At 42.6% G+C, this 71,208-nt stretch overlaps 5 protein-coding genes across 23 annotated transcripts in view; 3 read left to right on the forward strand and 2 right to left on the reverse strand.

Moving 5' to 3' along the window:
- The window catches only part of LOC116840898 (LIM domain only protein 3-like), a 105,055-nt gene extending 96,861 nt beyond the window's left edge, over positions 1 to 8,194 (reverse strand). Inside the window, exons 1-2 of one of the 2 annotated variants that reach the window (XM_032808224.1) lie at positions 8,042 to 8,194; positions 2,466 to 2,642 (exon numbers count right to left, since the gene is read on the reverse strand). The gene's annotated coding sequence lies outside the window, so the exon portion shown is untranslated. The remainder of the gene's footprint in view (positions 1 to 2,465; positions 2,643 to 8,041) is intronic. The other variant, XM_032808225.1, reaches the window with a different exon arrangement.
- A 6,580-nt stretch (positions 8,195 to 14,774) lies between these two features.
- LOC116840824 lies at positions 14,775 to 28,992 on the reverse strand. Of its 7 annotated transcripts, XR_004377427.1 has the most exons (10): positions 28,276 to 28,992; positions 25,073 to 25,105; positions 23,990 to 24,055; positions 22,197 to 22,441; positions 21,802 to 22,060; positions 21,334 to 21,721; positions 21,030 to 21,224; positions 16,194 to 18,534; positions 15,991 to 16,118; positions 14,775 to 15,927 (listed from the first exon to the last, which is right to left on the reverse strand). XR_004377427.1 is itself a non-coding variant. In XM_032808056.1 (8 exons), the coding sequence occupies exons 1-8, from the start codon at positions 28,351 to 28,353 to the stop codon at positions 16,592 to 16,594; spliced, it is 3,207 nt and encodes a 1,068-aa protein (XP_032663947.1). In that variant the 5' UTR covers positions 28,354 to 28,992; the 3' UTR covers positions 14,775 to 16,591. The 7 variants fall into 7 exon arrangements, 4 of the variants coding, with proteins under 4 accessions (XP_032663947.1, XP_032663948.1, XP_032663951.1 ...); XR_004377425.1 differs by having other exon boundaries at positions 14,775 to 16,118; XR_004377426.1 differs by having other exon boundaries at positions 15,991 to 18,534.
- A 242-nt stretch (positions 28,993 to 29,234) lies between these two features.
- On the forward strand, positions 29,235 to 32,308 carry LOC116840826 (mannose-1-phosphate guanyltransferase alpha). The gene is made up of 5 exons (XM_032808062.1): positions 29,235 to 30,264; positions 30,488 to 31,064; positions 31,138 to 31,414; positions 31,501 to 31,765; positions 31,839 to 32,308. Exons 1-5 carry the CDS (start codon positions 30,225 to 30,227, stop codon positions 31,937 to 31,939), a joined length of 1,260 nt encoding a protein of 419 aa, XP_032663953.1. The 5' UTR covers positions 29,235 to 30,224; the 3' UTR covers positions 31,940 to 32,308.
- A 154-nt stretch (positions 32,309 to 32,462) lies between these two features.
- LOC116840825 lies at positions 32,463 to 40,261 on the forward strand. Its single transcript, XM_032808061.1, has 10 exons — positions 32,463 to 33,377; positions 33,818 to 34,101; positions 34,185 to 34,391; positions 35,133 to 35,690; positions 35,773 to 35,948; positions 36,015 to 36,093; positions 37,038 to 37,364; positions 38,014 to 38,522; positions 39,011 to 39,243; positions 39,383 to 40,261. The coding sequence occupies exons 2-10, from the start codon at positions 33,895 to 33,897 to the stop codon at positions 39,646 to 39,648; spliced, it is 2,562 nt and encodes an 853-aa protein (XP_032663952.1). The 5' UTR covers positions 32,463 to 33,377; positions 33,818 to 33,894; the 3' UTR covers positions 39,649 to 40,261.
- A 3,980-nt stretch (positions 40,262 to 44,241) lies between these two features.
- Positions 44,242 to 71,208, forward strand: part of LOC116840827 (nesprin-1) — a 118,537-nt gene continuing 91,570 nt past the window's right edge. For 7 of the 12 annotated variants that reach the window (XM_032808063.1, XM_032808066.1, XM_032808068.1 and 4 more), the window contains exons 1-5: positions 53,353 to 54,644; positions 68,472 to 68,533; positions 70,346 to 70,441; positions 70,527 to 70,610; positions 70,711 to 70,803. In XM_032808063.1, coding sequence (XP_032663954.1) covers positions 53,927 to 54,644; positions 68,472 to 68,533; positions 70,346 to 70,441; positions 70,527 to 70,610; positions 70,711 to 70,803 — 1,053 coding nt within the window. In that variant the 5' untranslated portion in view covers positions 53,353 to 53,926. Of the gene's footprint in view, positions 44,553 to 49,584; positions 50,010 to 50,229; positions 50,459 to 53,334; positions 54,645 to 68,471; positions 68,534 to 70,345; positions 70,442 to 70,526; positions 70,611 to 70,710; positions 70,804 to 71,208 lie in introns of those variants that run through there. The other 5 variants (XM_032808070.1, XM_032808072.1, XM_032808074.1 and 2 more) reach the window with 3 other exon arrangements.

The raw sequence follows: 71,208 nt of genomic DNA on the forward strand, positions 1-71,208 counted from the left end.
CCGCCGCGGAAATAATATCTCCGTGTTTCCTTTCGCACTCCCGTTCAACCGGTGACTCAGGAGAGATTCATTCCGTCCGCAGTGTGACGGATGCCATCGGACTATATCGTTATGCACGGATTATCCCGGCGTGAATCGTGACTTCGATCGGGACCGAGTTCGATGACAAAGCTAGCAACGCAGTTTCAGCCTCGCTGGATATCGTGGATCCGCAAGAAAGACCCGAAACCCCAACGTACCATCCGTGCATCAGCGCCACCTCCTCCGGGGCTATCCTGGACCATCCCAGTCCTCTCTGCAATCTTCCCCCCTCTTCCGCCCCGCGTCCCGCTTTCGTCCTCGCGCGCAGGCCCGATTAATTAATTCCTACCTCATTAGCGAGCGCGGAACGGCCGGGCAGCGTGCTCCTCTCGCTCCTCCGCCGCCTCTTCCTCCTCCGCCTCTGCCACCTCCGTGCGGCGTAAGTGGCGGTAGCGGCGGCGACGACGGCGGCGGATATCGCGAAGCTTACGCGCAGATACGACGCGGCCGCATATTGCATATTATTAATAACACGACTGTTTGTGGACGGCTTTTCCGTTTGCTCGGCTGCTAATTTGTCGGCAGATATTGAATTCAGTCCGCATTAACGACGTGCATTATCAGCGTGGGTGATAAAAAAGAGAAAGAGAGAGAGGGTAGAAAGGGAGAGAGAGAGAGGATGCACGATGTTCGCGGCGCGCGGTCTAGCCACGATGTTTTTCCAACGACGGTCGTTATCTCCTTGTAATCGTACCCGCGTCTCGTTAACGGAACGAATTTAGATTTTACTATCTCTCGGTTGGACGAGAATTCCTTTTTCTCGGTATCGTGTCGCCGTGGCGCCGCGTCCACTGATATTAATAGCGAATTCGGTTGGATGCGCCGTCGCGCACACTTTGGTGCATAGCAAAGGCCGCGTTCCGCACAAAGTGACGTAAAAACATATGCATGGGATATAAGCGGCTCGCCGATGAAACGCTCAGCATAAGTCACCGTATCAGAATTTATGCTGCGCGCTCCAGTGGCCGAGGCACTTTCATGTAATACTCATGCACCCACTTCGGAAAACTCGCGTACGATTGCCTCCAAGTGCGCGCCCCGACGACGCGAGCACGCATCTCGCGTCAAAACCAAAATGCACGAACCGTGCTCAGATTTCTCTCCTTTTTTCCCCTTTCCTTTTTGCGCGACACACCTTACTCCGGGAGTTTCTCCCGCTCTCTTTACGCGTCGTCCGGAAGCGCGACATAATTACGCCGATTTTTTCCGCGAAACGCGACGGTTCTTACTTTTACACCCGGTGCTTCTCATACGCGAGCACGCCCGTTGCTGAATAAAACGCTCGTACGTCCGGTCAACAAAGCTTGAGAAATTGCGCGTTTGCAAACGACTCTCGCTAGACGCGCCTGGACGAGAAAGAGAGGAGGAAAGGGGAATAGAAGGGGAAAGGGAGAAAGAGGGAGCCCCGACGGTCGAAAATGGTGGAAAAATGTCCGAGAAGTTTTAGTTAAATTACTTAGACCGTGGGATTGCCCCGTCCGACGTATACGACAGGGGATAGTGAAGTCGAAAGGAATGAGAGAGAAAGAGAGGGCAAATAGAGAACATCGGTGTATACGTGTATACGTGTGTACGTGTGTACGCGCGCGTCACGTGGAAGTGTGCGAGGAGTTAAGGGGTGACGGTGGTGGGAGGCGGGAGAGAGGTGAGCTATCCCCCAGCTAAGAGGGTTTGCTTGTATCCCCCGAGATGCGCATACGTCATCCGATTAAAATTAGTAATTAGCTAATTAACTTAAGCGCGCAGCACTCCGGACTAAGTAAGTTGACCGCCTGATTATGATGCATCGCTTCTGAGTTCGGTTTCGCGCGAAAAAGGCGCGCGCCGCGCGAAAAATCCACCGGCAGAACGAGAAAGGATGAGAAGGGGACTCTTTCTCTCGCGGTGTATGTCTATGCCGGATCTTTTTGGAAAAATCCACCTTTCGGACACTGAGTTTCTTCGCGAGTTATCCTTCTCGTCTGACTAACGACACGGCTGTCTCGGGAGATGTAAAGTTTTTCGATGATACGATATCCGAAGTGATGCCAATAATAAAAAGTAAAAGTTACGCACAAAAAAAGAATCAGCCGCGACAGCTAAAATACAATCGTGACAGTTAACATGTGTCATTACTAATGCCGTTGTGCTGCCGAAGCTAAATCTGTCTGAACCTCGGCGTTGCAGCAAAAAATATTCGCTAGACTGAGAGTTCTATTATGTCACTGTAAATAAAAGTTCCTATTATATCATTTCACTTTTCTCTCAGATTACACTTTGTACCCGCCAAAAACGGAAAGTGACGCTTCGAGTTGCAACTCGAAACCGAAATTTCCCATTAGTGTTTAACTTAGATTAATGTCCGCTTTAACACAAACACAAAAATCAATGTCTTTTGTACTTACAAGATTACGCTAGTCGATCCTTATTCCATAGAAAGGTGATTTCGTGTCTATCGCGAGCGCGATAATTTTTCCTTCCCAATGATCCTTGTTTCAAGTCGCTGCGACGTTCACGAGCGGAGTTATTCACGATTGTATCGATCCGTGTCTCCGATCGGCCGGCGTTATCGCTGTAGCGAGCTGCGAATACGGCGCGACGCGTGAATGGAATGCGGAAGCGTGAATGGCATATATGTAATACTAGATCTGTTCTTTTCCTCTGCATTGGCGGCACTAGTGCAAGCAGTGTACACTAAAGTGTTCTTTTCAACGATTACGGCGACTTCATCGACGATTATGACGTCATCATCGCTGTTCTTTTCCTCAGTGCAGCGGTACTCAGTATAACAGAACACTACACTGCCTGTCCTAATAGTTTATTCTTTTTAGCTGCACTGCTGAACTGGTGCAATAAGTTAGAGTAAGAAAAAGTATATTTATCTCATTTTAACTTATTGCACCAGTTCAGCAGTGCAGCTGAAAAGAACAAACCATAAGTCTCGAGCTAGGGCAGCGGTGTAGCGACGTACACGAATAAGAATAGGTTGGAATCCTTAAGTAAATAAACAAGCAGCATAATAACTTAATAGCAAAATATCTGTAAGGTAAAATTCAACATAATTAAAGCAATTATGGTATGATTGTACAGACAGAACATTGATATTGATACAGAAAAAGACAGACGAGCATTGCCTGCATCGTAATATTGCGGTATCGCTGAGAGCTCTACGAGCTATATATTCTTAGGTCTGTTCTTTTCCTCTGCACTGGGACTACACTGGGACTGCACTGGCACTGTACTGAACAGTGTAGGAGTTCTGACAAAGAGGAAAAGAACGTCACAGGACAGTGAATAACATGGTGCGTCACATAACTCGAAACTGGGAATTAATTGATTCTTCAGATGAAGAAGAAGAGATGCTTGTAATGTTGCAATCACTCTTAAAAACCATCCAGATAGCACAGAGAATTCAAAAAGAATTCAAAAAGAATTCAATCGTATGTCACCAATTCTGAGATGATCATTTTCAGATGTAAAAAGAATTCTTCAGAGTTCAGTTCAGTGAAAAGAATTCTTTTTGTATCTAAAAATGAACTCAGAATTGGTGACATACGACTGAATTCTTTCAGAATTATGAGTAAACAGCTGATTTCGAGGCGGAGTAACAAGCGACACGAATACGTTACTCCGCCTCGAAATCAGCTATTTACTCATCGTTGCTAAGAGGTAAGCCATTTCTTTTACACACAAAGTCTGTCCTACCGCTTCTCGTGCGCTCATTCGTTTATACATTTTAATTAATTACGGAATAAATATTGAGAAAAATTCAACATAGTATATAACTTTTATGATTATTTTGACCCGTTCTACCCGTACACGGCGGTTGCTCGATCAGTTACCGGACACCCTATATATGGTGAATGGATTGCTCGCGGCGGGCACCTTGCGCATGCGCAATCCCGGCCCGCTACCCCCACTCCGCGGCTCAGATAAGTACAGTGTCCCGTTCACGTACTCGCAGTAGCCACGCGGTCATTCACCTCACAAGTCACAGCGTGAAATACACGATAAGAAATACTTTGTATTTGTGTTGAAATCGCGTTTCATGTAAACATTTTTATGTTAAATTTTTAACGTACTCATGTATTAATTTAGCATGTCAGCATTGCGTGTTATTTTGACTCTTCTTTATGTTTGATATTTTATACTCATCATTTCTACTTGCGTTGATACTTTATACTCATCATTTCTCAATGTAAAATTAACGCAATTTACATGTAAGGGTCAGCGCACGAACATTGCCATAGTTCCTTATGCCATCTTACGTGACAATCTTACGTTACGTGAGACGTAAGCTGAACGTACGACAACACACGAAAACGTTACGTTACATTACAAAAGAATATAGAGGTTCTGTGACAAAGATACAATTTACAAAGGTAAGTACATATATGTACTCAATATAAACATTTCTTATTATGGCTGTAAAAATAAATTATTATTTTTTATTTACTTATTGTTCAATAATCTGATTTAATTACTTTTATCACGGAACTTCTATTTTTTCGTAACGTAACATTTTCGTACGTTCAGCTTACGTCTCACGTAACGTAAAATTGTCACGTAAGGTGGCGTGAGGAACTACGGCAATGTTCGTGCCTAACATGTATATTCTCGATGACACATTTAATTCGTAAAGTGTACTTATAAGTCGTGTCATTTGTTACTATGTTTGCTTTGTATTAAATTAACACAAAAATGAGAGTGGAAACTCTACCATACCTTGTGCTAAATTAATACAAAAATTAACACAAAAATTACCTCGTATTAAATAAACATAAAAATTAGAAATGCCAGCTGAGACATGTGAAGTGTGTTAAATTTAACACAACATTTTTTTTCAACATAGTACGCCGACGCAATACTATGCGTTATACAAGCGTGAATGTCGAGCCTAGACAGGCTGTCTACGTCGCTTTAAACGACTGTAACTCGCGAATGAGTCGATATGAAATAAAAACAATCTCTTTCACTTTCATTTAAAAGAGTCGAGTGGTCGATTAAAGCCTGATAAACGCAATCGCTTTCATTCACGACCATATTCTTCCGATTCCTTTTTTTGTCTCATCCATTGACGAGAATAATATTGTCATTGTAGATCAATATAAAGGAATAGATATCGTGGTTATTTACAAAATGGTAGAGGATCGCTTTATTCAATTTCTGAAACTCTATCTGTACATAAGCATTGGTGCGTGTTGTGTCAGACATTTTATATACATTTCCAAAGTTAATGAAAAAAATATATAATAGAGATTGTGAAAAAACTAAACTTATTTCAAGAGACTAAACTTGTGTATATCCATTAATTATACATGATGTCTGGAATTAGGTGCAGATAGAACTTGTTAAATTGAACAAAAAAAATATTGTACTATTTTGTACATACTCTGTCACGATAATTATATTAATTAATGAAAAAATTTGTCAATCAATGTGCACGATGCGACGGAACTGTGCAAGATTAATTCATTACGGAGTGCCTCGAGATTCACGTGCATAAGATATTTAGAAATAGTTGCCATTTTTTTAGCTACGTAAACAAATATGCGCTTTTAATTTTAAATAATAAGTTTGTATTTCACAGCGTAAAAACGCACTTTACTTGTGATAGCCAACTCTTAGCAAGACGATTAGTTTTTTAGCAGAATTCGAATTAGCCACTGAGATTTAATCAAATATTACTAAGTCATTTCTTCGCGTGCGTTCTTTGGCCACGATCGCGTGTAAATGGATAAAATTATTTGTCGAATAGCAGTCCGTGTTGTTGCGACGGAACGGGATAACTTTTTTGTCAAAACTCGCCGGACGCCCCGACATTCGCAGGTTAAAGAATAATAGGAAGAATAGATCTTTTGTCACATGTCGCGCGCGGTAGCGCGTCGACGAGGGCGTGAAATTGACGTATTATATGCACGAGATGATATCTATGGGGAGAGTCGATCGTATCTCCGTATCCGAGACGGTACTCGCAGCGGAGGGACGCGAGAGTCGAGAGTGATCCAGAAGTGCTTTCTCGTGTTCCTTAACTAACCGTTCGCCGGTCCTCCGGACGTCGCATCGGTCGCACTTGCCTGCACCGAGGAGGAAACGGTGTAGAAAGAGAGAAAGACGAAGACCAAGACGACGACGACGACGATGGCAACATTACTAAGGGCCCGCGTATCTTCACCCACACCCTATCTACTTGGTCGCTCTTATCCTTTCTACCACCCCCGTACAGTCGCGCGGTTACCTTCGGAAAAACTTCGCAAATAGCTTCAAGACCGGTGAAAGCATACGAGCACCGTGGCAATCGCTCGCAATTTGCAACGGCTGCACACGAAGCGTACGAACACTGTTTTTTGAATGATGTCGCTTTGTACGGTGTGAATGTCAAGGGAAAAAGGAGAAAAACGCGAATCGCATCGGGAATTCAAAAGTGAGAAGAGAGCATCCTCGCAAGAATCTGGAACGCCTCCGGGAATTTTTGCGTTTTGTTTCGTCTCCAATAATGCGAATAAATCAAAGTGAATTCTCTATTGATAAATTATAGTTCATTAATTTTCATAGTAATGAAGCAATGGCATCGCTTTCGAGATAAATGATTCAAGTGTGCGTGTGTGTGTGTTCACATAATGTTCACATAAATAAATATATCAAATCTTCGCGAGATTCAGGACCGATTGTTCCAATCTCTTGGTAGGCTACCTACAAAGTCAAAGACAGTCAAATCATGTGTCTGTTCAGTTTGAAGAAAAAAAACGAAAACAGACATATTATTTAACTGTCAGGTAGCTTACCAAAAAGTTAAGACAATCGGCCTTAAGTATATTACTAAGTATACACTTTGCTAAGATGGACGTTATCAGAGTCGCAATTTTAGCCATTTTCGACCTGAATTTCCTAGAATATTCTAAAAGATCAACATGAGATCAACATATATTTGATACACATATCTCTGGCATTGTCTACTTCTCTTTCGTCCCTGATTATCGCCGAGGTTCTAATTCACGTTTAATAAATCCGATAATCGTCTGATTCTATCACTGCTCAAATGAGTCGAAGGTAACAACGAGAGTGACAGACACGAGTGCGATACGACGCGACAAGCACCGGTTGCATGGACTGAAAGAGATGTGGAGATTACTTACTAATAATGTCCTGACGAGATCGCACACACATGACTATCTCAGCACCTTCGATACTTATTTACGCGCGAGACTCACTCCCGATAAACAAAAGACGCGTAAAGCGATGTTGATGTGTCAATGGCAGCTACCGACGTACACACAACAAGATCGACGGCTGCGCAATCTATTCCCTCATAGCACAAGATCTTGAAGAGATATCTTGGGGACTTGTGTGGACATTTAGAAGTCCTCGGAATATTTTTAGGATATTCTAAGGACTTATGCGGACATTTAGCAATCTTCCGGATGTCTTTGGGACATTTTTTTTGTGCTATGTGGGATTGCATATGCCGAAAATTCATACTGCGACGTGAAAGTGTCTCGCGCTCCTACAACAACACCATCTGTGATGCACTCCTGCTAACAGATCGACGCTGCCGCCCGACATCCGCGTCGCGAATATTCTTGGCGCTCGAATATCCTTGTTTCGTTCTTATTCCCTCTGATTATCGTCGAGTGTCTAATTCTAATTGATAAATCCGACAATCGTTCGATTTCGGTCCTGTTTTCGGCACTCTTGCGCGGATATTGTCGGTTCTTAAGTTATATAGGGATTTAAAAGAAAACGGATAAGTAAATAATATAAATGCTAAGTAATTAATAAATAATTTATAGATGCCTACACCTTGATGATATTGAATGGACTTCGAGCAAGGGTGCCGAGAAAGCACTTGTGAGTGATATAACGAGTACTGAACTAGTGTGCGTTTTCTCTTATTTGAACGAGTCCAAGGTAATAATGAGAGAGACAGATGCCGACTCGACACGACGCGACAAGTATGTATTGAGAAGTAGAGATTACTTACTAATAACGTCCTTGCGATATTCCCTGACGATCGCACATCGCTATTTCCGACACTCCCAATATTTATTTCGGCACGAGACTCACTTTCAACGGACAAAAGGCTCTTAAAACGCAAAGCGATGTCGATCGATGTGTTCATGACGGTTGCTCAGCGTAAAGAAATTGAAGATGGTCCCGCAATGCACGACGGGCGCCGAGAATTGAAGCCGCGAAGATGTCGCGCTACTACAGTGGCGTCACCTTCACGCTGATCCTACGGATAAATCGATAAATCGATAAATTTGATAGATCGATAATTTCGATAGACTGATAGTTACTAAAAATTTTCGACCTGCCACATGTATTTCTAGCTACGCGTTTATCACTGTTAGAGGCCTTCGCATACACTTTCCGTAACAGAACCGTAAAACGTAACATAAGAATTGACTAATCACGTTGAGAATCGTCGAAACATAAGGTCGCCATTTTTGTGAGTACTCCATCGTAATTGGTCAATTCTTACGTTACGTCTTACGGTTACTGTTACGGAAAGTGTTTGTGATGGCCTAAAGCCCATTCTACAATTGCTTAAGCGTAGTCGTAAACGTAAGAGTCAACTAATCCAAATGTTTTATTCACTGATTACTTTACTCTGATTGGTTGTCATAATCACTTACAACAACTTACAAGCACGTTCACGCAATTGTAAAATAGGCTTTAGGGTCTTCTTGGACCGTAAAAAGAATCAATGACTGTGATTGGTCAATTTACTTACTGCTTACGTTTTACTGCTTAAATTTTTCTATGTGCCACCAGCTTTAAGACCTTTGCACGTAAAAAAGCATTAACCGTAACCGTAATTATAGTAGTTTCCAATACGTACAATCAAACGGACTAACGCAAGTGAAAAATTCTGTAACCGTAATTTTAAAATCGTAATTTTAGTCGTAAAATTTCCGTTAGAGCTGGTTTCACCAACTCCGGTTACGGTCAAATCTAACCAACGGTATCAGAGTTCCAACTGATGGACATAAGTACTTTGTCATTCTTATCCATTAGAATTTTCAGTTGAAACCCTTATACTGTCTATAATCAGATTTTGATCGTAACTGGAGTTAGTGAAACCAGCTCTTAAGACCAAATCACACTAGCGATTGGCGATTGACAATTAAAGATTAGATTTTAACGAATCAACAAGTTTCAGCCTTGCTTTGTTCCAATTGGTCAAGTTCCAATCTTCAATCGTCAATCATCTATCGCCAATCGTTAGTGTGGTTTGGCCTTTAGGCCATCGCGCACAAAATAAAGTAAATAAAATTCAGATAGCTGCATGTGTGCATAGCATAAGACAGACTCGATCAATGAGCCTATTTTACAGGCTCAATATAACAACTTTATCCTAGATGCTCATTGGTTGAGATAATCTTAAGCTATGCATATGTGGCTATAAGTAAGCATGTTATAGCATGTTCGACTGGCTCTGGGTTAACCCACTCTAGGTAATTCAGCCTACGTTTGGTCAAACAACTTATAAGCTTTATGATTGGCTAGTAGAGACTTATGACGTCATAATCGCGGGGCGATTAATCTAGGGCCAGTCAAACACGCTATTAGTTCCGGTCTAACCGTGATGGCTGCGTTCCAAAATCCTACCCAACGGATAGAATAAGGGCCCTTGCAGAATGCTAGGCAACAGGCAATAGGAACAGGCAATAGCCAATAGGAATAAGGAATAGAAATAATTGACCAATCAGAATTTCTATTCTCTGTTCCTATTGCCTGTTGCCTGGCATTCTGCAAGAATCCTAACATTCAATTAACCAATCTAAAGAAAGCTTAGTTATCTTTATTAGTTATCTTAATTATCCTTGTTAGTTATCTTTGTCTTCGAATTGATCAATTAAATACTACTTTACTCGAGTAGAGTTTCGGAACGCAATTGTGACGTATTCAAGTTTATTGCGTGTAACCTGTAATTTTTTTTTTTAGATATATTTGGAGGGAGGATCACAAAAAGTTCCGGCCTAACCGCCGTCACGACAAGACGTGTTCGAACATGTTCGGACCTTGTGATTTTTTTGGATCGTGTCTTGGAAATTTCCAAGACTTTACTCTCAAATTATATCATTAATCGGAAACTGGCGTAGGGGCATTACTCTTATAGAGGCCTGTAGCCATATATTGAAGGAAGGAAGGAAGGAAGGAGGGAGGATCACTTCCAAAAGTTATAAAATTTCACCTACTAACGCGCAATGGTAATACGGGTAATATTAATGGGCAAAACGATAAAACAAACAAACATAATACTACGAATAATTGGCGTAAAGATGAAGTCTTATTAAGCTCCTGGAGTTTGAAGATATTGAGAAACAATTTTTCACTGTTATTGTTAATTCAATAAGTTTCCGCGTTAAAGGAACGCGATTAAATGTCTGCACAACCGACGAAATATTTTTATCACTCGGGGTAGTAATAACTGACGTGCCGATATGCGAGTATACCGAGACTATCAAAACAAAGAGAAGTAAGGTTATGTTATTTCCCGTCTATCACCGGCCGTCGTCGTCCGTTCTTGGAAAGTCGAGCGGCGACAATAATCAACGTCTCCAAAACATTGCGGGTCTTCAAGACGGCCAAGCGTACTCCCGTGCTCTACTTCTTGAGCATTTTCAACACGTGTCGAACCGACCACGCACAATGGAGCACGTGTGTCGATGATTTAGTTGTCGTTCCCATGGCGTGATGAAAATATTTCGTCGATTCTTGAGACATTTAATCAGACTCCCGTCGGCATCGCGTTAATTAACACGCGTTTCTACGATCGAATCCTCGTATCTGCGCGAGTGTCAGTGTCACAAATGAGCGTGTCCAGCGTGTTACGACTGGACAGCCAGGAGCCAGGACACTGGATCGAGAAGCAGGATGCTGAGATGTATTTACAGATGTGTCGAATCATTTACTATATAAGAGGCTCCCACTTTTAATGGACTTCTGACGAATTCACCGAGAATAAATAGATATCCCCCCAGAGAGCCGAAATTCAGATCAGTATTCACAGTTTGTTATCGTTTAACAATCAATTTGATCTTCATCAATCTCTGATTACATGTCTGCCTGTATTTGTATTTATTTCAGGCAACGAGAAATATTGATCCAAACAGCCAAACAACCGTCCATAAATACGAATCTAGAATTTGTTATATTTTCAATCCAAAATTTATAAATAACTTGCAGCTATGAACGCCAGTTTCAGAGTTCATCACAATTAACGTTTTTGCCTCTAACAGTGCTTAGATCGCAAGATATTCTTTGAATCTGTCAATGCTCTTTTCTTTCACTTTTGTTCAATCTTATTACTTTATCAAATTTAAATATCTGTTGGTGCGCAACACTATTGGACACTCGATTACTATTTTTACTTTTACGACTTCTAGGACCATAAATATGAAATATTTTGCTCTCTTTTCCTATATATTAATTATTTGATATTTACTCATATCGTGTAATCTATCTACAGTTGAATAAATTGCATAATTAATACATTACCAATTGAAATGAAAAATTAAAGTTAAATGCTGATATAGAATATCGTGATAATTATATATTGCAAAATTCTGCAATGTTTTTTTTATTCAATGTAAAAAAATGACAGTAAATACTCAGTTATGGCACTTGACAGATCGGCATAGTGTTACATGTGAAGATTCTTCATTGATTCGACGGAATTTGCAGAGTTGATGTAGAAACAAAATTTCGACTTAGGTATCATATGCGCGAGATCTTTCTTCTCTCTTCACATCTCTCCGCTTTCTCTTTCTCTCCCTCTCTCACACACACTCACTCTCGCTCTCTCCCTCCTTCCGAGTAGGTCTCTCTCACGAGAGAAGATTACCTGCCGGTCTCCTTCGAGACAGATTCGCGACTCCGTTCGCTAAGTGACAGTAACGTAGCCGGAATTGCGACCATTGGGAAGGCTCGGAAGTAATGTGTCATCGTTAAAGGATTGTAAAGGATGTAGAGAGCTGTCTCCCCCTTCGTTTTCTCCCGTTACGCCGTCGCTACGCCTTTCTTTCCCAACAGAGAGAGATTTAACTTTCCGGAGCGAACGTTATCTCACATCACGCCATGAAAATAATCCCAATAAAAAATCCCAATAAATAAACCTAACCAAATTCCAACAGAAGGGACGGCAATTAACGCCCAGCCGTTGTCGATTCTCTCTTTGCGCAATTCGCTCGAAATGACGCTCGCGCGACTCGTCGCACTCTTTGCGGGATCGCCGAGAGCGTCGCTAAACGACGGCTGATAGTCGTCGCTATTGGAAGATATCGATTCCTCGTGGCTGGGAGAGATGCCGAGGCTTTCGACTCCGAAGTAACGAGGTCCGGTAATGGGACCCGTATGTGTAATTTACCGCGGGACTGAAAGCGTGCGCGCGCGTGCACGCGCGAGTGAGCGAGCTTGTACACACATACACACACGCAGCGAACGCACCCACTCGCAGCCGACCGCGTATATACACGCGCGCGCGGTCCTTGATTAAAATTTCTTTGGAACCCTCCCCCTCATCCTGCACGGCGTTCGTTTGTCCCTCGCTCGCCTCTCTCGTGAGCGCCAGGCGCGCGCTCGTCAACCTCCATGCGGGCTCCAGCAGGACAACGAGGCGCTTCGATCCGCTTAACGGACAATTAACGTCGGGATCCCGGCGAGGCGTGTAACGAGCACACAATCTCCGAAAAATTCGACGGCGGGTCTACTTTCGCGGTCACAGAGCGTCGCGTGATTGAATCCGTGAGCGCGCGCGGCACTGCGGGCGAGCGAATCAGGCTGCGAATCGATTTTACGGGCGATTGTCTTCGGTAAATGAGTTATTTGGCACTCTGTTGGATCTCGGAGCACCGCGGGGGAGGAAGAGGAGGAGAAGGAGGGGAAGAGGGTTACATAGCTGTAATTTTGCCGAATTTAGGGCCGCCGCGCGATGTGACGCGCGAAAATAATTATGCCATTTGTTTGCGACAATGGACAACGGTGCGCGCGCGATGTTTAAGATTCTCCTGCGCGTATCTAAGATAAAAGTATCAATGCCTCACTGTTTTCTTAAAGACGAATATTGAAACGTTCAAAACATTGAATGTATGTATACACTCAATACTTTAATAATAATATATTTTATATTGAAAGTTTAAGTGTTTCTAAAAATACACACTACAAAAGAATGTAAAATACAATAAGAATGTCCAAGATTAGATATGTGTCCGCGGACATTGATACTTTTACCTTACACATCGCGGGAATTAAACTCGCCGCTGTGCTCTGTGGCCAATTTAAATCTTCGCTCCTGTATCGAGCGCGCCGTTGCGGGAACGAAGCGCGTGTAATAACTATCGTATAGCGGGAGTATGCGAAGGGTAAAGAATTCACGAGTCCGCCTTCTCTTTTCGCTCGTTACGCCGGAAAGAAAGGAGGAATAGGAAATATGCCGGGAAGAATTTTTTAATTAGAAACCCATTTCACGAGGCAGGTAAACGCGCGCGTGCGCTCACGTTTTGGAAAGAGAAAGTAAAGAGAGAGTAAATGAAGTTTAAAAGGGCGTACCTATTGAAACAATAGGTGCCGCGGCACCTTCCTCATTCTTTCTTCCTTCACGGGAGAAAAAAGGGCGAGATAACAAAGGATTTTAGTGTGTCTCGTTGTATATCAAGCTTACGCCGCGTCTCGCTCAGTTGCTTCTGTCGCGACGAATTCGCGACCGTGAATCTCCTCTCGTTTGCATTCGAGCGTCCGGCGTCATTTCCACCACCTGATTTCTCGTTCATCTGGAAAATAGCCGCTCGGGCCTGGCGATCGCGCGCGCGATTCTCGTCTGCGTCAGCGGGCACGAAAATTTGTTATGGTAAACGCGGAAATGACTGCATTCAATATGATGCGCGAAAGTAGGTTTCCGCGGGATTTCGAGCGTACCGAACGAGCTCGGGTGCTCGAGAGGTGAATTGATTAAAATCGAACTGCGCGGCGCACACGCTAACAAAGGAGAATTGCGGCACGGAAAGGGTGAAGAGAATGTAGGTGGACGTGTAGATGGAGCGTAGAATGGGGAATGGGCAAACAGAGCGCAATTAACGTGCAACCATTAAATATGTACGCGCGTTGCTACAGCGCGATGCATGTGCGCAGGTCGAGGCAAATACATCGAGTATCGAATACCCTTCCGTGCGCTGAGAGGGAGAGAGAAAGAGGGAAAACGCGCGCGCGCGTCGGGGAGAGAGAGAGAGAGAGAGAGAGAGAGAGAGAGAGAGAGCAGGTCTCTTCGCGTAGCCTGTTGGCACAGCCGCTTGATTAGCTCCACCATATTTACATGTCATTAGCCGATTGTTTGTCCAAGTCGGAAATTCCGCCGCTCTCTCCCTCGTGTCACCGCGGTTTAGTCATTTTTCAACGGGAATATCGGCCATCTCCGATTGGGCGAAACGTTACTCCGGACGAACGTTTGTTCGCGCCGACACGGGAGTTCGAGTTAAATGTCGCACGAGCGACATTTAAAATCGACAGTTAAACCGAGAGTTAGGGGAAGGGAGGAGAACCGAGGGAAACGATCTCTCTACGCAATCTAGTGTACACGCGCAATTCGCGTGACGTGCTTGACATGGCGCGAGGAGAGAGAGAGAGAGAGAGAGAGAGAGAGAGAGAGAGAGAGAGAGAGAGAGACGGTCGCGGACCAACGCCTTCTCGGCGAAACTGAGATGCGACCAAGATCGTGCGTGCTGTTGAAGTAGCTTTATTCCATAAAAAATACGAATTTCGATCTCAATATCGTTGCCTACATTGCAATAACAACTTTTCTCCTTAATTGTATACGCTAGTTAAGTGTGAACGTCGGGCGCGCCGGCGGCTTACCGGCCGGCTAAAAGAAAATTTAACAATTAAACGCGAAATAAATAGACAAACTGTCGCACAATTCAGTGCGAATCAAATTAATGACGCATCGTCGGATAATACCGTCGTAACGCATTCACGCCATCCAAGCGATCATCCTTCGAAGAACACACAGTCCGCCTTGCGGAAAAAATGCCACGTAGCGAGTCGCAGCTTTAGCGATGGAAAAAAAACCTCGGGCGAGAAAGAATTACAATCGAACTGAAGTCAACACAGAACGCCGTGTCGGAAAAATATTGCTCGCCAAAACGCAGAAGTCTCTGAAAGCCCATTACGGATTTGCGTGAAACGTATGCACGTACGAGGAACGAAATGAGAGGGAAAACGAACGATCGCAAGCTTCAAATAAAGGACGCCACGTATCACCACGCCTAAAACGGAGAACATCATGCCACCTATGATCAAACGTGTGTGTATGACCCAGACGCACATCCTTGGTCATCGAGAGCAATTTCTCTGTGCACACGCTTTGTGCACCGCCACGCAAATCCAAATCTCTCGTGTCTTCGAGCTTTACCTCGGCTAATAACTTTCGCGAGAACGGGACAATCGGTTTCGCGTCGCGTCGCTTCCCGGAACTTGCCGGACAATGGCCCTTAATGCCTACGCTTTCGATTATGGTAACGAGATTTGATTAGTCGTATTGTTCCTCCGCGGTCGGAGAGATCGACGACGATTATTATAGCCCGCACTGATCGTTGATCGATCCGCGCTCCTCGCAATCGGGATAGATACGATCCCTCTTCTCTCATTTGTCGATATATATTGCTGGTTTAAAAAGTACCACTTTTATTTTACTATTAAGGCAGTATGGTAATGTGACTCGATTTTACGTAGTAGTTAGGCTTCCTCCTGTGTCGTCTTTTCTTTTCTTTTTCTCAACGTAGTTCGCACGACGACTCCGGACAGACAAGTACGCGTTTGCCCGGTCGCAGAATCTCGCAGTACGATATATACTGGATGTGCGCGTTTAAGCTGTAAACGAAACGAATTGCGAATAGATATGCTGACAAACTCGTGTACACATACAAATCTTACATCAGAGTCAGAAGCAATCGGCCTCGTCATTGCGTCGCAAACAAACGTCATGTAATCAAACTTTCCATGAGAGTATGTGATGTCACACGTAGCTTTTTTCGAATAATTTCCACGTCAGCATAATATAACTGAGAGAACAAAGAAAATTAATCTTCAAAAAAAACCTCCACGATGTCATCTTATGTATAATATTTTTTTAATACTTTTACGTGGTAGAAATATCGCATTTCTTTTTTCCCCTTTTTCCTTTTCTACGAGATCGACGAAATTCTGAAACGACTAGCAACGGTCGTAGCGATAACGTCTCCTTTATTACGTCGTATAGGCCACGATGCATCGGGAAGCGCACGGCTGGTGATCGGTGCCGTTTGTGGAAACTTCCGCGATGTTCTCCGACATCGAATTGTCGTTGTAAAATACCTCTAGGATACGACGCGATCGTATACTGATATATAATTACTATAGGATTACAAGGATTGATTCTCGCGCAAAAGACACGCCGTTCAGTTCGAACACACACGCGGATTTCTGAGTGCGAGCGAGAGTAACGATGAGCACGTTCGACAATGTCAATGTCAATATAACTAATCTAACTATATATCTAGCCAGTGACGGCGTCGTCATCGTCGTCGTCGTCGTCGTCGTCGTCGTCGTCGTTGTCATCGTCGTCATCACCTCCGCCCATTTCTGACACGTAGCGTACCAGCTCCTCTTCTTCCCCCGGAGAGGTGGGATTATCGTTCAGGAGTTCGCACATGTTTTTGGAGATGTGCGAGGCCGCGAGACCGTCCACGTTGTTCATCGCTTGCTCCGGGGTGTCGCTGTGACTGCTGCTGCTGCTGCTGCTGTTGCTGCTGCTGCTGCTACTGCCGCTGCTGCTACTGCTACTGCTGCCGCCACCGCCACTGCTGATACTGCTCCTACTCGACGGCCTGCCGCCACTGGGTAAGTCTTGTCTCTCGGTATCAGCCTTATCGTCAGGAACTGAGACCTCATTAAGAAGCTCCGGAAGATTGCTTTGTGCGATACGTAGCGCCCCGTTGTCTCTCTGTCTCTCCTTACGTGACGCTGACTGAAAAAATAACGTAGACGATTGCGACTTTGCGTAATCGTTGCTCGCCAATGGCGATTGTGCGCTCGAGGAACCACAGAGAGGCGACCAGTTCGCGGCATTCTTTTCACAGGAGTCTTTCGTGATGCCGTTAGTGGCCCCGTGGCCTCTCCGCGTCTCTTCGTCAAGCGAGTCCTCGTCGGAATTGGAGGATGACGTCAACAGTGTAGCGTCAACGCTAACGGCACCGTCATCGTAACGTCGGTCGCGTGCACCCTTTCGGTCGACTTTCTCGCCGAAATCTTTCCCATCCAACGCGCCCTTGCTCTTGTGTACTAGCTCTGTTCTAAGTGGCGCTGGTATATGCGTTTCTTCCAATTTCACGTGCTCGAAGAATCTCGTGAGGGCGCGCCGCTGGAGCTGGACTGTTGCTGTTGTTGAGCGGCCTGACTGTTCGCGGGACTCCAGCTGCTCGTGCTCCAAACGACAGAGCTGTTGTCGCAAGAGCGGACAGTCTCGGTCGTTTGTGCCGAAACCTCGTGGCTCGCGTGAACGATCGGAGATGATATAGGGCCTATTATTGCCTGGGAACAATGAGTGGACGATGGTGCCGGCTCTTGCTGATTTGTGCTTGCCGACGCGACTATCGAAGCTCGTTGTCTCCTCTGCTGATCCGCGGGTGGACCTTGCGATTTGCAAGTTCTCATCGCTAATTTCGATGTAATCATTGTAGGATGGGAATAAGCTTTCTGTTGCGGGTCTGGCGGTTGATTGCTGATTGATGCAGAGTTTACTGTGTGAGAGCTTGGCCCAGGGCTTTCTGCCGTTAAGGGTCGTTCGGTCCAACTGATAATCGCCCGTGATGGGGAGGAGCCCTTCCGAGCCGATAATGCGGTGGAGCGCTGGGATTGCGCGGTTGGTCTTCCTCTTACGATTGTTACGACCGAAGAACAAGGAGTGGGCGACGACGATGCCGGCCTCGAGGGAGGAGCTACAGCCGGACGTGGTCGGCAGTTGATAGTTGACAACTGTAGAGTGGCTTTGGTCGTCGGTTTGACCACTAGTAAGTTGGTCGGACCTTCTTGGTTCAGTGATTTTTTTGACAATGAGGTATGATTGATGCTTTTCAGGCTGGGCGCTGTTGCCTGACAGCTGATAGGAGTAGGACATTTGTTCCTCTGTTTGGACGTAGGTGATGCCCGATCGTTGAGGCTGACTGAGAACGACGGGGTTATGAGGTACGACATCTGGTCGATGTTCGTTATCGGTGACTGAGGTGAGTTTTCTATCTTCGCATTGCTCGACGTTTGAGGTATTGTCGGAGGAGATTGGGATGAGGAAGGTTGAGGCGGGGAGTTGATTGATGCCGAAGGTAGAGGAGAGGATGCGCTTTTTCTCACTTGCATCAGCTTTATAAAGTCCACTAGACGTTTTATAGATCTCTGAGTCTTCTCTTGTTTTCCCATTAGCTCCTGACGCAAGCGTTGTTGCAACTATTGGAAAGATAAAAAAAATTAATCATCAGTACTTATTCGAGAAAAGACAGAAGAAATAAGGATCACGTGATTTTCTTCAAGATCTTAAAAACCGATATTTATAATCGGGTCTTATATTTAACATCGTCTTAAGTTCAGATGTTGTTTCATCGGCTACGATACATCTGATGATAAATTTAAGATGATTTTAAATACAAGATCCAACTATGAATAACGCCCTTAACTTAGACTTAGCGAGAAACTAAGAATCCTAAGTTTGATTTTTAGTCCAGTTATTTTCACTCGATATTTCTGTTGCTTATATATTGACATATAAATTTAATCTTTTGTACCTCGACAGCATCACAGCAATGCTGTCTCAACTTTCTTAAAAAATTCTTAGAACGCCGTAACGATGCTTTTTGCATATTGAATCAATATTAAAACTAGCGTTAGCTAATTTTTCTTTCTCTTGTGAGAGAAAGGAAAACTAGCTTTTCTTCCTTTTGTGTAACTTTTTCTCTGGTAAGAATATTTTTAATAAATAAACATGCGTTGAGCATACACTGAACAACCAATCTATTAAGAATATATATTTCAGCAATCTAGAATACTCTCTCACCATGAAAACAGCTGTAATCCCATAACGCATGAATTTGAACTGTCATACCTTTGTTTCTTTACATATATACGTATATACATATATACGTATATACTTATATACGTATATATTTACACATATATTCCTTATGTACTTACACAGTACATTTCTAAGAGATTGGCTGTTCTGTGTCGTTTACATAAAGATCATATTTTTAATGAATGAGGAATAGGCTATTTTAAAGAATGAACAAATATTAATTAGTGCACAAGATAATCAAAACTACTTTTCAGATACAATAATTTATAAACAAGTTAAAATTGAAAATTTCTTTAAAAAAGTATAATAAAAAGTATATATACGTAAATCTTAGGTTTTCTTCCAAGATATCGACGATAAAGCGGAAATTTTATCAGAATACAGACATTACTCGACTTACAAACAAAATATGGGAGAGTTTCGGTTTGTTATTTATAAATTAAATGCTTTATAAATTGAATTCGTACAATCTCCGATTAGAATGATTGTGTTTCATTCTGCAGAATGTGTCAAACTACGTACATACGTCGAAAAAGTTATCCGGTTTTTTTGTGACTTTCAAAACGTATCCGTTTTGTCCAATGGGAAAATTTTTTTATTGACCAATAAATTATTTTATTGGACAAGATGGATGCGTTTCAAAAGTCAGAAAAAATCGAACAACCTTTCTGATGTTGATTGTACACTGCCAATCGTTTGCGTTTCTGAATCGCAAGTTAAGTAGTCTGTAATCATGCAATCTACATATTTTCGGATACACTAAAAAAATTACATTTATGATTCACGATGTAAATTCCTATAAAAATAAGGCGAACTCATACATGTACGAAACGTAATAAAATTGGAGAGATTGGTCAATCCTGTGAATTTTTTATATATATATATAAATATAATTTTATATATTTGTTTATTTCGTCTGAAGTAACTGGATTGACCTATCTACGTTAAAATATCACGTACATATATAGTGAAGAAGGGAAGAAATAAAAAAAACGCAGACATCTTGCAGGTATTATATGAAACGAAACTAATGGATGGAAAATATTTATAATTTGTAATTTAATCAACTGAGGAGCATTCCAAAAGAAAGAAAATTTTATAATTTGTCTCTACGCAGGCCACAGGACGAACCTGGAGTGACTGGCCGAGTAGTTGTGAGCGTTTTTCCAACTCGTAGACCTGCAATCTCAGATCCGAGTTTCGCTCGCGCAGCTCATATCTTTCTCTCTCTTTCTCCTCTGCAAGATATTTCGCGTTCAATACACAGCTTGTTTTTTTTGTGTCCTATCGTGGACGATCGACCAAAAAGTTCTTCCTAATTGTAAATTCTTCGGCCGTATTCGAGAAGCCGGTTTCACACGCGGACACTTCTTCCGGCATGCTGCTCTCTCGTTTATTCAGTGTGCGTGCTTACGCTCAATTAAGTCTGCGGCAACGCTGCGATACCTCGTTGTATGTTAAATCTAGAAGTTATGGACTTATGTTATACAAATTCCTGTTCCTGGTTAAAATAATGTGCCTGTACCGTCTATCGGTACTTTGTGATTTTATCATGATCAAGTTTTCATATTGCTTTGTATTATTCGATATTGTTTTACACTGCTCGACATTACTCTATGCTCAATCATAGGTATCGAGAATTTGCCAATTTTACAGCAACAAAAAAATCTCAAACTGCTGCCGCAACGTCGAATCAACGTCTACACCTGCCGTGACGTCAAATTATAAACGTTTATAACGTCTATGGAATCAAGAACTTTTTTGTCAATCACACGCTTTGCCTGTTTGGAGGAAGATTTCCTCTTACGATTAGAGGAAGATTTCCTCTTACGATTAGAGGAAGATTTCCTTTTACAAACAGAGGACGATTTACCGAGCTTGTCACCCTTCAATCTTGGTAATTTCTCTCCATCCACTCGTTCTCCACCCTCGGCTCCTTCTTCCTTTTGCACGTTCTTCCTCGACCCTGTTACTATTGCACATTTAGGACACGTGCTGGGTGGAGCCGGCATGGTATGGCAGGTGACGTGATAGCTTCTTGAGCAAATCTCGCATATCGTTAATGGACCTGCAGAAGAAAATATTGAATCTTTATTCGAGTGTTCTTCTTTTCTTCTGATAGATTTACTAAGGTATTAGTAATACGCCCACAAAGCTAATAGGATATTTATGCTAACCTGAGGTTTTATTCCTACAAGTGATACATACGACGGAGTCGTTCTCGATTTTCTCTATGGTCAAGCTAGATGGCAATCCCGGTAAATGGACAGTCTTGCCACCTATCTGAATAGTTTTGGCACTGGTCGCAGATGATTGCGTCTGCCTATCCTCAATCCTGTTCTTATTCACGAAGACTTTGCTATCCGCGCTTCTGAGAATATTCGGTCTGGTAGTGGACTTTTGAGCCGGAACCGTTATCAGCGACTTCGTTGTCGCACGAGCTTGTAGCGAGGTAGATTTGGTTGCTTGAGCTTTGCTAGGAGGTGGCGACGGGCCGTTCATACGAGCAGTCGCCTGTCGCGTGTGAGGCGCATTTCCCGACAGCCAGTGCCTCTTCTGCCGCTTCTAAAACGTAAATAGAAACATAAATAGAAATTAGTATGAATTTATGTTAATAAAATACGAAAGCGCCAATATACACTTACAGCCGGTTGTTCCGCCATGGAATATACGAATTGTGTATGGTTCGCCGTGCTGCGACGCTTCCTTTCCGTTCTTTTGTTCTGTAGTTCCAAAGCTTTTTCATTAGTAATAAGCAGAAGACAACGCAGAAAATTTTCCTGGCTCAATTCAACCTGATGTTTTTCCTTCGTCTTTTCTTGTTTCTTGTTAGAGTTCTCATCCATTGGCACCTCAACGATATCGTCTTCACCAGAGACAGCTTCCACTGAGTTAGGGATTTGTCTGCAAAGACAATTCCGGATTGAGAAGATTCCAAAATCTTTGTTGAACATTCATCAAAATAACACCAAGCGATTTCCGATTAAAGAAATCTCCTTTTCGATCGATATTGTGTGCTGTATATTCGGGACAAACTTACTTTGCGCAATCGTTATGTTGTACCGGTGATGGAACATCGCCATTCGTAACGACCTCCTCGTAGTCCTCCTTCGAAGGTTTTGTTTCGAAGCCGTTGGCGACCGTCTCATGTTTCGTCTCGTTGTTATTCGTGATATGATTGTTGTTGTTCAAACCCCAGAGAGAAGCTATGGAAACTTTCGACCCGTTCGCGTTGTCCGCTGCATCGTTCCGCACCGCTTTGCGCAGTCGCTCCACGATTTGCTTCTGCGTATTGGAAACCACGGAGACATGTGTATATATATATATATATATATATATATATATATATATATATATATATATATATAATGTATATATAACGCATTGTAGAGTTTAGCTATCGGTAATTTCTAAAAAAATCTCTGGGAAGCAGTCCTCGCAAGCGGTAAAGTAGATAGATTTGACGCGCTCGAGCAAAGCACAACGTGCACATCGCACTTAACTTAACTTAGTTGCGTTGTAGAGAATTTTTATTCATACAATTTTCAGGAAATGTATGATAAAACACGCGTATACGATGATGTAACGAGATCTTGGACGTCACGCGTAGTTACGCGGTTGTTGAAATTGCGAAACGGATACGGTGTTTATTCTAAGTTTAAAGTTTGATTTCTCTAGAACACGCAGGCAAGTTCGCGCTACTTTCGAGCGAAAGAGAGAGAGAAAGAGAGAGAGAGAGAGAGAGAGAGAGAGAGAGAGAGAGAGAGAGAGTCGGATAATTGTTAAAAAAGGCAAGCTGATGGAATAAAGGAGAGAGCTTGCAGCACGGAGCGACACGTAAAAGTTGGCGATGAAGACGTGAACGAGTGAAAAAGATGCGGAGATTTTGTAAAGAGCCGAAAACGTTTCCGCAGGACATTTTATTGATTTTGAACCCCTCCGTCTCTGTGCCTGCCGGCTTCTCCTTCGCTCCAAGTTGCTCTCGCTCCTTCTTTCTGAATTGTCGCCTCCCAACCCTCCCTCATCTGCTCAACCCCGCACTCCCTCTAGTTCTCCAGCACGGTCGCGCATCACGCTTTCCCGCTCTCGCAGCCTCTACGTATTATCTGTCTGTCCCCGTTCGTTGCGTTCCCGACTATTTATCTCGCTTGTTATCAACGGTGCCGCGATCGAAGGAAAAAGAACGTCGGACTGGAGGCGTGTTGAAAAGGGATGTTGCAAATATAACCGCGCGAAAAGCGATAAGCACCGAGCTGTGTGTCGTGCTTAATCCGCGAGATAATGAGGCGCATTCCCAATTGTGTATTTTGTTACGTTGATTCACACTATTCGTATCCGCTTTCGCGCATCATCATAGGGATATCTTATAGCTCACGTAGCGAGTTGCAAACCATCATTGTGACTGACGATAATCGATACGCGTTTCGTTGCTGCGTTCTGCCACGCGAGCGATATCATAATTGCGGCGCGATAAGAGCCGTGCTTTGTATAAGTTAAGCAAGGCGCGGCGAAGTTTTTGCTGTATAATAAGCGACGCCCGTATTAATAACAACCTTGATCGATGTATTGCACTTTATGCAAAGTTACGATTTCTTCTTCCTTCTTCCACGTGCTTGATGATTGATATTAGAAAATAAAAAAAACGGAGAAGGAAAAATTGTCCCCTCTCCTTCTCCCTTTATCTCCGGTGTGTCGCACGATCGATCTGTCAGAGGATAGCTCGCGAAATTGTCGAGGCCTCGCGTAATGAGAACTTGAGGGAACACGGAACACACGTAGGATACACAGCGAATCGCGACATGCGACGTTGAGGCAAATGTATTGTTCGCTTACCTGGCATTTTCCCAAAGAAAGGATACGCATCTGAATCTGTTTCTTCTGGCTGTGGGCGTCGGAGTTCTGTAACGAAAAATCGTACGATTACGTTATTGTTCAAACGGCTACAGAGATAAAGACTCAGTAATTGTTAGACCATCGCTAAAATTACGATTATTGGAACTCGCGCTTTTGTATAACGCTGTATCTTCGTGAGAGGTCGCCGTGCAACTTGAATAGAAATTATCGCGCGGATAACATTATTACTATTGCTGCGATGCGCAACTGATAGCGTTATCAATAAGATACAATGGATAGATATTCTAATTATCGATCCATCTAATGGAATCTAAGGAAGCGATATCTTATATATCGGCGATTGTGCGTTATTATTTTCCAGCGGCGAATTGACATGTTGGTATATTGATCGAATCGATCGTGAGTTTACGTAAACAGTCCCGTGCAGAAAAGTTTCTTTTAATATGCGTGTCCAGCACTAGTTGGCACGGAACGTCTGGCCGAAGTTTGTTGCACGGACGGGGGCTTGACGGAATTTCAAAGGCACACGTCGCGCACGACTCCTGCGAGGTCTTCTCTCGCTGTATCGATTGTTCTGTGAATCTCTCGCGCGCGCCGTGATTCGGAACGAAGAGTCGCGCGAGCTCACGGCGCGTCGTGCCTTCTCGCGCAAGATGCACCGTCTCCTCCTTCAGATAGAACAGAAAATTACGACGACGTCGTAGTGACGGAGAAACGACGGATTCACTTTCGATCATTTCCTCGTCACTTTGACGTTATCCGAGCTGCTCCCTCACTCAATTCCTTCCGTTCTGCCGTTGAGCAGCGCATTGCGTCGGCATACACGATCGACTGGATCTAAGTCTTTATAAACACATATTTTCGGCGGTAATACCAGCATCTTTTGCCGTCGTCTCACCCATCGTGCTAGTGCATCACACTTTTCCGGAACTGCTGTATTAACACAATTATACACTAAGTTAATTATTATTATCTTGATTTTCTGTTCTATCTGTGTTCCTCGCGTGTTTCATAAGATTGTGAATGTTAATGTAGAACATGCGATTTTTCATGTATACTTACATTTGGGTCATTCTTCAGCTTCGCCATGCACCTCTGCAATTCAAGCAAAAACAGCCACGATTAATATCGACGCACGAAGACAGCGGGTTTGTGCAATGTTCCACGGCGTAATATGGAATCGAGAGAGGACGGGGTGAATAATTCAGCGGTATCCGCGAGAACCAGGCGCGCACCTGACCGACTGAAACGCGATGCGCCGCTACGCCATTACGCTCTCAACCCCATTAATACCAGCATTAATTGATAAAGACGCGAGGTACAGATGTATTTTGCGCGTCTCATCAGTCGCGATTCGCGCCTTTCATCACGCTCTTCACCGTTTCGGCAAGCGGTGGGACGCGAGCCGTGTATTCAGCGCTAATGTGCGCTCGCGATTAATTACGTCCGGTGTTGGTAGCGCCGAAATTTCGCAAACACGACAACCAATATTGTAGAAAAATACAAGGGCGTTTTCGTAAGGAGCAGGAAGTACCAATTTACTTAGTTTTTTTCCCTTCACGCGCGCAAACTGAGCGTGACTCGCTTTTCCTTCTCTTTTTCTTGCTTTCTCCTCTTTCGTACTTAACTATCGGCACGAGCAATTTGTCAGTGCCGCGAGCGATGGAACGAGACTCGTCTCGCCGCCGATCCTCGGCGAATAAAGAATTAATCAAAGCTCGAAGGGCGAAGTAGTCGGCATGCGCGGAAAAGTGGAAGAAAACGACCTCGTCAACATTTTCGCAGTAAAAGTAAATCAAGCGCGACTCGGCGGCTCGGAAAGCTTCGTATCGACTGCACCTGTCCCCCACCAACAAAGTAAAACGAACTTTGATTACATAAATCGCGCTCGACGATTACGAAACCGCGATAACTATTGTTTCCTCTCGATGCACTCCGAAGCCTGGAACAATTCCGCGGCGATTGCTGTCCAGGGAAGGAAATGTCCGGGGCGAGGCGACAGGGAGAGAAGAAAGAGCTGAACGTGTGTCGTTTATCGATACTTCTTTCGTCCTAATTCTTCCGTCCGCAGCTCGCGCGGAGGCAGTAGATGCGCCTGCATAACGCATCGTCGCGAAACTTGGTCGCGACCTCGTGGGAAAGGATTAAAAGCGTTCCGGGTAATTCAGAAAGTATCGATTGTCCGTCGAGAGGACGTCGCTCGCGAATTTGAGACGGCCGTTTAATTGAATGCGCAAACTTCGGGGCGCTCTGTCGCGCTTAATAAGCGCGATTAATAAGAGTTAATTTTCAGAAATTCGCCACCTGAAAAAGCAATCGGCGACATCGTCACCGATACGCTTATAATCCTGCTTCAGGTGTTACCTTCACGCTTCAATAAACTGTTATTTTTTCATTAATCACTACAAAAGAAAGTGGCAGAATATCTGCGAACTATGAAATGCAGAGATAAAGCAAATACTAGAGAAAGACCTTTTTGAAAGTCCTTTTTGAAAAAAAAAGCTGGGTAACAGGATATTTTTGAATAGATAGGTTTTAGAACATTGTATTGAACAGATTTTAGGGCCCATTCTTGAAATTTTTGCATATACGTAATTTTTATTGCGCAGCTAATTTATGGTATGATTAAACCTGCGCAGTAAAACTTACATATACACAACTATTTCAAGAATAAGAGCCTAGTTAAGAAACATACGAAAAGCCATTATTTTTACTTTCTACAATGTTAGGGAACGAAACAATGGTGTCAGATAAGGGAAGAATTTCTTTTCTTTTGAACCAAATCTTCCTTTGAACAGGTTTGAGATGAATGGAAAATGATTTTACTTTTCAACATTCTATGAAGCTAAAGGATGACAAATTAGCAAACCGACCTTCGATATTTTTCTATCTATTAGTATGTACAATATTTTTCACCAAGTGCAGTCTTAGTCTGCTGATTGTTAGTTTTTTTCGTTTCGTTTTCTTTTTGATAAGAGGGATATATTTTCCTACGTTTACTGCCGATTAGAAAACTCCGATAAAAAACAAGGTCTTCCTTCAAAAATATGCATGAAAAGAAAATTTCAATTCGGACAACTGAATAAAAACCAGACGAAAAACTCGTCGACGAGAAATAATATCTTTGCTATCGCAGCCAAAAACATTTGTCTGAACATGCCGCTGCATTAAAACGCGGTTGAGATAACTGGGAATAATTGATTGACGTGTAGAAACCTGACCTGCAGCAATCATTGTTTCCACAACTGCGATTTTTTCATCCCGTCCCTGTGTGTTACAAAAGATTCAGCCACACTAACGAAGTTTTTTCTTTTTTTCTGTGCGTGCCTATGCTATAAAAATAAAACGCATGTCATAAAAGTGAAACAATTAGCTAATCGTGACTTTGGTCAACCCTGAGCTTTCATATAGGTATAAGAGACAAAGAGACGTGCGACTTTCGATGTCGCTTTTGTCAGATAAGCGGAACGATCAACAAGTTTTGTCGGTGGCGAGTCGCCGTAGGCGATTTAATACGGTCGCAAAACTCGAACTATTAACTCGATTTCCGACGCAGCGCGACGAATTTCACGACTCGAAACGATTCTAAACGAACGAAAGCTACGCGCACGAGAAAGAAAGAAGGAGACAGACAGAGACGGATAGATTGACGAAGAGAGGGTTTGATAAGCGAGAGAGGGGGCGCGAGCGAGAGAGAGGGAGAAAGAGAGAGAAAGAGAAGATGAGCCGATGAAAATTACGAAGAAAGAAAGGAGAAAAGGAAGGAAGGGATACAAGGACGCGCTAGATCGGAAGTGAAACTTTCAATTCGCTTTTCGCGTCGATTTTCATACAGCAGCGCTCTCGTCGTCACGTAATATCGAGCATTTACACTCGCGCGAGCAGATGACTGCGCGAATGCGCTTGAATTATTCGCAGAAGACGCTGGCTGATCTATCGTTCGAGTTGTCTCGAACAATCGATCTATCGCAGCGGTCGCTTGGACGGATAGACTGACGGACGGGCCGGCCCTACGTGTGAGAGAGAGAGAAAGAGAGAGAGAGAGGCAGAGAGAATAAATAGTTCGCGGCGAAGGAGACGAATGAATATTCGCGACACTTGGAGATTACACGGGCACGTTCTTTAAGCGTCTCTTCTCGTCACTTAACCACACATCGAGGCCCGTCTTGATCGCTATCGACACACGCGTGCATATATACATACACGCATCGCGTTCTCGCGTTCTCCTCTTTCTCGCTCTCTCTCTTTCTCTTACTCCTTCTTACCTGATGCTCCCATATCGCGTTCCACAGTTTGTTTTGCACGGATTTGACTTCTTCCTGCATGGATTTCGGGATCTCCATTCTTCTGCGGCAGGTGGTTCGCCCACGACCTGGTCCTGAAGAATCGCCAGCAGCAACTGTGGCGGCGGCGGTGGCAGCGGCAACCTCGCTGTGTATCCCGATACGTCAGGCGGGAGCGAACGAGGACGCGACACAACGGCGGCGAGAGAGTTCACACGCTCGTGTTGCGAATCCGTCCGCTGATCAACTACGGCAACGCGCAACGAGCGGCGACGACGGTGGCGGCGACGCGTCCTAACTGTCCGTCCGTTCGCGAGTCGCTTCGCGTCCGTCGAAAGTTCGGACTCTCGCACGTCGATCCGCTTCGAACTTCGGCCGCTTCCTCTCTGCGAGCGACGATGCGCTTCGTTTCGAACGCGCCACGAGTATCTCTCTCTCTCTCGCTCTGGATCGTCTCCTCCCCTCGCCCCACCACGTCTACCAGCGACCTATTACTTTCCCCGTCTCTTTCTGTCGCGCGCGCACGGCTCGCCCAAGTGCGAATAAACGAGCTACGAAGAAGCGAACTTGTCTCATGCGGTGCACGCACAACATGCACGAAGACGCACTTTACGCACTTTCCGCTTGCGGACTACACGCGATGTAATCCGACTCGCGCACCGGGGCAAACCTCTCTCGCTCGCTCGCTTACTCGCTCGCTCTCGTCGTCGTCATCGTCGTCGTCGTCGTCGTCGTCGGCGGCAGCGGCGCGAGCGTCTCTATGTTACCGTCGTCGGCGCGTTGCGCTGACCGTCGTCTCGAGTGCGCATAACCGCGCCAAGCTGATCGCGCGCACTCGTCTTCCTTGCCCTTTGCCCCGCAACTCCTTCCTGCAAACCGGCGCCCTTCGGCAACGGCGAGTTCGCAGAGACGGCGGGATTTCGCGCCAAGTGTACGCGAGTTTCGGTTCGACTCGGTTCACCTCGCCTCAACGAAGATCCCGCGATCTCTTTCTCTCTCTCTCTGTCTCCTTCTCTCTCATCTACTTATGACGGCCGCGTATTTAGCCGGTTTCCCTTGCGGACGAGAGGGAGAGTTTCCCCTAGATAGGTCTCACGCGACAAGAAATATCGGCAACACTAGCAAACAGCAGCGCCACGGTTCTTAAAGGCGAGAAACTTGTCCCATACAATTGACTAATCACAGTCGAAGGAGAATTATAGATCTGTTCTTTTCTAGCTGCACCTAATCCACCTTCTGCACTTGAAATGAAACGAGTTTATATTGAGCGGAGAGGGACAGAGAGAGAAAAAGTGCGGGAGAAAGTGTGGTTAGTGCAGTTGAGAGCGCACTTTACGCGAAGCCATCGTCGCATCAGCTGTGAGCTGATTGCCCTTTAAGTTTCATTAAAGGGAAAAAGTGAGAGAAAAGTTTTATTTAATTATGTTATGAGAGGTTGGACCGACAAGATGCTCAAGTGACTCGAGAATCTCGTTGAGAGCTTGAGATGAAATGCAAAATTGATAGTGGCGGCTGACAATTTATAGCCTTCCGCAATTAAATTATGTTACATTTTGATTATTTTTCCCAACTTTTTATCTCATCTATGAAGTATTATCGGTAATGATAGATAAGATATGTTTAACCGTCTATATATATAATCAGGAAAAGGAACGTGCTTTAAATACGTTCCCTTTGCCTCCACAAAGTCGATTCGTCGAAGATTCCATGTCGTGCTGATACTATCAGTGATGACATGTCCAAGTACCTTCTGACCATACGGATACGTCAACGTTTTGTGATTAGTCTCCCCCAGCTACTTTGGTGGATTTACATAATTACTTATTAGTAATTGTTATTCGTGATATTTCTCATTTCTCATTTCTTATTTCTGAAGATAAAGGTTGTTTTGATTAAACATACTATAGGGAATACATTGAAATTGTGCAAATATGTTGAAGGCAGTTATCTTAATTGGAGGACCCTTGAAAGGTTTGTAGTTTTATTGTTTTAAACATTAAAATAATAAACATTAAGTAGTTTTATTGTTTATAACATTAAAATAATTAATGTAGTAAATGTAGAGAACATGACAAAATATATTGATTATCAAAGCACTGTATGTTTAATTGAAATTGTTATATAAAGATTTTCTGAATTCATATTTTACATGTTTTTATTGTATCGTTATGTTGTATCGTTCTTACCTCTGCAGGAACAAGGTTTAGGCCTCTTTCTCTGGATATCCCAAAGCCATTGTTTCCAGTGGCTGGATTACCTATGATACAACATCATATCGAGGCGTGCACCAAAGTGCCTGATCTCAATGAAGTATTGATAATCGGCGCGTATCCCAAGAATGATTTAGCACAGTTCATACAACAGATGTCAAGTACCTATGGCATAGTTATCAGGTATCTGCAGGAATTCACTCCACTTGGCACAGCAGGCGGCATGTATCACTTCCGTGATCAGATACGTTCAGGCAGCCCATCATACTTTTTCATAATGAACGGAGATGTCTGCGCTGACTTTCCTCTGTTGGAAATGGTGGACTTTCATAAAAGCAAGCAGGCCTTGCTCACAATCATGGCCACTGAGGCGACTCGTCAGCAATCCTTGAATTATGGGTGTATGGTTTTGGGGAAAGAAGGGGAGGTAGCGCATTACGTTGAAAAGCCTTCCACATTTGTATCAACCCTTATCAATTGTGGAGTATATCTCGCTTCCCTGGATATATTTCAAACGATGGCAGATGTTTTTCATGCTAATCAGCAGCAAGATCATATTATGTAAGTTCCTTTGAGGTTTGTTTTCACGAACACGAAGTGGAATAATAACTCTCCCCTTCTGCTTCATTTTCAGGCAATCATACGGCAATGGCAGAGATCCGGCGCACATTGCGTTTGAACAAGACATACTGACACGTTTGGCAGGAAGTGGTCGGTTGTTTGCCTTACCTGTGCTTAGGTGGTGGTCGCAAGTAAAAACTGCGGGATCCGCGATATATGCCAATCGACATTACTTGGCCCTTTATAAGCAGAAGCAGCCAAACCGCTTAGCTTCGATGAGCAACGATTCTTGTAACATCATTGGGGATGTGTATATTCATCCATCGGCCACTGTACATCCCACTTCCATGGTATAAGGATAAATTGATCCTGATGTATGATGTTTTTCAATGTGAACTTTGTTCACATATTAATATAAAATTCCTGTCTCTTGCAGCTAGGCCCCAATGTTAGTATAGGTCCTAACACAATTATAGAGCCTGGTGTGAGAATCAGAGAATCGATTGTATTGGCTAATGCACACATACAGGCTCATTCTCTGATCTTACACAGCATCATAGGAACAGGCACTAGTGTGGGTGAATGGGCACGCGTCGAAGGAACTCCATGTGATCCTAATCCTAACAAACCATTCGCAAAAATGGAGAATCTGCCATTGTTTAATGTCAATGGAAAACTTAACCCATCCATTACGATACTCGGTATAACAAAACAGAATATCTTACAAATATTTTTAATAGTGGCCCGTGTCTGTAATTGCGCATTTTGTTTTAGGTACCAGCGTGAGCTTGGCCGCGGAAAAGATTCTGCTGAACTCGATCGTTCTGCCGCATAAGGAACTGACGAGGAACTATAAGAATGAAATTATTCTCTAACTGTCCGTGTGCAATTATTGGGGTTGATGAAAGTTGGATATAGTGAGAAAGGACTCGCACAAATGAACTCGATCAAACACTAAGTATATGTAATTTTGAACTTTTACATTAATTTGTTATACAAAATATTCAATAATTTTCTAATATGAAATCAAGACTTTGCATCGTGTGCATTATTTTGCAATCATAATTTATGTACATAAGAGTAAGGAGATGCAGCACAACTTTTCTAAGCTACTGAGAGTTGTATATACCATGTTTGCATATATACTACGATTGCATGAATGCATCTGTATGTATCTATGGAAACGTACCACCGTTTATATTTTCATATAAGTGTATTAATAAACCTTTTCATTTATTGATTAACTTTTATATTCGTCATTTAAGTGACGCACGTCGCTTGTGTATCGAGCAACGCCGCATGCGATCGTGTGATAAGTAGAGGAAGAAGCCCCGAACTCGCATTAACGCTCGCATATCGCGGCGATCGGTACGCGGGAGGAAGAATAACCGAAAAAAATCTTCCTGAGCGTTCGGGCCGCCTAAGGTGAGGCTCGCTCTCGCGTTCCTCACTGGCGGCGCCAGGTGTATGCAGCGGCGATGCGTGCGTGCGAGCGAGCGAGCGAGCGAGCGATCGACCGACCGACCGACTGTACGGATCCTGGAGAAGGGAGAAAGAGAGGGAGAGAGAAGGAGGGCGAGTGAGGCGTGCGCGTAAAATAGCCGCATTGAATTGCACTGAATCAACAGGTAGATCGGCGGCAGGGTCGGTATGCGTGGGACGATGTACGCGCGATCTCTCGTAGAACCGGGATTCGCCGCCGCTGGTCCCTACGAAAAATGCAGCGTCCGCGACGCGCTAGCACGCACGACGACGAGACGCCACTGCTGCTATAAGGAAGAGGTGCATTAGAGGACGACGTGCGACGTCGACGGCAACGGCGAGCGGGCCCAGTCGACGATCGGGAACGAGGAGGGAGCGGCGTTCGGTGTGGAAACGCGCGTTCTTCTCTAAACGCGCGTGTGCTTCGCGGACGCGCGAATTCCGCGCATACCAACGCCGCTGGTCCCCGGCTTCCCCGCGAGCGGTGGCGACGGCGGCGCGGCGGCGACGGCGGTGGCGGCGGCAGCGGCTGTGACGGCGACAGCGCAGTGCGGCGCGGCGCGGCGGCGGTGGCGGCAGCGTCCGGATCGAGAGAGTGATTTTTGTGATCGCCGCTCTCGTCAATGACACGCGCGGAATGCGCTGAGCGAGCGCGCGATCCCACGCTGCGCTATACGCGCCGACATTGTTACGCGTACACGTACTACGCCTCGCTCACCGCGCTGCTAGCCTTTAAAAAACCGTTCGGACGAATTCATCCGATGCGCGTGAGATGCGGACGTGCGTTTTGAATGTGGCGCAGGGTAAACGGCGGACCTCGTGAGGAGCAACGTTAGTTTCGTCACCCCCGCATATAACGGATAATCGAATCCGTGTTTGTAACTTGGAAGCCTGTTGCTTCGCAAAGTTCTCGTTGTTACTTTCGAATAAATTCCTCTTTCATGGGGAGAAAGTGCACTTTGCATTCTTATACACCTGAAATTGTACATATTAACTTTTAGCAGTTATTTGAAGGAAAAAAACGTTCAATTTCTTCGATGAACGTATGAAGTGAAATACGAAGTGAAGAATTCGGGAAATGATGAGATAATTCAAAAGTGCATAAATTTGATTGTTAATTTAATTTCTGTGACTGTAGTCGACAATTTCTCTGGCGGAAAAATAATTCCATACGCGAAGAATGAAAAAAATTTTTTATCTTACCACAATATTTCTACTTGATAGGAGAAATTTGTGATTGAGGATGTTTTGATAATACATTCTCTTTACAGGAGGACTGGAGGGTGCATTGATAAAAGTGAAATAAAAAAGACTGCCAGACATTCCAAATGGGCAATAAAAGCCCATTATGGCCCAGTGTCATCAGTCGCAACATCAGCACGAATTTTTGCCCCTGTGCGATGTACTGTTCAACATTATTTCCTTAGCATCATACTTCTGCGATGTTGTATTCGATCTCGCGATGGTCTACGCCCTTGCCCATCAAGCAATAGCACCACCTGTATTATTTCCACTGAGCGTCACTCTCATAGCCACTTCTCTGCTGATTTCTCAAGTTAGTGTTTTAGAAAACGAGCAAACGGATCTTACGTTGTCTTTTTGCCGATTGTCTGATCAATTGTTCTGTCGCTCTTGCAGATCATCAGCTTAAGATGGTATCTCTGGGGAGCTAGAGGCAAATTGACAAATAACAACGCGCCGGACGAATGCGATGCGAGTCCAGTTAAGAAAACAGGCAACTGGACAGTAGGCTGTGTTCTGCTACTCCATTCCACCCAAGTCGGTGTACTATGGAGATACTTCAAATTATTTATCCCAGTCAATTTAACTTATGTAAAACATGAGGTACGTATTCTCATTGTTCCCTTTATGATCTCCTTTGCTTCTGCTGAAAAAATCTCACAAAGTTACCTAGGTAGCAAAATGACGTCTAAAGACGTCACCTTGCTACTTGGGTATATGTAAAAAATTGAATTGTGTTTTTGTTTCATAAATATCAGATCTGATATGTTAAAGGAAAATTTCCTATATAATTAATATATAATTAATTTAAGAAATTATATTATAAAAGAAATACATTTCCTATATAAATTTACTGTATGTCGTTTCAATTGAAAAGTATATACGTCCAAATAAATGTTTTATCATTTAGAAACGATTAATCGTAAGATATGATTACAAATGGATGAAACAAGATTAATAATCACAAGTTATATGAAAAACCATGTACGTTCAGGTAAACGTTTAATCATTCAGTAAGCTTAAATGTTTAATATTTATAATATTTATCTGAACGTATGTTTTTTTCATATTTATAATTTGAATTATAAATCTCTTTCATTTTTAATCATATTTTACGATTAGTCGTTTGTAGACGACTAATTAAATATTTTTCTGAATGTATATGTTTTTGATTAATGAATTGAATAGCCCACGATAAATTTATACAAGAAATTTCTCTAACATATCAGATAATCTGATATTTGTGAGCCAAAAACATGATTCGGTTATATTGATCAATTTTATATATAACTCTATCGGACTTTTTGAGCAGTGGCCTCATGCGAGTCTCATCGCGCGTTTCAGGTACGAGAGCTCTGCGTATTGCGACTGATACATGCGTTCTGTGAGGCCGCTCCGATGCTACTTCTGCAGCTGTATCTTCTGTCCATCGGCGTTAGCGATGACGGTGAGACAGAGGCCGGGAAACCAAAGGATAACGACGGCAAGGATGGCAGCAAATTAGCCAAACTGACGGCGGTGTCGGCGGGACTTTCTTTGTGGAGCGTGTGTTGGGCGGTTGCCAGTTTCAGTAAGGGTGCCGCGCGTCTGCGGAATCTAGAACGCTTAGTGCTGACATGGTTGGGAGTGCTGGCGCAATTGGCCTGGCGTCTGGGGACAGTGAGCGCTCGTGTCGGAGCGCTGGTTGTGTACGCTTCGCTGTACGGCGGACAGTGGCTGCTAATCGTGATGGCTCTGCACTGGCTGTCGATGCTAACATGGTTGCTGTTGACGCCAGACGGACTCTTTCACGGGGGCGAACGTCTCCCTCTGATCAGGAAGACATTCCTCGCTTCCTTACTCGCTTTTGTATATATATTCGCGTATGTTAATCTACATGAGACGAATCATCGTCAGAAAATGGTTAGTGTATATAGTAAGCACCGGATTGTGCGAACGTTTTTGTTAATTTTTGTAAATGTTGATCGCAACGATAATTCTACAGGTAATATTTTACACCGTGATGTTTCTTGAGAACAGTCTGCTCATCGGGGTGTGGGTGGCGGGTGTTAATCGTACCGATCTATTGCCTCACCAGCATCATCCACAGCCAGTAACTTTGGTGCTTATTCTCTTGGCTCTATTCTTTGGTGGTATGTTCTTCATGGGTCTTTATTACAGGTAAGTTTCATGTTTCATTTCTCTTCATTAATATCGACAGCTACATTGTGTATTTTTTTGTGGTAGATTTTTTCACGTGAGAAGACTGAGGTACGAAGCTGGTGGGAGAATGACTGGTTCGAATCTCACAACATTATCAAATCAGGTACGACGCAAGACAGATTTCCTTCTTTCGAATGTAAGAAATTATCTTGAATTCTGTTCTGTTCGGATTTGCATTTTTTGGTGATATAAGATTCATTGTTAGACTAAAAGAACTTTTATTCCTTCTTGAAGTTTCATCGACCATCGTTTGGCCGAACTACTAAAAAATAAAAAAAAAGCTCGCCTAGTCCATCGTTAAGATATATTAATCGAAACTAAAAGGTCTTTTCATTTGTTTCAATTACATTTTCATTTGTTTTGAAGTCTATCTATCTGAGAGTAAAAAGTAATCTGACCTGTCATTTTTGGAGAATTAATGTTCGTTTGACTTATCGTTGAGTTGTACTACAATCTCAATTTTTTAAGGATGGTGGCGCCTCGTAACGGAGACTTTGGAACTAACAAAAATAACGGGTCTAACTGGATTCCTCAAATAACGGATCTAAGGTTAAGGGCGCAATTCATTAGACGCCGCAAACGCTTTGAAGCATTTAAAGAGAAGCCATGATTGGTCTATACGTTCCAAAGTATCTGCAGCGTCTAATGGATCATACCCTTAATAAGAAAATGGGTTACTTTCTTATTAGTTCTAAAATCTTCGCTACGAGCCTCTACTATTTTAATAAGAAATTAAGGTAGTATGATAAGTCCGATTGACCTTTCATTTTCAAATAGTAATTACAACAGTAATTACAATAGATAAAAAACTTGTGTTTTTAAATAATATTATTTAATAATAAATAAGAAAGACTTTATACTTCCAAGTAGTACATTTTCTATTTCTTTCTCAATCACATATTTGCGCTATCTCTATGTTAAATATTAAGAAATTTAATACAAATTTCCTCTTAATATTATGACAATGATTAATTTAATCATTTCAGATGATTCAGTATTGTCTGTCCCTCTCGAAAGTGCTGTTCTTAACTTATTTCTTTTTTCCAGGACAATTCAGAAGAGAAACAGATAGATTATAATGAGGAGAAAAAGGTCAACATTGGCATCGGCATGAGGAAGGTCAAGTTGAGCAATGGCGGTATACCGGGCGTGTTCAATTGCCGTTTCGCGAATCCAACGGCTGTGAATCTGAATCGCAAGAAGAAGAAGCCAACGACCTTCGTGCCTCCACCGCCGCCACAATCGCAGACGGGCACGGTGATGGGTTCCGTGACGACGGTGGGAGATTCGAAGCAATGGCTCAACGTCGGTAATGGCTCGCGGCAGTTGATTCCATTCTGGAAGAAGCCGTTATCATCCACCAATATAGCACAGGTACCTTGTATGGAATTTGTTGGTAATCGCGGCCGATGGCGACAGCAATTACAACATTATCTACGTAGAAAAAGGAATATTCTTTTTTGGAAAATATCTCAATTTTTGACATGGTAATTTTTAAATGAGATTATATAGCGAAAATGAATTACTTACAAGAATATATTTTATACAATTCAACAAAAGAAAAATCTATTCTTATTACTCAAAAATAATGGCTGCGTTCAGCAGAGAAAGCTGCTTTGCAACTGTTGTAAAATTTGTGAATCTGATTGGAGTATGCTCTTAATTTTGGTTGAATCCAAGAGCATGTACCAATCAGAATTTGACAACAGTTGCAAAGCAGCTTTCTCTGCTGAACAGAGCCAATTTTTATTAATAGAAAGCACAAAATATCGGTTTGAGAATATGAAGTTTTCGAATGATGGAGAAAAGAAGATATCATCATCATTAAAATAATCATATTGTACTTCTTATGAGACTATTATAATATTCAGATAAAATTACAACATTGTTGAAATTCAAGACTTAGAAATTCTTCTAAAGAAATTATATATCATTATTTATATATGAAACAATGATTGTTGACTTGAGTCTATATTAGTCTCAAATGGGTACTAATCTCTTCTTCTATGTACTTCTGCTGCAGAACGATAACTCTAACGAGCGGAAAGACGAGACCGATATGGCGGTCGGTGGCTCGTTAAACGTCACGCTAATTCGGGAAAAACTAAAGGAAAAGAAGCAGCAGCAGTTGCGTGAATTGCGAGCCATCCAAGAGGAGATTAAGGAGGGCAAATTATTCCCGCCTCCATCCGCCAACACATCCTCTTTCTCGACCTCACCTTCTGTCTCCAATCAGCAACCGCCGCCGAACACGAAGCTTCACACGTCCCCGAGCTCGCCGTTGTTCACGTCTCCGCCGTCGTTCCCCGAGCAAAACGGCGGCGGCGTGTTATCATCCTGGCCGCCCGTGAAAATGCACTGCCTCTTACCTCCGCCGCCTTCCTCCCCGTATTACCATAATCCTCATCCTTCGAATCCGTGGAGGACGGCGCCGCAAAGGGAACGAGCGGACACGCCGGAGATACTGCTGGCGCCGCGTTGCCTTCCGCATCATTATTCTCACTGGTCTCCACCTGGACATCTCAGTCACAGGTATCTAATCTGATATTTTCAAATAATGCAGTTTGAGTTTGAGTTTCTGAATCGAAACCGATCGCGAATGTCCGGATAGTCAGATATCTGAATACTTGAAAACCTTCCCAAGTAGCAAGGTGACATCAAAAGACGATGTGAGTTAAGACGTCTATTATGTCTTAATGACATCTTAATGACTCTTTTAGACGTTACCTTGCTACTTGGGTTATTTTAGATCTTCGCGATGTAGATAATCTACATCTTTATCTAGCTTCTAAATTGGTTTCGCATTCTTCATGGATTTATTTTCGATGTTTCGATCGTTCCTTTTTCTGAAAAAGTGAACATTTACGAGACGTCAGAAACGAATCCATGAAGGACGTGACGTCAACTCGAATGCCAGGTCAAGCATCTTAGTCATAGACATTGTACAAAATTCTTCAATTTTTTCTGTCCTTTTCTCTTCAATTCGAACAAATCAATTGATACGATCTTTATTCATTCAGGCTGCACACAAATCAAAACGGCGGCGAAGAAAGTTCCAAGGGCGAGGGCGAGGGAGAAGCAGAAATTAGCGACATGGAAGGCAGTCAGGTGTCGTTACCTAGAAGCTATACGCTCCCCCGAGAGTTCAAGTATAATCATCCCAATAATGTCGCGAGAGAACGGGAGCGTCGCGTGGGAAATAACAAAGTGCCGCCGTCGCGTTTCTATTTACCATCTACCAATAGTTCCGACGGTATGTACAGCTCTGTCACTAATCTATCGCTATTAAACCGATCTGTACTTCGTAAATATTTGACACGTGAGAACGTATCGGACTAATCGGACATGAACTGTCTATTGTATCGTTCTTGATGCTGATATAACGTTTGCAGGCGACGTAGACAGCGCTGATAACGAAGACGAGACGGATTCCGAGGCGCAAATCCGAACGAAGGTCAATCACGGTCACAATCATGACGAAGCTATGCAAAGGCGTCATGTGTACGAGAATAACGAGGCGAACGGCACAGCCGATTGCAATACGCAGTGTGGCGCGTCCAACATAATGCCCAACAATTGTTATCCAAATAATTCGCATGGTGCCTTACGACCGAATCAGTTATTTAGAACCCGAGTGAAACACGAAACGAAACTTTGAGTTGTAATTGTCGATTTTTGCGATGCGACACACATATTTGATACACTCCTTCCAGGAATCGATCCGTCCATTCGATTGTTGACGATGTATAGCCGTTAACTTGGCAAAATAAGTGAGTAATAATACTTCGCAAAATAAGTTGAGCAATAATACTCAACGTGGTGTATTAATTGTATTATATATAATACACCAACATACTGGTATATACATTTTTCCTTCCTCTGCAAGAGTATTGACGCGTATTACTCTTGCGATATAGTAGAACTTCATTCAATTTCATTATGGCGTCCCGTATGCGGGACTAACGGATTGATCACAACGAAGGATCACAATGAATAGAATATCTTTAGATACATTTTAAGGAAGGACAGATGGATGATCGCGACAAATAATAATGTGTCTTAATTAAAATTAATATCAGATGTTTTACACATAAAGTTACCTGAATATACCAGAAATCGAGAATCGTACACTCCTTCACTCGTACTCACAAAGGACATGCGTAATGATAAATTAGTAGTAACGAATTTAAGGTATTTTACGCTATTTAAAGAGATATATTCATATTTTGTTATACGTTTGTAAATATACAAACCAACAGATGATTGATACAGATGATGAGTCCTTCCTTTTCTATCATTTTGTCATACCTTCCTTGCAAATCCTTGAGAAATGATAGACATGGAAACATAAGTAGTGAGAAATTCTCAATTAAAGTAAAAATACCAATGCTTGAACTTGTCTCTAACCTTAGACATTTTTGTCATTTTAATCTTTAAATAAGAATAATTAAAATTCCATAATATTTCACAAGAAAGCACAAGAAAGCTTCCTTGTATATTTTAAAATTTTCATTAAAATATCTCTAAATAAATTTATCCCTAGAAATTTTTTATATCTTGTGTAAAATAATAATTTTATAATATTCATCACGTTTCATAAAACGGCTTTTTTCTATGAAAACAGGCAGCACTACGTCGCATGCTAAAATATCGAGCATCGGTGCGATGTTAATGGTGTGTTTCAAGGCAACGGGATAGAATTATGTGCATGTTTTCGTAGCGCGAGACGCTCTACAGTTTAAATCAGTACAAAACTTCTTTTAAAAAAAGTTAAAAAAGGCGTTAAATGTATGCTCTTTGTACAAAAAGAATGTGTAGACTATACTACAAAAATAATTTTATCACAAGAATTTTGTGCGAAGTAAATTTGACAATTAATTACATTATTTTTTTTATTTCTTTATTATCAGATACTTGTTATACAACTATTCTTTTATTAGAATAAAAATAAAATTAAAATTTATACATCTGATATATTTAGATTGCAATAAAGTGCACTGGAATTCTAAAATATAATTGTTTTAAAGTAAATTTATATGTATTTAAATAAACTAAGAATATTATTTTAAACATACAAGTAAGAAATATTTAAAAAAAAATTAAGATTTATAAAAAGAAACATTTGACGTATCTCATTTGGCAATGCATTTTTTATTGCAAACCAGACACGCCAAGTATTCTTTTTTTGTATCTTAATTTTATTTGTTCTAAATATTTCTTACTTGTATGTTTGAAGTAGTATGCCTAGTTAATTAAAATACATATAAATTTACTATAAAATAATTATTACTATAAAATATTTTATTTTTATCTTATTCGCAATATTTAGCATTACATGTTTAAATTAGCTTTATTCCTATCATTTAGATAAAACATAAGAAAAATATTTTTATGACATAATTTGATAAACATCAATGTCGCGTACTTAATGTTGTACAACGTTCATGATAACGACAAAATGAGACTTATGTTACGTATGGATATTTTTTTATTTAGCTCGAGTAAAACATAAGGATTCATGTATGTGTGGTATATTATTACTTCGCGTTTCGCGGTATAAATGTATGTGTATAGCCCGGAGAAAAAATGTTTATATAATATCATTTTATTCCGAATATTTATATACATTCCAACTACGGCGTCATTTGACATCAAAGTGTCGCAAGAGACTTTCTTCCTTTCGAAATTTGTAGATGAGTATTTCGCACGATTAAATTGGCGCTTCGACTCGTTTCTTTTATCCTTTTTTTATCTCCTTGCAATTCTAAAGTAAATTTCATTTGGTGCTCGGTTTTCTCCGTGCAACTTTCCCGAGATAATTATTAATAAGGTCGAGTAAACTACTCGTTATCTTTTCTGAGATGTTATAACCAATGCCAATAGATTGATACTCAGAAACGTGCTGATATCCTCAATATTATCACTCATTGTCAGTTCTGATTTTTTACGTAAGATCTACGTTTTCACTCCCTATAAATACGTGGTGGTATAAGCGAGATACTTCAGTAGGACAGGTTTCTTCAAACCAGTCGTGAGTCTCTTCCGCGAATTTAGACATTTTCGATGCAAAAATTATTTAATCGTTGGTATACCATCGTGCTATTAATTGAATTAAAGCATTAATTTTTTTCTATTAAAAACATAGTTCTTCTATCCTTTGGAAAATTTCTAATCCTTTGGAAATTTTTCCTTTGGAAAAGTTCTTCTATTCTTTCTATCCTTTGGAAAATTTCTAAGGAAGAATAAAGGTCATGAAATATCAATTCTTATCAAAAGAATAATTAAAAAAAAAGTAACATGAAAATTAAAATTGAATTCAATGAAGCCTGATGATATGTCAATATATAACAATTATCGTGTTCACATTGGAAACAATTATCATTTGTGCGCTTTTTCCTTGATAATGCTATGTCAGCTACATGTTTTATTCGATCAAGATATATTTTTTGTTGTTGTAGACTGTTATTGGTGCAAAGTCGTCTCATTAATTTGACTCTTTGGTAAACGTTGTAGCACATCTTTCCGATAAAATGGACAAGCGTCTAGTATTCGTATTAATCGTTTTGTTTGCTGTCAATGCTGTATTGGCAGCTCCTTATCCTGACAAGCGTTCCTCGTGCGTTCCATTATATGGAGTTGTAAGTAAAACCACAAATAAAAACATGTTCGTGCGTGTGTCAATATACAGACAATGAAAATAACGCATTAGAACGTTTTCTTTTTGTATTTAAAAATTATGCGATTAAACCTTACGATTAAACCTTTGAAACTTTACTTATTTGTAATTGTAACTTATTTGTAATTTGCGTCTCGATCGTATAGATGCAACAACACTCGCTCGATTCGAAAAATTCTGTAATTCATCGGCTAATTTGTTATTAATCTGTTATTGCTTTTGCGATTTGCAGTGTCAGGTTAACGAGCAATGCTGTCCCGGCTTGCGATGCTTGTTTTACGCGGCTAAATGCATCTCTGCAACGGGTAATCCTGCAAGTAACGACAAGCCAAGGGAATAGTTGGCAGATTGGAACAAGGGGCCTGACAGGCAACAACAAACGTTGTCTTCAACGAACGTTCTCTCCGAAACAATGTATTGGAAATACGAGATGAAAGCGAGTGATGCACGTGCGACGCGTTACTCTCGTGTTTGAGTGGCAGATTCAATTTTAATATTGAAGGTTTCAACATACTTTATATTACTTAAATTCTCAAGGAAACGCTTCATTAAACGATTCGTTCCAATGACTGAACCGCATATTTATCACCACTGTTCCAGTATTCCAGTACTTTGGTAGAACTCTCGTTCTCAAATATCTAATCAGATCTTCCTTTAAAAAGATTATCATATTTTATAAAACACTCCTAAGTAATTTATCCTGATCAACGTAACGCGATCCAATATGGACAGACATAATGTGACATACGTGTCACATTATGTTATCGTATTACACAGTTTGTGAGCCAGCGACCTTGTCGCCGAGTGTTATTCAAATTGAACCCGATGCGCATATAATGTTACGCATTCGAGCAGTTTTGTCGCGAATGACTTGTGCAATAACAGCAGTATGTTGTCGTCGTATGTGCGCCCCTAGTAATACGATATAATGCGACATGTATTAACGCGCGTCGGGGCGAATAAATCTTTGAATTGAACCAAATACTTCCTGCGTGGCATCACGCGAAGCGACGCGCCGCGTGGAAGCGTCGCGTCGCGAATCTGGCACACCCTCCGCTACATCTCGCGAAAGAAGACAGCGCGATCATCGGGGGTTCATCGGCCCGCGAAATCGTTTCCGCGGGATGTTTCCGCTCGGCCGTCGCTTCGGTCGCGCGTCATCGCGCACATTTTCGTAATGAGCGACCAAAATTATCGATGAGCGCCGACCGTTTGCTCATCGGTGATAATAGCGGGGCACCGCCGGCATCATCCCTCGCGCGCTTACACGCCGTCCTCTCGACTTCTCGGGGTGAGGGAAGAGAGAAAGGAAAGGAGAGAGAAAAGGGAGGACCTAGGCGAGAAAGATAGGTGAAGAAGCGTGAAGAGAAGGGAAGAGAAGAGAAAAGAACGAGGGCGACGCGCGTCGTTGGAGGGCGAGGAATAGGAGACGAGCAACGCTGCTAAGTCGAATGTCGAGTGATGCCAAAGTTAAATATAAATTCGGGCGTCGAGAGAGAGAGGGAGAGAGAGTGTGTATGTGTGTGTGTGTGTGTAAAAGCGTCGCGACGCCCATCCTGGATCGATGATCCAGCGCCGGGGACCAGTCTGCCCGTGGTCCGCGTCGCGATCCGGCACAGAGGTTGTTCTTTCTCTCTCTCTCTCTCTCTCACACCATCTTTGGTTTCGTTTGACTCAGCATCCCGGTCGCGATCGGTCCTTCATCGAGGTCGCGACGAAAGCAGTGCGACTCTGACTACGAGAACGAAATCGAGCGGAAAAGTGTGTATCTCGAAGTGGAGACTGCATCTTTCCTTCCACACACCCCCGGAGTAGAATCCGGTCCTCGACGACCGTCGAGATCTCTCGCGCACGTTGGATCGCACCGAGGATCGCCGGATTTACCGGTAAAGTTTGCGTCGAATGTTAATCGGCCGCGCTCCGCGAAACGCTCGACCTTAATTTCGCCGACGGAGGTTCTCGTGCAATCTGCAGTCGATCTTCCTTCCTTATCTCTGTAATCATCGGGGGGCTCTTGAAACATTTTGTAATTTGCGTAGGCGGCTGTTTGCTCACGTACGCACGATGGTTACGGGCTGTTGCGTAATTCATAAAGAGTTAATGTAATATAATTGGATGAGAGAAATCGCCGTCCTGTCGGAACTCGTATCATAATTACGGTAACGCAATCATTATTTATGTACGCACTTAATTAATGTTATCGTTGTTGATGTAAATACTAAGATCTGGGTCAAACGATTTTGTTTGCGCTTTGTCCTCGTGGGGAAGGTCGACGAAGCCAATCGCTCCAGCAGTGAGCAAATAGATTGGTAGCTCGGAGTGCAAAAAAGTTCGTCGCGCTTGCGAGATTGATTTAGGAGTGACATCACGCGAGCTCTCTTGAACGTAATCTTCACTAATCTTTAACGATCAAAAGTCTCATTATCTTCCATACGCTTGACCTCTGTCTAGAGAGAAGTTTTACAAGCTGCGTGATTTTATTATCAGCTTCTAATTTTATTTAAAGAACTCGCGAAAAGGACGACGAACTTTTCGCACGCAATACGCAAAAATAACAAGCCGCGCAAAGTCAAGTTTAATGAATCGGCGCGAGACTTTCGCTGATTTGTGCGAACTTTGCATACACTGTGATTGAGCCATTGCGAAATTCGCCTGGCGTTACCACTAACGGTGTTCGCGCTTACCGTGACACCGATGATGTCACGCCGCGAGTTCGACTGATGAGGGTGAGCTCCAATAATAATTGCCGGCCGACAAGCCGGTGCAAGGCGATTCTGTCAGCGACATCCATTCCGATCCACGCCGACTATTTCTGATCATCAATTCGGCAGAGAGATCTTATTTTAGGACGCAGCGTATCTCCGAGGTCCAGGATCCAGCGAGCCGCTAACGTCGCAGATAATCCGTCCTCGGGCTCGCGTTAAATTCTCCAGAGATTCTTCTCGCCCGCGATCGGCATCAGGAGTGAGTTTCGCCGAGTCGCGCCGCAGCTCTAATATTAGCGCCCGCGTCTTTCGCGATCGGTGTGGAGCCGATCTTCCGGTCGATTTGCGAGCAGAGCGACGCGTCGCAATTATTATTTACGAGCTTGACACCTTCCGCGTCCGTCGAGACCGACAGGTCCGTGGATGTTCGATGATTGCCACCTCGATGCGCCGTTAGCTCGTCGCCCGTTTTACGCCGTAAATGTATTCCATGTAGAGCTGTACTCGGATATATTATGCATGCGCGCGCATGAGACACAAATCGTGTACAACGTGTCGTAACGAGAGTAACATCTTGGCGAGTTTCTAAAATTCTCGAAAGGATGACATAAATTGATTCGCTCACGGGCCGCCATTGCTTCTGCAACGAGATCCGCACAACAGATGCGCCCTGCCTTGTTCTAGTTTGACGCCCAAAATCTGTCGCTAATTTCGCGCACGCTTTGTATTCGGATTTATGTCGATTACACGCTCGTAACCAGGTTTGTGGTGCATAACAAGCTCCGTGTCATCCTCGGATGACAACGAATCGCGACAAGACGGAACACCTGAAATTTTGCGAAATCTCATGATCTCCGATTCGAAATGTTAAATTCCCTTACTTTGTCGTTCTCTCACGCTTCCCCGAAGGACTGACCGGCCTGCTCTCGACGGTCCTGGTCGCGATTACATTCGTCCAACAATTAGTTTGGGAACTCCACGTGCGTGGGATTGAACCGGCGCGACCGCGATGGCGATTACAGCTGTTAATATCCGTGTCAGTTTCCGAAATACCCGACGCAGTCACATTGCGAATATACCTGCCGGCCTGTTGGATGCGTGTATAAACGCCGCGCTGGTCGAAAATAGAAATAGCGCTATATTTAGCCGGCCTACACTCGGTATCCGGCTAAAAAGCCAAAGACTTTTCGGTCTACGCGCGCGTCCGGGCCGCGCAGACTTCCCTTTATGATTTTACGAGGCGTAAAATCACCTGGCGAGACAATGGAACGAGGCGCGATTCAGAGAAATATCGTTTACCGCGCATAACGTTTAACCCACGCGAAGGCAATGAAAACACTCCGCTGCTCGGTACTTGCGTCGCGTTGTTATTTTAATTATCCGGGACCTGCCATAAAGAAAATATATTTTTACGAAATCATGCATTTTTATGTCACCTTCTCTCAATGAGCTTGCGTTGTATTCGTACACGGGAAACAAATATATGGCGCACATTAACAAAAATATTTAGCTGTGAGCAGGATAGTTGCAACATCATCCTACACTGAGAAAAAATACTTGAAAATTTATTTGTTTGTGTGTGTGTGTGTGTGTGTGTGCGGGACAAAAGTTTATATTCGCACACGGAGAAAAATAATTTTGCTCTTTTAGCAAAATCGTCGTTGCTACTGCATGTTCGTAGTGACATCAAAAAAATTTAGTTGATGTAACTACTTTTACAAATTATTCGTTATCAGAGCAAAAGTAGTTTCGTTGCCAGGATAGAAAAAATTTGTTGAGTGTATTTGTTTAAGAATCACATTAATTTGCTATTGATGCAAAATAATGTATCCTTAGCAAATTTATTTGCTATCGGAGCAAAACTGCAACTGCTTATATAAATCCATCATGGTACTTATAGCAAAATAATTTGTAGATTCATCAAATTATATCCAGCAAATAGTGATTAGTATTCTTAGAAAATCTTTTTGCTGTCCATATAATAACGAAAAGGTTTTGCTAGACCAACAGAAAATTTGGCAAGCAAATTATTTTTCTCCGTGCAGAAATAAACTTTATTCTACGGAAATTAAACTTTATTTCGTAGAAATAAACTTTATATTTCACAAACAAATTTTCATATACTTTTTATTCAGTGATATCTTTGCGTGATAGTGATGTATATGGTTGATATCACTCAATTTCTTTTAGTATTTTAAATCAATTCTGCACGGAGAAAAATAATTTGCTGGCCCAGCAAATTCTTTGCTAGTCTAGCAAAATCTTTTCGTTATTATATGGACAGCAAAAAAATTTGCTAAGAGTACTAATCACTGTTTGCTGGATATAATTTACTGAATCTACAAATTATTTTGCTGTAAAAACTATTATAAATTTATATAAGCAGTTGCAGTTTTGCTCCGATAGCAAATAAATTTGCTAAGAATACATTATTTTGCATCGACAGCAAATCAATGTGATTCTTAGGACAAATACACTCAACAAATTTTTTCTATCCTGGCAACGAAACTATTTCTGTTCTGATAACGAATAATTTGTAAAATTAGTTATGTCAAATAAATTTTTTTGATGTCACTACGAATACGCAGTAGCAAAGACGATCTTGCTAAAAGAGCAAAATTATTTTTCTCCGTGTGTATCGGTGTACTTGCGCGTGATCTGATTGTGGCAACCAAAAATCGGTGAAGATAATATTTACCACATATTTTAGCAACACACACATATTGAAGCAACCAAAAACTTATTCCTTTTTTGGAAAAACTTCTGCACTATTGCAATAAAAGTTAGAGTAAAGTAAGTATACTTTCTTTCACTCTAACTTATTGCATTAGTAAGTACTAGTTCAGGAGTCAAATATCGTCACAGCTGCTGCACGTCAGTGAGTCAGCATTTGCTCTGTGGTTGCAGCAAGTTCATAATTAGTTTGTTTCACATTTTACTACTGGATCTATTTGGCACTACCAGATTTATCTGTGTGCCAGCCATACTGTTTTTTTCCATGCAGCGACTGAATATGTAGATATAATGAATGCACAATAATTATGATTGAAGAGCGCCGGCCGCACTTGGTATGTCTAGCCGAGGCTAAACTAGTGTACACACACTGTCGCTTCCAGTTGCCAAGATCGCCGGTATCAACGAACTCTAGCACAGTCGGAATCTGTCGAAACACTTCCCGGGAATATGAAGCGACTGTCGCGGCAAATGAGCTCATTACCGCGGCCGACGAGGCAATATGATGTTTCGAGAGAGTTACCAAGGCGGATCCAAGGGTAGAAAAACTCGGTGGTTCAAAATTCATCATGGCGGTCGCCATTTCTATTCCGCCAGTTCGGTAGTCTCGCGTGTCGACGTTCTCTCTTTGACATTTCGATAATTGCACGCGGACACCTTTCCGCATCAATGTGCAAAAGTTCACAGGTACGCGCAGACGATACTAGTCACCTATTTCGAGAAACTTTTGGCCATGTGCCATCCCGAATACTCGCCGCTATTATGCGACCCAGAGTTCACTTGTACTGTCTGCGAGTTCATACTTAATCTCTCGTCTTCCTCGTAAAAATCTCGTTTACACTACTCTCGCAGATGTCGATAGCAGAAACAAACTGTTGTTGTAGTTGCGCGTGATCTGATTGTGGCAACCAGAAATTGGTTGAAATATTGGCGTTTATCATGAATACACCCTACCTGGAGCAACCAAATATCGTTACTGTGCTCAACATTTGCTCTGTGGTTGCAGCAACCACATAATTGTTCCGTGTTTTACCAATGAATCTGGTTGTTACAATCAGATTTATGTATGGGTTAACGATACTGTTTTTTCCGCACAGAAATATTTAGTTGTAAGCAGTATAGCTGCATCACTCTAACTATCTCTGTACGATAATAATGCGTATGATTGACTCAGTTACTTTGGTACGTCAACTATATCAATGTAGTTGCGCGTGATCTAGTTGTGGTGATCAGAAATCGACTGGGATAGCATTTATCATGGATACATTCTGATTGAAGCAACCAGATATCGTCACTGTGACTCAGCAATTGCTCTGTGGTTGCAGCAGCTATATAATTAGTCGTCCCGTATTTTACCATTGAATCTGGTTAGTACAACCAGATTCATGTAGGCCAACCGTACTGTTTTTTTGCCAAGTCGTTCCATCCATATTCGCAAAATCGGGCTAGCATCCGGCTGACTAGTTTTTTTTTCTTTCAGCGATGCTACTAGCCTGCGACCACGGTGAAAGCAGTTCGAAGTAGCTCGAAATGTCGCAACAACACCCGTCGAGGCCACCCGGGAGCCACGTGCCGCCGGGTGGCTGGCCAGGACGAGCGAACGCGCCGAGCCCGTTCAGGCCCGCTTCGCCGTACACGCCTTCGTCATCGCCGCATCCGCAAGGACGAGCCCGTACCGGTCCCCCAACTCCGGTTCATCAGGCGCGACCTATGTCACCTCTCGCGTATCCCGCTGGAATGATGATGCACCCGATGAGTCCGGTGCCGATCGGGATGCCGATCTCGCCCGGGATGTCGCCGGTCTTCGGCTGTCCGACTTCCGCCTACATCCAGTGCCCAAGGCCACGGTGGCCTTCGCCGATTCCTACGGGCAGTCAAGCGCCAAGGCCGTATATACCAACGCAGGTACTTGATCATACTCGATTTGTGCGCGCGCGAACGATGACAGGTCGATACCGTGACGTCGATTCGTATCGACATTGTGCGTCGCGGTCGGTTAGATTGGAGCGTCTGACCGAGCACACACTGCACGAAAGTAAATAATAAAGATCGACCGGCGATATAGAGAGCAGTCACTCCCGTCGGGAGTTGTCGGTATTGAATTATTCCTCTTTGCAATTTGCAGAGTTCCTTCCGAAGCGACTCGGCATCGCCAGTGCCGTGTGCGCCGCCGGAATACCTCATTGCGCCCTACAGACCCGGGGATTACGAGTACATCGGCGTGCCCTTGGAGCACACGCAGTCGGACGAGGAGAGCAGCGGCCCCAGCACTGCCGAGATCATCGCCAGTCAGAGTCAGGATTATGTGGATGAGAAGCTCGCCGAGTACCAGGCCACGATCCAGCAATTGCAAGGCAAGTTTCATAGAGTTGGGGAGTGATCCCGTTGCGGGATCGGTTTGTTCGCACGGCGGAATTGCATCGGTCACGTTATAAAGACCGCAATGGACTGGCACTACGCCCTCGCCCCTATCCTCGTGTGTGTGTGTGTGTACGGAACCCTTAATTATAGTCCTATTTACCGGTTTGCATCACGAAGCGCCGTCGCGCACGCAAATTTCGCTCATGGGAGTGCAAGCGGCGAGATCGTATCGTATCTCCGCCGACTGTGCTGACTTTCACGTAAGAAAACCGCGAGACCCTCGCCTCTCTGCTTTCTAGAGACTACGGTCTCAGACGGTTTGGGAGGGTCAATCGAGCAGTAGAAAAGCCTTAAGCCTTAAGGCTTTCGTAAAGCCTTAAGCGCGTTCTCCGCGTTCTGTCGCGACGCGCGTCCCCGAATTCTCTTGGGACACGGGCTTACGGCACTCGGTCTGGAGGCGAGCTCTCGATCTGCGGTGCTGAATTTGTCGCAAAAGGACACAAGGTCGACCGCGTCGTCGTCGCTTGTCGATACGCCCACGACGGCGTGCATCCGCAGGGTCGTAATTCGTTCGCGCTTCTTGCGCAACGGGCGCTTACCTAGTCGCGGAACAGAGTCACGTCGTGCGTCTCTCGCACACTCGTCGAATCGAACAGCGCACAGGGAAAATAGGATAGAATCCGCGGAGACGTGAACAGGTTATAAATAGACATGACGAACACCTGCCGCGCTATTCGCAATCGTTACGTTCGCTTTTCCTGTCCGGTGACACTACGCTGTCGATCGCTGGACGTATCGTTTGACTGATAGACAGATAACGCGTACGTTCGAGGACCACTTTCAAGTCACACCAAGCGCATCAAGAGTTTTGCAAATTATGTCGCAGAATTTGCAAGCACGATTGGCTCTGTGACAAGCTTGTCATCGAATTTCTCTTCAGAGAATGATCGAGCGAGAAAAAGAAATCATTGATACGAAAAACTCAGATCGTTGCTCGATTTTTTGCGATCGAGTTCTAAAATTTCAGGCCGGTGATTAGTATTGTAGTTTAGCTGGAGACAGAGAGAAAGAGAGAAAGAGAGAGATTTATTAAACATTGAAATAAAATCCCTCGAAGTATACAATAATAAAAGTACAATATATATGTAAAAATATAGTAAAGAGAAAAACAGAATATTATAGCAGATACAACGCAATGATATAAAGTAACTGATGAAAAAACGAAAAGAAAAGAAAGCAGAAAGAGAGAGAAAGAACAAATTTTAATTAAGAAAAAAGATTAAAACGATAGTAAAAATTTAATTAGAATTACGATAATATCGTCTTAAAAAGAGAGGGAATGAGAGAGGGAAAGAGGAGGCAGAAAGAGAACATGTGGGTGTCCTCTACATACGCTTTATTGATGTTCTTCGTGAGCAAAAACGTCCCCCTCAATTAGAACGGAGGACAATTTTTTATAGACGACAGAACTATGTCAATTGGAATTCGGCTATTAATAGAGTCGCGGCGGATAGTCGCGCTCGTTAAAATTCGCGGCGAGTACTCCCGCGTGCTTCACGCGTGCTTAATAAATCTTGTCGGTACACACCGGCGGAGAGTGGGCCATGACTCAGGGAGATAAATGCGTGCGAGATTGACAGGCGCACCGGTCGATTAAATCCAATGCCAGGTAATTCGGTTCCCAAGTTGACGATCTCGCGCTGGATATCGTCGCGTGCCCCATTAAAGACGCGGGATGCCCTGTAATCGTGATGGCCGCTGATTACAGCGCGTCAGACCGGACATGGTCGATGAGTGGTTCGCGGACATTGACGGTCAGCCGGCGTTAAAAAGATCGCATAGGTTATCAGTTATTAAAAAAAACGTAATAAAGCAAGAGGAAAGGAAGATCAATCGATTGCCCGCTTAAAGCGGCGATGACTGCTGATGAATAGGCGACCTACGAAACGATAAATCAGATCCCGATCGCCCGAGCGTAACCAGTTAGCTCGATGCGCTGTAACTGCCTTGGATAAGCGCGATTAATCTCCATATTCAATTGCACCTACCATGAAACATTTTGCCTTTGCTTAACGTGCTCGTCGCGTTCGCAGCGGTCGTTCGAGCATTTGGATCAGCGTCTCCTGAGATTTACGGGTTGTTTGCCGCGCAGCCGAGAGAATATTCTTATCCCCTAAGATCTTTAATCCCTTTTATCGCGGTCGCTACTCGAACACTCTTGGATCACCTTAATTCCGCCTTCTGATGCGCAAGACGGTTCGGCGAGAGGACGATTTATCCAACTGCACGTCAACTCGAGCTCAGAAAGGATCAGCAGACAGAGCTATTGGGGAGATTTGAAGGAGTAACCCTTAATAACAGCTGTCGCTTCGTTCTTAGGGAGAGAGACGGTTGTAACGGCACGACGGCCCGGCCGGTTTGGTCCACCTGGAAGCATGCCGTTGAGAATAGAAATCCGAGACGAATCGACATCGCTGCTGTAGCACGTAAACCGCGCAACTGTGTAATGATCGATTAATCGCCAGTCGACGGAAGCAGCCCTCGTGAGAGAGGCGGCACCTGAAGCGACCGCATCGACGATGGATGAAGCCGGTCGATTCGCCGGCGACCTGTCTGCCGGCCGGCGTCGCAAGTACGGCACACCGAAGGGCCGTCAAAGAGAGAGGCAGGACGACAGGATTGATCGAACTCGCGAGGCGGAAGGGCCAAAGGACACGGCACGAAGGCGCCCCTGAAAAGGAACGCGGATCTGCCGGTTGGGTCTACGCCGTTGATACCGGTGCTGCGCGTCGCCTCGCGCATCGTCTCGGGTTGGTGGGAATGGTGGCAGTGCGAGGTGGAGAACGCGTCGGGGCCTCGGCAGGCCGGTAGTATCGAACCGGCGGCCGTCGTGCGCGGTCACCGTGTATACATTCCATATTCAAGCGTTCCATATGCGCGCGCTCTTTGTACATAGACATATGCATTATTCGCACACACGCATGTGCACAGTGCCGTCGCGGGCGTGCGCGCACACCTCCGACGCGAACTGTACGTAGGTGCGTACTCCGCCGGCGTGGGTGCTGACGGAGGGTGGCTCGGCCCAAGGTGCGCTCCGGAGGGTGCAGTTCGTCGATCCGCTTGACGCGACGGTCGAGCGAGTGACGTCGGCGCTCGTCGTCGTTCGTCGTCGCCGCCGTCGCCGTCGTCGTCGTCGTCATCGTGCGCTCCGACTGACAGTCACCGGGAGATCGGGCAGGTGACGTCGGCGCGAACACGGCATACGCGACTCCGGTGAATGGGGTGTGGTGTCGGCGGAGCAGGTGTCGAACCGCCAGAGTCCTTTAGGGCGTGAAACTGGGGCGGAAGGAGAGAGATACGACGGTTCTCACGCGCTGTCCCGTCGAGCGAGGCAGCGCCGGCTGTTGATTCTCCAAGTTCGATGACGATGAAGTAGGAGCAACGGGCCACTCCTCGAGAGCATGTCGCGAGCAACTCCACCCAGAGACAGTCCAACCCCGCCAAGGGTGGACAGCCCAGGCGGTGGTAGCCCGAGGACGCCACGTGGTGGCCGACTGCGCGACCGGGTGAGCTTCTTCGAGCAGGTCTGGTCTACCGGGCGTTGTCCAAGCGCCGAGGATCTCCTGCAGGACACCGAGGCGCGCAGGTCGTCCTTCCGCTCGCCGACGCACCGGCGATCCTCCTCCAGGGCGAGTGACTCTTCCTTCGAGGAGAGCTTCGAGAGATTGGTGGAGGAGGGCGAGTTGAACGGCGCCAAGGTGGTGAAGTTCGAGAAGATCACCGTGAGGAAAAGCATACGGGAGATCAGCTCGAGCGCGAGCAATGGTGACTCCGTGCTGGCGGTTCAGCAGCGCGCTACGGCCGCTCTGACAGAGTCCAGCAGGACCCCGAGCGAGGAGCACGCTCTTGAGGACTCGGCTTATCAGAGTCACAGCCATGGTGTGCACAGTCACGGTAGCAAGTCCAGCTCGGTCACATCGTTCACACGATTCCCCTCAGAGGAGAGCCTGTCGCAGCGTAGATCCAGCAGCCCCCGGCAGCAGCTGGGCCAGCCGGACGACAGGCCACCCTCGGAGTGGTACGCGGAATACCGCAGCCAGAGCTTCCAGAATGTCGCCGCGAGGATGGACTATGTGCGCAGCAGGAGCGAGTATGACGCACACATAGCCGAAATTAAAGGTACCAGCTTCATCGGTCGAAAGTGATGTCGAAAATCGACGAGTTTCCGAGGTCTCGTTATCCTTCCCTTCGTCGCTGTCTGCCTCGTCGTCGTTCTCATCGTTCTCGTCGTCGTCGTCTTGACGCTTCCGGCACTCATGCCGGCCGGCGTGAGAAGCGCGTTCAATAATCGGACGTTTTGTGTCTCCCTCAGATGGAAATTCTCGCGCGAACATCCATGCCGGACGGATATCCCGCGGAAACGTTAGCTGATATGTCTCCAATAGTTGCGACTATCGATTACCAGCTGCATTCTTCGATTAGGAAGGGCACTTCGGTATATACGGGAGTTTAACGCGCACTGAGAGAAAAAATTGTTGATTTAACTAAAATTATTATTATTTTTGGTCCCAACTATATTTAGAGTTGTTTTAACACGAAAGTGGTAGTAACAACATGCATATAAGATTATTATTACTAACTATAGTTTTTAATAATATTAACTATATACATTATTAACTATAATTAGTAATAATAAAACATAATTTATTGTCAAGAGTCATTTAGTTTTATTAAATTCTGCTATAGTGTTACTATATAATAGAATTTAATAAAAATAGTTTTTTTACATAATTTATAATAATAATAATTATAATAATTTATAATTATTATAATAATTACATAATTTTACATAATTTATAATAATTATTTTTCTATATGATTATAATTACAAACACACAAGCATTTTTTCTCAGTACGATCGATTGATTTCTCGCGATTGGAAATTCCGCACGATGGATGGCAAGAATTTCAATTGGCAACTGTACCTTGCTAAGGTTGTCTAGGATCGAGGTCATTCAAACGGATCGACCCTCGAGTACTCGTACCTGGCCAACGCGTTACATATTCATTAACGTGCAATCGCAATTGCGGCTTACGAACGAAAGCAGCTCTTCAGGGAAACTGAAGCACCGTAAACTCCAGTTGCAGAAGCGATCTTTAAGAAAAAAAAGAAATACCGTTCGCTCACGAGTAAATAATCTCTCTAACAGTATAATTACTGACAGAGCCGTGGTGTGTGGCCCTCCGCGTACGTTGCTATTCGTATTGATTCAGCGGCGAGCTGCGTATATAAAACGTAATACGCCTCGTAACTCGCGCTAGTAAACGATGACGATCGGCGGGCGCCGGTTCAAGGTTGCTCCGTGACTCGTATCTTGGTCCACGTCGCTTGCTCGCTTCTAGTCCCTAGAATTTATCTAGGAGAACGTCGAGGTAAGAAAGAGAGAGAGAGAGAGAGAGAGAGAGAGAGAGAGAGAGAGAGAGAAAGAGAGAGAAAGAGAGAGAGTAGGTGAAATTTACAACATCATGCAACCGTAACGTGGTAAGCGATCTCGATAAATGACAGATAAGATCCAGAATTATCCAAGTGGAAACATAACTGGCTGAGCTGAGTCAAAAGCTCTAACTAATATCTAATTAGTACAGGTTAAAGATAAAATTTTCTAGTTCATCACTAACTCATTACTATTTTTATTTTACTATTGATTATTTACTGAAATATAGAATGGATTTTGCGATCTAGCCGTTGTCTAAACCATTACCATATCAAATATGATACAGTAGATGGCGCTGTCTATTCTAAAATACATAATCTAGCTGATTATATCGCCATTAGCATTTCAAAATTAGATAGCATGTTAAAATTGAAGCTATGTTAATTTGATAAAAATCTCGAAAAAGCAGAATTGAGCGTTATTTTACTAGCAACTGCTTATGATTTTTCATCTCATAACTATAATTTCATTTGTTTCATCATCAGATAACTTATTTATCCAGCCAAGTGTTACATTATTAGTGATGTTAGACACAAATTTATTATCTCGTGATTAGGCACCTACACAGAGAAAAATAATTTTGCTCTTTTAACAAAGTCGTCGTTGTTACTGCATATTCGTAGTGACATCAAAAAAATTTAATTGACGTAACTAATTTTACAAATTATTCGTTATCAAAGCAGAAGTAGTTTCGTTGTCAGGATAGAAAAATTTTGTGGAGTGTATTTGTCCTAAGAATCACGTTAATTTGCTATTGATGCAAAATAATGTATCCTTAGCAAATTTATTTGCTATCAGAGCAAACTACAATTGCTTATATAAATCCATCATAGTTCTTACAGCAAAATAATTTGTAGATTCAGCAAATTATATCCAGCAAATAGTGATTAGTATTCTTAGCAAATTTTTTTGCTGTCCATATAATAACGAAAAGATTTTGCTAGAGCAGCAGAAAATTTGCTGGGCCACCAAATGATTTTTCTCCGTGTACGAGGCTCGATTTTTGCCGGGCGCATTTATGAGCGCTGAATGCGCACCGCGAACACGACGCGACGGAGTGCTCCGCTTTCACCCCGGGTCTTTCATCGCCACTCGCTTAAGCGTTCGTGTTCGCTCGAGAGCGACAAAACCAGCGGGGGACTCCTATCGTTACGAATTAAAATCTGCTTTGATAACGAATAATTTGTAAGATTAGTTACGTCAATTAAATTTTTTTGATGTCACTACGAATATGCAGTAGCAACGACGACTTTGTTAAAAGAGCAAAATTATTTTTCTCTGTGTAGGTGCCTAATCACGAGATAATAAATTTGTGTCTAACATCACTAATAATGTAACACTTGGCTGGATAAATAAGTTATCTGATGATGAAACAAATGAAATTATAGTTATGAGATGAAAAATCATAAGCAGAGCGACAAAACCAGCGAGGGGCTCCTATCGTCACGTTGAGTCTCGTCGTTGACGAATTAATCGAGCGCGCCAAATTTTGTGATGCGAGCTCATTAGCGCAAGCAAGGCGCGCCTCTCTCGAAGCATAATGGCGCGCGCGAAAGCTCGTCCGCCGTCGCGTTAATAACAGAAAACGATAGCCGGTAACTGCTGCTCCGCGGGGTAAGTCGCACTCTCGCATGCCGTAATTTCTGCAGTCCGTCTGACAAGCCACGTGCGCCGTAACATGCGATCTTACCTCATCATCTGTGAAACACCAATTACCGAGTAATTAAGAAACAATTTCGCGTGCAAATACGTTGCCCGCCGGACTAATGGAGAGTGATACGATCGTACTAATGGATTTCGATTTTAAATACCGCGGGAGTCGCCGCTCACGTACGAATACGGATCATCCTTCGGAGATTTGTGCTCTCGCGCGTATCATCTCGTTACATTTCGCAGCATTTATTTATCAGGGTGCTTATCGGCGCCTATATTTACGATATATCGAACACACATGTATCGATCGGCGAACGTACATTTGACACGCTAAGCTCCTAATTAAATACGCCGATAAGGCCGCACCTTTCCCTAAAAGAGTAATAGGTATGTATATATTCGTACGTTCTGATAAATCGCATGAGTTATCGTACGATGAATGTCAAGGCCGCGTTCCGTTATCTCGCATCTCAGAACTCGCTTTCTGATTGGTGCACGGGGCTGTTAAGACCGCTTTGCTGGTCAGGCACGAAGTAGGTCGGCGGTTGGCGACCGGGATCGGATTGTTGTCGGGGAAAAGGCTTCCCTACCCTAACAATGTAATATACCCTACGTGACGGTGGCTTCAGCGTGTTCAAAGTAACGCGAGTGATCTCATATGATCGTACGAGAAGGTTTCTGTCGTTCTGACGAGGAACTCTGTTTTCGGGTGGCTCAGCACATGAAACATTTACGCGGCAATGTTGCTACGTCGATATCGCAGCGATGAGCAAGGAAGAGGCGTCGTGCAACTTTTATGCACGGGCGGAGAAATGATGCTGAAACTTTAATAACTTCCATTTTTATTCCGTAGGAGCCGTACACAATTTTATTGGCTCGGTTAAGTTTTACGGCGATGTTTACGACAGGTCATTAATTTAGCGGGACGGTACTTCGCTGAGATGTTCGGTGTTTAGTCGAACGTAACGGCCGTGAACACGATGGAATAATTGTAGCGATGATTGGAGAAATGTATGAGTATCGTGTAAATCAGCACGGTGAAAGCGGAACGATTAATATGATCTGGCGACATGAAATTGGGGAAGAAGGAGAGAGATACGCGGAAGAAAGAATTTAGTTGGACCAAACAAATTTTTAGTGAAATATGAACAAATCAGAAATTCCCGTAATCGGAAAGTACCAGGACTCAAGTTAATAAGATTTCTGATTACGCAGTTGCAAGTTCTGATTAATCAGAAATCTCGTTTAGTTGAATAAAATCTTGTTAACTTGAACAGAATTTTGGCAATATTAATCAAAATTTTTTGGTTTGTTTATATTCCGCCCCAAAAATTGATTAATCCAATCAAACTTTTCTCTGGTCTAAAACGTACAAATTATTGCGTGTAATCGTCAAAAATAAATTCCCGCGCTCGCATCCATGGTATTTCGGGAAAAATATAAGAGGTTGATGTGCAAAAAGTTTTTATCATGTTTGTCAAAGGAAACAAAATTGTCCAATTTCTCGAAAAAATAATAATTTTTACGAATTAAACAAAACATCGACTCGGTATCTTTTTAGATATCTGACCTTATTGTTTCCCTTTTAATGTTCAACGACCTACGAGAATTCAACAGAAAAATGACAGATCTTGTGCGCCAAGCGCGGAAAATGTTGACACATTTATTTATAATGGCAGCCACGTAATATATTTTCATTCTCCGTCACCAAGATTAGCATATATAGTTTTCCTTAAATATATTCAGAACGGAGGTGCTTTATTAAATCAATATTATTTACATCATAGTCTTTCTACCTTTCTCCGCGAATGCCGGTACGCGTCGGTTCTTTCCATTTAAATTTAACGGACCGTCACGATTACGTAATGTATTGCCAAAATATTTCAATGAGGCACTCGATTATATGAGACGCAGCTTCATCGCCATAGAAGAAAACACACACACATACACCGAGTTGTAAGATTTCCTCGCGTTCGACCATCGCTCTTTCCAGCTCTTTCCAACTCTCTCTCTCTCTCTCTCTCTCTCTCTCTCTCTCTCTTCGTTCCTCTTTCATAATTCATGCCGCCTGGTCTGAGGAGACATCGTCTGACCTCATCCTCGAGAACTTGTCCTACTTTGCCAATCTCCCTTTTCTCCTCTCCTCTCTTTGAAACCAGGGACCTCGAACGCATCCATCTTTCACGGCTTTCGTGGTGTTCTCCGGCGTCCATGGATCAAGTCGCGAATTATCTTCAAATATGTTTTTTTGTGCAACGTATAAAAAGACCAGAATATTCTTGACTGATCAGGGAACGAGTCTGTTTTAAATTTCTCGTTTCTCGGATTGTTTTAGTTAGTTTTCGTTAATTCATGTTACGTTCGTTGAAGTCGAATCTATTATTAACAATCTGTCTCCATATAGGCTTCATAACTTAGCGTACAGGTCACGTATCTGACTGTTCTTTCCACACGTGGGAAAGAGACGTCAATTGTTGTAAAGTTCTTGGGTATAATCTTGGATGTGATCCTGAATATAATCTTGAATGTATTTAAACGTTACGACAAGAAAAAGAAGACTTAACACTTATTCACGTGCCTTAATGAAAACATTTAAAATTTTTTAATGCGATCTCTTGAGAAGCGAAGAAACGAAATGGAACAGTCTGGCTATCAGCCAACGAAATACACCATGAAGAACGTTTGGACATCGCTATAATTAAAAGGTGATACGGAAAACAAAATTTCAGTTCATGTACCAGCACGAGAAAATAAAAATCCGGTGATAAGATACAGTGATTAGATATCTTTGTTATCAAGAACATTCATTCAAATATCCAGCTGTGTTAAAGCTTGATTGAAATAGTCGAGATGATAGAACGGTGGATTGAATAAAAACTTTCCATAGAGAAATTTCTCTGTTCCTACAACCAAGTTTTCATCTAGTCCCCAAGTAACAGAAAATTAGTTATACAAGTTTCTCTCTTGCGTGTAGTAATGGCAAAGGTGCTAAGCGTTGCGATGCGTGATGAATGGTTATTTCCTTCATCTTCTTTGCCCTGCTCCTTAATTTTACTGTAATTTATCGGTATGACTGTCATTATCATGTTCTCGGGGGAATCCACGAAACCCGGTAATATGCTAGGATCGAGATGAATCTACGAGCTTGGCTGATATATTATTGGCCGACCGTGTTACTCCCGGCTGGAGCGGCACGCGACTGTCTCTGCTTGCTTTCAACGGCCAACGTCTATTTAAGTTTTCTTCCTCGACCGGCACGACCGGCTGAACCATCACGACAGGCAACGAACGTGCCACCTCAGCCAGGAGAATGTTGAGAACGAATCTGACCTCCGCGTGTTAATCGTTCCGGTTCAAAGTTTCCCTATCGATCCTCGCCGCGTCGTTAATCTTCTTTCTATCGACCTTTTTACCTGTCCGCCTGCAAATAAATCGATCCCAAACGGAGTACGGCTATGGTATAAAACGCGTGAACGATAATCATGAAAATCGATTTTAACGTGTGCGTTAATGTCGGTCAGGTGCGACTGTGTCGTCCCCGCGCTAAAAGGAATCGATTCCGACTTCGCCACGGAATGCACCGTGCAAATTAAAGTCTCGAGGGACATTCTATACAGGATTTCTAGCAATTCATAACACTCATTATGTGCAGGTAGAACTTATAAGATTGAACACAATGTTGTTTTACTATTTTACAAACAACCACATAAAATTTTGAGTTATCAGTTTAAAAAGACGAATTGTCATGTGCAACACGATGGATAATTTGACAGCGACATCTGCCGTCGTCTGCTTGCACATCAGATCAAACTGAACAAAAAAGTACTCTACCATTTAGTAAATAACTACGTAAATTTTTCAGAGTTGGGTAAGTTAACTTTTTTTTTTAAATAAGTCAAGTTAAAGTTAATGGCTTTGAAAATTTAACTTAGTTAAGATAAAGTTAACCTATAATGAAATTAATTAATTAATGAATTAAAAGTTAAGTTAATAAAGAAAAGTAATTAAAAAGTTAAAAGTTAAATTTGTTTCATTTCAAAACTTCAAGGTTTCAGTTTTACAAATAACGGAACAAACATACACCTTATTTAGAAATATGCCTTATTTACAGACACTTATTAAATTTAAGTAATACAATTTTTTCGAAATTTTTATCGAATATTTTTCTTCAAAGATTGTCGAAAATGAGCCTTTTTACACTGAACAGTCTTTCGACGTCTCGCGACGGCGTGGCATGGTTAACTTCAAGTTAACTGAATTAAAAGTTAATAGTTACCGATAAAATGTAACTAAGTTAAGTCAAAAGTTAAGAGTGTAAAAATGTAACTAAGTTAAGTTAAAGCTATTTAACTTTTCAACTTTTTAACTTAACTTTTAACTTTTCAACTAATTACTACCCAACCCTGAAATTTTTTGAAATTTTATTAAAAAGGATTGATGCGTGTTATCGTGGATGATTAAGCACCAATCTTCTTTAAATAATTAAAAATCTATACTATCATGATTATTTACAAAATAGAAATAGAAATAGGTAGAATATTTTTTTTCAGTTTAATCTTATATACAAGCACACGACGGCTGGTCGCAATTACAACTCATCTAGTAGAGCTCCTCTAGCCAAAGTTAGGACAAAGCATGATGATTCCTGATTGGTCTGCATCCTGTCCGCCATTTTTAGGTGTGACGTTTAGAGGGAGTGAGAGAGAAGCACTAGAACTGAAATACTAGACGAAGCACACACTGCAACTTCTCACTCGTCCATTCACTTACTTTTTCCCCCCAAATGGCGGACAATGTTTCAATTCTGACTTGAGGAACTCTATCATCTATCGTATCACGCGTGATCATTCGTCAATCTTCTTTAATCAACTGTAAATTTTACATAACTGTTTTCGAAATGATAAAGGAATTTTGTTTTCAGTTTAATGAGTTTTACCTGCATATAACGGATGTGTCACGAATTGTCGAACACACCCTGTATACGTACTCTCATTTCTGTTTCATATACTTTCGGTGACATACGTGCAACATTGGGAATTTCATGTTGCAACGTAGACCTTTATAGCAGCGCGGTTAATGATGCCCATTAGTATACCGCTGCTTTAGCCTTCGCCTATCTCTTTTTGGAGGGCAGTTCACTCGAGCAAGCACGTAAACGCACGAGTGTTCTGTCATCTGGAATCGTCACGGAAACCGGGAAGCACGAGGTTCGTGATGTAGGATCAGTTGAAATTAAACTTACGTAATCGATGCGCCTGTTTCTCGCTATACATGGGGTATGCGCGTGGGTTCTTCAGGAAACGGTGAACAAGGACCAGAACAAGGGTCCCCGCAGAAAAGTCGATTATCGCGTGTGTGTATTTGTGCCGCAGGTTATTATTTGAGAAATAGTTGCGAATGATAACAGGGAAGGGACAGAAGAAAACGCAAGGAAGTCGGGAAGAGGGTGGACGAAAATACGCTAGCTGGAGACAAAAATCGATAGCACCGGTTCCGTGACGAACGACAAACGTGTCATTTGTATCCTCGCGACACCGATACCGTGTGATTGATATCTCTCGATTTCAGTAATCGAACCCGCCGTTACGTGAGAATTTAGTGGCGTCGCGAAAGGAGATGCTCACGCGTAGCCGGTCGGCGCGCACGATTACGCAGGTGGCTGTGGACTCGCGTTCAAAACCGATGACATAATCGCGAATCGTCTTGTCCCAGAATCCTGAATGTCGCTGTCTCGCGAGCTCGCGCGCCGCACGCTACAGAGTAATATTTGCAACATCGTTTAAAGTCGAATTTATTTCGGATGCCTCGACAGTAAGTGCGAGCGAGCGCTCCCGCGACGAACATTACGCCGTGCCCACGATGCAGTTTCACGCGTTTGGGCGACTTTTTCGCACGCGCACCACGCCCCGAATGCGCCGAATCTAAAATTAGAAGTGATATGAGCGCGAGTATCTTAGCAATGATCGAAATTGCGGCAGACCAATTGCATGCATATCGAATGATATTATACGTCGCGAGGAATTCAAGTGTGTCGTAAAAGCGAGAACCGCTTCTTAATTCGTTTGAGAAGGTAATTGTACACACAGAGAGAATTTTATAGCAGAAATTAGAATTTTGTAACCGAGGAATAGATCGACACTCTGCAGAAATTCACTGTCCTTTCATTTTACGTGTGCTTCTATTTTAGGAACTGAAATGTACTATTGGAATATTCGCTATGTTTCCAGCTGAAATTTACTATGCTTCTTAAGAAGATAGACTTTACTAATCGTCTATTCCTGAACTACTAAAAACATTAGTAAAGTTGAAAAGAATTTATATGAAAAAAAATCATAATATTTTTCCAGTATAATACATCGAGAAAAGATATTTGATGTTTTTAACTACACTGAGAAAAAAATTTACTAAATTTCAAAAAACGTTTGTTTGGATAGTACTGTGAAGATATTTGTTTAAATTAAGTAATTATTTTCTAAAATTAAATAAAGAAGTTTTAAATATAAATTTTTTTCTTTAATTTTATAAAATAATTACTTAATTTATACAAATACAGTACTATCCAAACAAATGTTTTTTGAAATTTAGTAAATTTTTTTCTCAGCGTATAATCACACAGAGAAATAATTATTACAAGTAATGGTCAAGAGAATAGTTTTTTCAAATAAATTCTACTATGTTAGTGATAATAATTAATAATCTTATGTGCATGTCACCATTTTCGCGTTGGAACAACTAAACAATATAGTTGTGAGACCGAAAGTAACTATAATTCTAGTTATATTAACTATTTTTTTTTCTCAATATATGAAGAGTTGCAGAGATAAAGTTACGTAAATCCTAAACATAAGTAAATTTTATCCAGCGTAATTTTTATTTGTTTACAAATTCATGAAAAATGATCGAAATTTTCAATTTTTTCTTTTTTAAGCGGTGGTAAACATCGATGAATCTATTAATATTTTTGCGCTTTAATGAAGTTAAAAAATATTATAATATAAAAATAAAACCCATGTTCTTAAGAACGATAACGTTTAAAAAGTTAGTCCTGATAAATTTGACTCATTTTTAGAGTTCTAGAGTTAAAATGACAAATGAAAAGATGAGAAATGAGATTTGCGATAGTGACTAAAGCTGGCCACACACTTTTCGTAACAGTAACCGTAAACCGTAACGTAAGAATTGACTAATCATGTTGAAAATCATCGAATCATAAGGTCGCCATTTTTATCTTATCTACTGAAAGACTCGGTCAGCGCGTTGCTTGATTAATTATTAGGGCGGCTAATTTTCTTCATTATTTTCACGCTTTTGACTTCGCGACTTCAGGTAGCGCGGACCTCGAGGATTCGCCCTCAAAAAATTATGTAATCGGACGCATCGCGGACGCTACGGTTTGCGAGCATGTGTTTGGTCGCCCAACGATTTACCGTAACCATGACACTCACGATCACACGGATGTTAATGAGCGTGCGTGGGAATATCCTGCCTTTTCAATGTTACCAGACCGCACCGCGGCGCGCGACATGGTCCCCGACTCTCGGCCACTCTCTGTGAAAGCGATCGAACATCTCTCGTAGATAAAACGGCGATAAAGAGCGGCGGTAGTAATTTCTTGTACAATTTCCGAGGCACATATCGCCGGAGTTCAATAGGTCTCTGTCTACTTTAACCAAGCCGCTTCGTTATGCGATAAGTTCTGTGAGAATTGTAGAAATTCTGCAATCCACTCCTTAAATCCACTCCTCAATGAAACAAGCTCTCCTGTGATGATGAGCCTCTGTGATTATCATCCAACTTTCATCATTGTCTTGAAGACAAAGTTTCGTCGAAATCGATCGACCGCGCGAAGCGCAATTTGTGCTAATAACTAATCAGCAGTGAAATGGTCAAGGCGATATCTCTAATGGATACTTGAGTATACCAGCGACAGTATCGTTTTTAATGTGCCATTCTTTATCTCTCGATGAAACGTGCACGCGGACCCAAGAATATGTGCCTCTGTTAATCTTATCGAGAGTGCAGAATAGCTCTTAAGTTTCCACTTGAGAGCAAAAGTTCTTCTAATATCTCTGTGAGCGTGCCTTAACTTCGAAATTCATCGAGGATATCTCTCATACGATATCCTTGACTTCGATATCCTCTCCAGTGGTAGTTGGAAATCGCTGAGAAAAATTTGCGAATCGTCGTCAGAGGTCCGATGATTTACGTGGCGCAAGCCGGGCGAAGTCAAACGAACACCTAATAACTCGTCGCTTCGTAAATGAAAAAAAGAAGTTGCGTCAGTCAGGCGCGATGCGTCTTCGTTAATTACCGTCGGCTGCACGTGGATTACGGTTGCACGTAATGTTACAACGCGAAGTAATAATGCGCCGGCGTGGAAGATTCGCTGAGAAGCAGCACTGTTCCAAGGCAACGGCGTCCACGGCCGTTGGTGACATCAAACGCCGTTTTATTTCGGGGGCCGCGGATTTTTTACGGTTCTCAGAACCGTCGTAACCGTTTTATCATTTCGCACGTGTCGTCGGCGAAAGGAATCTCGATTTGAATTGCACGCGTTGGCTGTCTGAGAAAGTCCTGAGTAGCTTCTCGTCATGAGATGATTTTCTTTTTACGCTCGGAGATTAATGCGCGCTCCCTGTTAGTAAGAGTGCCGTTATCGACGAAAATAGACGGGACACTCGAAAGCGAGTTCTTGTTATCTATTACTGTACTGAGAAAAATCCCTCGACTATCAGAACAAAAACACGTTTGCTGATCGTCAAGGAAACAAATCGAACAGATAAGCTGACCACACTTTTCGTAACAGTAACCGTAAATAACTCAATCGGTATTCATAAAAATGGCGACCTTATGATTCGATGATTTTCAACATGATTAGTCAATTCTTACGTTACGGTTTACGGTTACTGTTACGAAAAGTGTGTGGCCAGCTTTAGTCACTATCGCAAATCTCATTTCTCATCTTTTCATTTGTCATTTTAACTCTAGAACTCTAAAAATGAGTCAAATTTATCAGGACTAACTTTTTAAACGTTATCGTTCTTAAGAACATGGGTTTTATTTTTATATTATAATATTTTTTAACTTCATTAAAGCGCAAAAATATTAATAGATTCATCGATGTTTACCATCGCTTAAAAAAGAAAAAATTGAAAATTTCGATCATTTTTCATGAATTTGTAAACAAATAAAAATTACGCTGGATAAAATTTACTTATGTTTAGGATTTACGTAACTTTTTGGTGTTTAGGATTCTAGAAATATAACAAATATACTTTTTCCTGAGATATAAGTCATATTTGTTCTTGTCTATTCAGATTAGTTACATCTCTATTAAAATATTGCTTAAAGCAGCAAATTGATTAGAAAAGAAAAAAATTGAAAGTTTCGATCACTTTTCACAAATTTGTAAGCAAATAAAAATGCGCTGAATAAAATTTACTTATATTTACTTTTTGGTGTTAAAGTTCTAGGGTTAACAAACATACATTTTCTGAGATATAAATCATATTTGTTCTTATCTATTTAGATTAGTTAAGTCTCCGCTATAGAAGCGTTGCTTAGAATAGCAAATTGAAAGTAATAAATCATTTGTTCTCGCTACGGAATCATTTGCTGTTCCGTATTAACAGACCATTTGTTGCGGGTACTGGTATTAGCCTGACCTATAAGTTCATGCAGATTTTTATCTAGTTGGCATTCGCATGTTGGTATTAGAAGAATAGTTCCATACAATTGGCCATCTGTGCATATGCTTTGATAGCTGATATTTCAGAAAATATTTTTTGATGTAAATGATAGTGTTTAAAGAAATACAGTTGTTTTTGTTGCGACTTGAAAATGGAAGGCAATAATAAACTTTTCCGGCACATTGTTCTTTTTTGCTTTCATAAAAATTGTTAGAGATTGGCTGAGATGTTTTGCTTCATCCGCCATTTACTCGATACATTGCCCTCTGTGATCATCATCTGTTTCGCTTATTAGAGAACTCCCAACAGTATCAACTTCGCTTCTCGAAAAGATGTGAAAAGCCACTTGGAACGTTTATTCGTCGGAAAAGCATGAGAGTTTTACGAGAGAGGAATCATGAAATTATGTGACAGATGGCAAAAGAGATTGCCGAATAGAATGACGCATGATTGAAAATGGTTTTTAACAGCAATAACAGAATACATTTTAATTTCATTTAAAAATATCCGTCGTAATAAATATTTTATTAGGTTAGTATAACTTTCTCTCTCAGTGTCTCTCAAAAACGCACGCATGCGCGAAATATTAAAGTTTGCGCTGGACAGAGTTCTTGAAAAGCATGTAGCGCGACTGGAACACAATCTACTATGCTGATCGCGCTCATTCCGTCTGTCGACTCGCATAATTGCTTCTCTCTCTCCATGCAGTCGGATCACGTCAAAGACAGACGCGCATATCGCGCAAATAATTTATGTGACGGTTTAATGTTCGCCTCGCGGCGAACTCTATGCAGCTTCGGGTCCGCGCTAGTTGCACGTTCATTATCGCGCGTGTGCTTCGCGGTGTGACGTATGCGTGACCATAGCAGGCAAGGTGGTGAAAATGACGCGAGATTTAAAAATAAAACGGCGCTAATGCGTCTCGCCGACAGCGGCGTAATCTTTATAATTGATGACGATGATTTCGCGCGAGCACGAAATATCGTCAACGGTCCGGCGCGCCTATACTTCACCTGGAGATTCTCGTCGTCTTCATAATTTACATGCACTCCAGCGAGTGCGCCGACGATGTCAAAAACTGGCTCTTTAATATCAAACTCTCTGTCTCTATCTTTTGCGGAGCGCAAAGTGTAATTATCGTCAGTCTAATTCTTGTTTTTTTCTTTCAGATGAGCAAGAACGCGTGCAGAAAAAAACCTTCGTGAACTGGATCAACTCCTACCTGTCGAAGGTGAGTGCATCGAGAAGGGAAATATTTTTGGATCAAATAGCGCGAGTAGTTTTAGCCAATCGGAGCAGAACGTAGGATGTTGACTGCTAAATATATCTACGTTCGTTTACAGTGTAAATGAACGCGTCTCTCAAGAGCGTTTTAGTGTGTCTAACAAACATTTTTATATATTTTTCTCGTTAAACTTAAATTTTTCTAATAATCATTCCCCATTCTACATCCGTAAAACAACTCTACTTTATTATTATTTATTAATTTTTGTGTTGCGAAAAATACTGTCTCAGCCAGAATTCGAACCTGGAGTTTCTCACTTACTGGGCAAAACGCTTCATAGCGGGGTCAAATGAAATTTCGCGTTTCAAAAAAGAGTACAGCTTTGAACTGATTTCGATCCTCGTTTTTTAATGCAAGCTAATAAAATTTAAAACAATTTTGTCGAGTTACATTTTTAACTTTTACTTCCCTTATTCTGAATCAGACATAAAGAAGTTAGATTTAAAAATTTTTTCCCAATTAAACAGTAGATAATTTATTTCATATCTCATTTAATTTGATATCAGACACAGATATTGGTATTGAAATTAAATATTAAACCTTGATTATAGGATGTAAAAAAAATCATACAGACTGATATTACCTCACTAAACAAACGAGATTAATTGAAGTAGCGTCTAAAAATTTAATAAATAGAAATTATACTGAATTAATTAAGTAAGACTAAATTATTACTATTACGTTATTTTTTTTATTAATCATTGTTCTTGAAAATTTTAAGCTTGCGCATCATCTATCGAAATTTTCTGATTGAAAAAAGTTTCTAAATCTAACTTCTTTGTGTCTGAATTAGAAGAAGGGAAGTAAAACACAAAAATCTGACTTGACAAAGTTGTTGTAAATTACATTAACTTACGAGCTATATCAGAAATATTTTTGTCACCTGCATGTGAGATTCAACGGGATTTGTGCGCGCGTCAAGTCACGCTTCGAGGTAACCGTGCTTTGATTCGTCGGCAGGTAGTACAGTTTGCCCGATAACGATAACGACGGCAGGCCGATTCTTCGTTTTCTTTTTCCTTCTTTTTTCCCGTGCTGGCGGTTACGTAACGCTCTCGATCCTTACGTGACGCGTAATAAAACGCGACGAGGGACTTACCTCGTATCGTGCTATCGAAACTTGAACGGAGCGCTGATTTAGCCCGTACCTGGCTCTCGAGTTTCGATGCTCCCCTACTTCCGCATCCATCAGAACTTGGCTTACCGTGGAAATTCCGCTCGTCGTGACATGCATGCGCCAAAAGTAGCAAAGTCGTTAAAGCGAGCGTCTCGCCCGTCGACCGCAACGGCACGTCGCTAAACGCGCGAGGAGAACTGCGCGGACTGACGAGTGAGAAACGGAGAACGATAAAAATTCATTATTATCGCGATTATAATTTTATTCGCGTTCCCTTTTACGGCTTTCCAGCATCTCTTCGCTCAGATTTTTCGCTTTGTTCACCCTCGCGCGAGTGGGCGCAGAAGCAACACAAGCCCACGCCGTATTTCGAAAGTAATACGGTATCCAAAATAAACGATCACTTGTGTAGAGTGAGTAAACACGTATGCAAACGTCGACACGTTGACACATCGGATTTTGTGTGAGCGGAAAATGTCGTCATCGCTGACACTTGCGCGTACCGCTTCGCAGATTCATGTTTTCGCATTACACTCGTGTGCTTCCGCAGTATTATCTATGCGTTTGACTTTGTGATATTCAACTGTCGCGATTGCGGTTGGTAAACACTTCCAATTCGCAAGCGTTTCCTTTATGTGCAGAGAACCCCGGCGCTTCGGGTCGACGACTTAATCGAGGATCTGAAAGACGGTACGCGCCTTCTCGCCCTACTCGAAGTTCTCTCAGGAGAGAAGCTGGTAATGAAATATTTGCCTTGTTACTATGCCGAACAGTAAGTACTGTTGGAAGCGGTCGTTATTCAAATTGCGCGTAATCTTTCAGCCTGTGGAGAGAGGCCGTAACCTAAAGAGACCGCATTTCCTCAGTAACGCCAATACAGCGCTACAATTTTTGCAGAGCAAGAAAGTGAGTACACGTGTGTTTTCTGTGTGTGTATGTTTAGGCAGAGATGTGGGTTAGATGGGCAAATCCGACACGGTCGATTTTATGTCTGATATTTTCGCAGATCAAATTAGTGAACATCAATTCGTCCGATTTGGTGGATGGACGGCCGCCAGTAGTGCTGGGTCTGATATGGACCATCATCTTGTACTTCCAGGTACTTATCTCAACACTTGTATAATGCAGTTCCTATGTAATCAGAGAGCTATGCAAAAGAGCACCATTATACTTAGTATGCGGTAGCTGCTTAAATATAGCGCTCGTATCACGTAACGTAACAAGTACCTTTTGAGTATGGATACGCAGCAGCACCACATTTTTTTACACAGCGACGGGGATTAATTTGTATTTTCACGCCCGCTCTACCAAGTCGCGATGACGAATTGGCGTATCGTCATCGAGATTGAGTAAAATGGCGAGATTACTATTTTATAAGCGAGTTTCCAATTTGATAACAAATCATCGCGACGGATTTATATTATTAATTTCGCTTTATTAACTCGTGTATTTCATTGGAAACTGACGTACACTGAAATTAACTTTTGCACGACGATTTCAATCG

This window comes from Odontomachus brunneus, unplaced genomic scaffold, assembly GCF_010583005.1.
Source record: "Odontomachus brunneus isolate Ranch 3 - 2012 unplaced genomic scaffold, Obru_v1 Obru_scaffold_012, whole genome shotgun sequence".
Taxonomy (NCBI): Eukaryota; Metazoa; Arthropoda; class Insecta; order Hymenoptera; family Formicidae; genus Odontomachus; species Odontomachus brunneus.

Excerpts from the sequence above, each read along its gene's own strand:
- LOC116840824 (XM_032808056.1), bottom strand. The coding sequence starts at position 28,353 with ATGGAGATCCCGAAATCCATGCAGGAAGAAGTCAAATCCGTGCAAAAC. Across the intron at positions 25,106-28,275 it reads ACGCGATATGGGAGCATCAG|AGGTGCATGGCGAAGCTGAA; the intron begins GTAAGAAGGAGT and ends CTTGAATTGCAG. Across the intron at positions 18,535-21,029 it reads ATTGAAGGGTGACAAGCTCG|TTGCAACAACGCTTGCGTCA; the intron begins GTAAATCGTCCT and ends TCTTTCCAATAG.
- LOC116840825 (XM_032808061.1), top strand. The coding sequence starts at position 33,895 with ATGGCCCAGTGTCATCAGTCGCAACATCAGCACGAATTTTTGCCCCTG. Across the intron at positions 36,094-37,037 it reads TCACAACATTATCAAATCAG|GACAATTCAGAAGAGAAACA; the intron begins GTACGACGCAAG and ends TCTTTTTTCCAG. Across the intron at positions 37,365-38,013 it reads CATCCACCAATATAGCACAG|AACGATAACTCTAACGAGCG; the intron begins GTACCTTGTATG and ends CTTCTGCTGCAG.
- LOC116840826 (XM_032808062.1), top strand. The coding sequence starts at position 30,225 with ATGTTGAAGGCAGTTATCTTAATTGGAGGACCCTTGAAAG. Across the intron at positions 30,265-30,487 it reads AATTGGAGGACCCTTGAAAG|GAACAAGGTTTAGGCCTCTT; the intron begins GTTTGTAGTTTT and ends TTACCTCTGCAG. Across the intron at positions 31,065-31,137 it reads CAGCAGCAAGATCATATTAT|GCAATCATACGGCAATGGCA; the intron begins GTAAGTTCCTTT and ends CTTCATTTTCAG.